Source organism: Tachypleus tridentatus, chromosome 1 (genome assembly GCF_004210375.1).
Source record: "Tachypleus tridentatus isolate NWPU-2018 chromosome 1, ASM421037v1, whole genome shotgun sequence".
NCBI classification, from domain to species: domain Eukaryota; kingdom Metazoa; phylum Arthropoda; class Merostomata; order Xiphosura; family Limulidae; genus Tachypleus; species Tachypleus tridentatus.
This window is the reverse complement of record NC_134825.1, coordinates 115,906,979-115,979,067: the sequence shown is the minus strand read 5'-3', so window position 1 is coordinate 115,979,067 and position 72,089 is coordinate 115,906,979. Positions and strand designations below refer to the sequence as shown.

The 72,089-nt window shown below is 33.9% G+C and overlaps 3 protein-coding genes and 1 long non-coding RNA gene across 7 annotated transcripts in view; all 4 read right to left on the bottom strand.

Moving 5' to 3' along the window:
• LOC143222240 (uncharacterized) overlaps positions 1-25,715 on the bottom strand; it is a 119,292-nt gene extending 93,577 nt beyond the window's left edge. The window contains exons 1-2 of one of the 3 annotated variants that reach the window (XR_013012119.1): positions 24,264-25,715; positions 13,421-13,474 (exon numbers count right to left, since the gene is read on the bottom strand). This is a non-coding gene — a long non-coding RNA (uncharacterized LOC143222240). The remainder of the gene's footprint in view (positions 1-13,420; positions 13,475-24,263) is intronic. The other 2 variants (XR_013012118.1, XR_013012120.1) reach the window with 2 other exon arrangements.
• A 5,707-nt stretch (positions 25,716-31,422) lies between these two features.
• On the bottom strand, positions 31,423-41,468 carry LOC143222233 (ATP synthase F(0) complex subunit g, mitochondrial-like). The gene is made up of 3 exons (XM_076448458.1): positions 41,345-41,468; positions 33,418-33,578; positions 31,423-31,666 (listed from the first exon to the last, which is right to left on the bottom strand). The coding sequence occupies exons 1-3, from the start codon at positions 41,394-41,396 to the stop codon at positions 31,568-31,570; spliced, it is 312 nt and encodes a 103-aa protein (XP_076304573.1). The 5' UTR covers positions 41,397-41,468; the 3' UTR covers positions 31,423-31,567.
• Positions 41,469-45,277: 3,809 nt separating this feature from the next.
• On the bottom strand, positions 45,278-55,068 carry LOC143222228 (uncharacterized). Of its 2 annotated transcripts, none has more exons than XM_076448417.1 (3): positions 54,764-55,068; positions 49,630-50,736; positions 45,278-48,084 (listed from the first exon to the last, which is right to left on the bottom strand). In XM_076448417.1, the coding sequence occupies exons 1-3, from the start codon at positions 54,865-54,867 to the stop codon at positions 47,814-47,816; spliced, it is 1,482 nt and encodes a 493-aa protein (XP_076304532.1). In that variant the 5' UTR covers positions 54,868-55,068; the 3' UTR covers positions 45,278-47,813. The 2 variants fall into 2 exon arrangements, with proteins under 2 accessions (XP_076304532.1, XP_076304543.1); XM_076448428.1 differs by lacking the exon at positions 54,764-55,068 and adding an exon at positions 54,271-54,375.
• A 1,917-nt stretch (positions 55,069-56,985) lies between these two features.
• LOC143222230 (uncharacterized) lies at positions 56,986-65,154 on the bottom strand. The gene is made up of 3 exons (XM_076448444.1): positions 65,003-65,154; positions 60,733-61,880; positions 56,986-58,031 (listed from the first exon to the last, which is right to left on the bottom strand). The coding sequence occupies exons 2-3, from the start codon at positions 61,854-61,856 to the stop codon at positions 57,725-57,727; spliced, it is 1,431 nt and encodes a 476-aa protein (XP_076304559.1). The 5' UTR covers positions 61,857-61,880; positions 65,003-65,154; the 3' UTR covers positions 56,986-57,724.
• Positions 65,155-72,089: the final 6,935 nt, after the last annotated feature.

Here is a 72,089-nt window from a genome sequence, read left to right as displayed (position 1 = left end):
ATAAGATATTCCGATGTATTTATTTTACTACCTAAGAACAAGTCTACTGTTGAGCAGTTTTATATGATATTTTCTGATACTGTAGTACATGATATTAATATAGTGTTAACTGTCTATCATGTAATATTTACTACATGATATTAAAAGAGTGTTAACTGACTTTGATGTAATATTTATTGCATGATATTGATATAGTGTTAACTGACTTTGATGTAATACGTACTACCTAATATTGATATAGTGTTAAATGTTTATGATGTAGTATTTACTACATGATATTCATATAGTGTTAACTGACTTCGATGTAATATTTACTACATGATATTGATATAGTGTTAACTGTCTATGATGTAATATTTACTACATGATATTGATATAGTGTTAACTGACTTTGATGTAATATATACTACATGATATTGATATAGTGTTAACTGACTTTGATGTGATATATACTGCATGGTATTGATATAGTGTTAACTGACTCTTATGTACTGTTAGCTGATTCTGATATAGTAAGTAGGCAGTGATAAGTGACAGATTACAGGTACAAATGTATTCTCAAGACGGTTGGTATGGGTATTAAAACTGTTATTCAAATAAAGTACAGAACAACGTTTTGATCTTCTTAGGTCATCTTCAGGTTAACAAAGAAAGTTTGCAACTGGCAGTTGCCGAGAACATGTCTTAGGGACAAGAGTTGTGAACAGGAACTGGATTGTGGGAATGTTGGAACTTATGTCACGTTATGGATTGTGGGAATGTTGCAACTTATGTCACGTTATGGATTGTGGGAATGTTGCAACTTACGTCACGTTATAGATTGTGGGAATAGTGCAACTTATGTCACGTTATGGATTGTGGGAATGTTGCAACTTATGTCACGTTATGGATTGTGGGAATGTTGCAACTTACGTCACGTTATAGATTGTGGGGATGTTGCAACTTACGTCACGTTATAGATTATGGGAATGTTGTAACTTATGTCACGATATGGATTGTGGGAATGTTGCAACTTATGTCACGTTATGGATTGTGGGAATGTTGAAACTTATGTCACGTTATGGATTGTGGGAATGTTGCAACTTATGTCACGTTATGGATTGTGGGGATGTTGCAACTTACGTCACGTTATAGATTATGGGAATGTTGTAACTTATGTCACGTTATGGATTGTGGGAATGTTGCAACTTACGTCACGTTATGGATTGTGGGAATGTTGAAACTTATGTCACGTTATGAATTGTGGGAATGTTGCAACTTATGTCACGTTATTAACTAATATTGGTATAAATGTGTTCATTTTTATTGGTTTATTTTGGGTTTAAGTTGTTGTATAAGTAAGGCTACTTTAATTTTGCGTTTGTTTATGTTTGTTTCTTTATTTAGTATTTGAGTGTTTTCTATGGTTATGTTGTGTTTATTTGACTTGCAGTGTTCGAAAACGTGTGAAGGTGACTTTTTATGTTCTTTGTATCTGGTTTCCATTTTTCTACTTGTTTCTCAATTCTTTACTGGAATGTTATGTTTTGTTGTAAGTTTTTTCCAGATGTTGGTTATTTTTCGCTGATGTCAGGAATATATGGTATGCAGTAGTGTGAGGTTGTGCAGTTTGTTCTGTCTTGGGATTCATTGTTGTTTGTTTGTTGTTGACCTATTGTTGATATAGGTGTATGTGTACAATTTATTCAACAGTTTTTGGAGAAAATTTGTTGATGTTGATAAAGTGTTGTTTTATTTTGTTAATTTTATCCGATGAGCATAGTTCTGTGGTTGTGTTTATTTTGTTTCATGTGCTGAGTCCTAGTTAATATATAGTCCAGTATGGGTGATTTTTCTGTAGATTGCTGCTTTGAATTGTGTATCAGTTCTAGTGATCTTGAGATTAAGAAATGTTATTTATTGTTTTATTTCGTGTTCGCAGGTGAGCTTAATGTTTGAGTGTATGGGGTGTATTGTAAGTACCTATTATGTATCTTTGTGTTAACAAAGCAACAACTGATGAACTGTTAACGGATACTCATACTAAAATAGTGTTAAATACCACTGATATAATAATTATTATTAATGGTACAATGATGCGGATACAGTGTTAACTAGCACTGATATAGCAATAATTATTAATGGTGCAATGATGCGGATACAGTGTTAACTAACACTGATATAGCAAAAATTATTAGTGGTACAATGATGCGGATACAGTGTTAACTAGCACTGATATAGTAATAATTACTAATGGTACAATGATGCGGATACATTGTTAACTAACACTGATATAATAATAATTATTAATGGTACAATGATGCGGATACAGTGTTAACTAGCACTGATATAGTAATAATTACTAATGGTACAATGATGCGGATACATTGTTAACTAACAGTGATATAATAATAATTATTAATGGTACAATGATGCGGATACAGTGTTAACTAACACTGATATAGCAATAATTATTAATGGTGCAATGATGCGGATACAGTGTTAACTAACACTGATATAGCAATAATTATTAATGGTACAATGATGCCGATACATTGTTAACCAATACAAATATAATAATAATTATTAATGGTACAATGATGTGGATACAGTGCTAACTAACACTGATATAGCAATAATTATTAATGGTGCAATGATGCGGATACAGTGTTAACTAACACTGATATAACAATAATTATTAATGGTACAATGATGCGGATACAGTGTTAACTAGCACTGATATAGCAATAATTATTAATGGTACAATGATGCGGATACATTGTTAACTAACACTGATATAATAATAATTATTAATGGTACAATGATGCGGATACAGTGTTAACTAACACTGATATAGCAATAATTATTAATGGTGCAATGATGCGGATACAGTGTTAACTAACACTGATATAGCAATAATTATTAATGGTACAATGATGCGGATACAGTGTTAACTAGCACTGATATAGTAATAATTATTAATGGTACAATGATGCGGATACAGTGTTAACTAACACTGATATAGTGATAATTATTAATGGTGCAATGATGCGGATACAGTGTTAACTAACACTGATATAGCAATAATTATTAATGGTACAATGATGCGGATACAGTGTTAACTAGCACTGATATAGTAATAATTATTAATGGTACAATGATGCGGATACAGTGTTAACTAGCACTGATATAGTAATAATTATTAATGGTACAATGATGCGGATACAGTGTTAACTAGCACTGATATAGTAATAATTATTAATGGTACAATGATGCGGATATAGTGCTAACTAGCACTAATATAGTGATAATTATTAATGATACGATGATGCTGAGACAGTGTTAACTAGCACTGATATAGTAATAATTATTAATGGTGCAATGATGCGGATACAGTGTTAACTAACACTGATATAGCAATAATTATTAATGGTACAATGATGCGGATACAGTGTTAACTAGCACTGATATAGTAATAATTATTAATGGTACAATGATGCGGATACAGTGTTAAGTAGCACTGATATAGTAATAATTATTAATGGTACAATGATGCGGATACAGTGTTAACTAACACTGATATAGCAATAATTATTAATGGTACAATGATGCGGATACAGTGTTAACTAGCACTGATATAGTAATAATTATTAATGGTACAATGATGCGGATACAGTGTTAACTAGCACTGATATAGTGATAATTATTAATGGTGCAATGATGCGGATACAGTGTTAACTAACACTGATATAGCAATAATTATTAATGGTACAATGATGCCGATACATTGTTAACCAATACTGATATAATAATAGTTATTAATGGTACAATGATGCGGATACAGTGCTAACTAACACTGATATAGCAATAATTATTAATGGTGCAATGATGCGGATACAGTGTTAACTAACACTGATATAACAATAATTATTAATGGTACAATGATGCGGATACAGTGTTAACTAGCACTGATATAGCAATAATTATTAATGGTACAATGATGCGGATACAGTGTTAACTAACACTGATATAGCAATAATTATTAATGGTGCAATGATGCGGATACAGTGTTAACTAACACTGATATAGCAATAATTATTAATGGTGCAATGATGCGGATACAGTGTTAACTAACACTGATATAGCAATAATTATTAATGGTACAATGATGCGGATACAGTGTTAACTAACACTGATATAGCAATAATTATTAATGGTACAATGATGCGGATACAGTGTTAACTAGCACTGATATAGTAATAATTATTAATGGTACAATGATGCGGATACAGTGTTAAGTAACACTGATATAGTGATAATTATTAATGGTGCAATGATGCGGATACAGTGTTAACTAACACTGATATAGCAATAATTATTAATGGTACAATGATGCGGATACAGTGTTAACTAACACTGATATAGCAATAATTATTAATGGTACAATGATGCGGATACAGTGTTAACTAGCACTGATATAGTAATAATTATTAATGGTACAATGATGCGGATACAGTGTTAACTAGCACTGATATAGTAATAATTATTAATGGTACAATGATGCGGATACAGTGTTAACTAGCACTGATATAGTAATAATTATTAATGGTACAATGATGCGGATACAGTGTTAACTAGCACTGATATAGTAATAATTATTAATGGTACAATGATGCGGATACAGTGTTAACTAGCACTGATATAGTAATAATTATTAATGGTACAATGATGCGGATACAGTGTTAACTAGCACTGATATAGTAATAATTATTAATGGTACAATGATGCGGATACAGTGTTAACTAACACTGATATAGTAATAATTATTAATGGTACAATGATGCGGATACAGTGTTAACTAACACTGATATAGCAATAATTATTAATGGTACAATGATGCGGATACAGTGTTAACTAGCACTGATATAGTAATAATTATTAATGGTACAATGATGCGGATACAGTGTTAACTAGCACTGATATAGTAATAATTATTAATGGTACAATGATGCGGATACAGTGTTAACTAGCACTGATATAGTAATAATTATTAATGGTACAATGATGCGGATACAGTGTTAACTAGCACTGATATAGTAATAATTATTAATGGTACAATGATGCGGATACAGTGTTAACTAGCACTGATATAGTAATAATTATTAATGGTACAATGATGCGGATACAGTGTTAACTAGCACTGATATAGTAATAATTATTAATGGTACAATGATGCGGATACAGTGTTAACTAGCACTGATATAGTAATAATTATTAATGGTACAATGATGCGGATACAGTGTTAACTAGCACTGATATAGTAATAATTATTAATGGTACAATGATGCGGATACAGTGTTAACTAACACTGATATAATAATAATTATTAATGATACGATGATGCTGAGACAGTGTTAACTAACACTGATATAATAATAATTATTAATGGTACGATGATGCGGATACAGTGTTAACTAGCACTGATATAATAATAATTATTAATGGTACAATGATGCGGATACAGTGTTAACTAGCACTGATATAGTAATAATTATTAATGGTACAATGATGCGGATACAGTGTTAACTAGCACTGATATAATAATAATTATTAATGGTACAATGATGCGGATACAGTGTTAACTAGCACTGATATAGTAATAATTATTAATGGTACAATGATGCGGATACAGTGTTAACTAGCACTGATATAGTAATAATTATTAATGGTACAATGATGCGGATACAGTGTTAACTAGCACTGATATAGCAATAATTATTAATGGTACAATGATGCGGATACAGTGTTAACTAACACTGATATAGCAATAATTATTAATGGTACAATGATGCGGATACAGTGTTAACTAGCACTGATATAGCAATAATTATTAATGGTACAATGATGCGGATACAGTGTTAACTAACACTGATATAGCAATAATTATTAATGGTGCAATGATGCGGATACAGTGTTAACTAACACTGATATAACAATAATTATTAATGGTACAATGATGCGGATACAGTGTTAACTAGCACTGATATAGCAATAATTATTAATGGTACAATGATGCGGATACATTGTTAACTAACACTGATATAATAATAATTATTAATGGTACAATGATGCGGATACAGTGTTAACTAACACTGATATAGCAATAATTATTAATGGTGCAATGATGCGGATACAGTGTTAACTAACACTGATATAGCAATAATTATTAATGGTACAATGATGCGAATACAGTGCTAACTAGCACTAATATAATAATAATTATTAATGGTACAATGATGCGGATACAGTGTTAACTAGCACTGATATAGTAATAATTATTAATGGTACAATGATGCGGATACAGTGTTAACTAGCACTGATATAGTAATAATTATTAATGGTACAATGATGCGGATACAGTGCTAACTAGCACTAATATAATAATAATTATTAATGGTACGATGATGCGGATACAGTGTTAACTAACACTGATATAATAATAATTATTAATGGTACAATGATGCTGAGACAGTGTTAACTAACACTGATATAATAATAATTATTAATGATACGATGATGCGGATACAGTGTTAACTAGCACTAATATAATAATAATTATTAATGGTACAATGATGCGGATACAGTGTTAACTAGCACTGATATAGTAATAATTATTAATGGTACAATGATGCGGATACAGTGTTAACTAGCACTGATATAGTAATAATTATTAATGGTACAATGATGCGGATACAGTGTTAACTAGCACTGATATAGCAATAATTATTAATGGTGCAATGATGCGGATACAGTGTTAACTAACACTGATATAACAATAATTATTAATGGTACAATGATGCGGATACATTGTTAACCAACACAAATATAATAATAATTATTAATGGTACAATGATGCGGATACAGTGTTAACTAACACTGATATAGCAATAATTATTAATGGTGCAATGATGCGGATACAGTGTTAACTAACACTGATATAACAATAATTATTAATGGTACAATGATGCGGATACAGTGTTAACTAGCACTGATATAGCAATAATTATTAATGGTACAATGATGCGGATACAGTGTTAACTAGCACTGATATAGTAATAATTATTAATGCTACAATGATGCGGATACAGTGTTAACTATGCACTGATATAGATAATAATTATTAATGGTGCAATGATGCGGATACAGTGTTAACTAACACTGATATAGCAATAATTATTAATGGTACAATGATGCGGATACAGTGTTAACTAGCACTGATATAGTAATAATTATTAATGGTACAATGATGCGGATACAGTGTTAAGTAGCACTGATATAGTAATAATTATTAATGGTACAATGATGCGAATACAGTGCTAACTAGCACTAATATAATAATAATTATTAATGGTACAATGATGCGGATACAGTGTTAACTAGCACTGATATAGTAATAATTATTAATGGTACAATGATGCGGATACAGTGTTAACTAGCACTGATATAGTAATAATTATTAATGGTACAATGATGCGGATACAGTGCTAACTAGCACTAATATAATAATAATTATTAATGATACGATGATGCTGAGACAGTGTTAACTAACACTGATATAATAATAATTATTAATGATACGATGATGCGGATACAGTGTTAACTAACACTGATATATCAATAATTATTAATGATACGATGATGCGGATACAGTGCTAACTAACACTGATATAGTTTTTGTTTTTAAGCTGATCATAGTAAAAGTTTCATTATCTGATGTACTTTAGAGAGGTCCCTCTATTTACATATAAAAACATTGTAATGAGTTTACTGTAAGAAGTTCTAAGGTAATGATTACAATTTGTTATTTTCTCCGTCATTTGTCAGAAGATTGTGTGATGAATCTCCCAAATACGTTATTTAATATGATATTTCATCCAAGGTAATAACTTAGGATTACGGGTCGCACATGATGATATACACCAATCCCAAGATAATAACTTAGGATTATGGGTCGCACATGATGATATACACCAATCCCAAGGTAAAGTTACTTAGATATTTAAACATTCTTATCGTGTATTGTGTTATTTGTACAGGTTTCTGGCCACGATATGAGCTACTGAGAAGAATTTTCAGGGTATATATTGTCTCTTCCGTTAATGGGTTTTCTTCTGCCACTGTGCTGGGTCATTTTACGGCAGATACGCTTCGCTCTTCTTGCGATTTTCCGTTCTATGTTCCTCACCTATTACCCACAGATCAGTTGTCGATATCCAGTTGATGTTTTGTAACTGCTAATGGTAACTGGAGACAAGGAAATTAAAAATCTCTCTCTCATGATGACGAGAAACCCACTTGAAGTAAAAATGTATTCTCAAGACGGCTGATGTTGGTGTCAAAACTTTAGTTTAAATGAAATACAGAACAACGTTTCGAACTTCTTAGGTCATCTTTAGGTTAAGAAAGAGAGTTTGAAACTATCGTATAGGTTGAAAATGGCGCACTGTAGGTAAGTTTAGGTAGACATCACACTACGCAAAGAAACACTGTATACTAACACATCTCGAGTAATCGCCGTGGTTAACCTGAAGAAGGTCAAAACGTTGTTCTGTACTTTATTGTAATTCACGTTTTAATGCCCATATCAGTCGTTTCGACAATAGAAAATCTCACTTTGTACACATTCTGAGAAATAAATAGAGTATATTATAAATAAATAGGGTATATTATATTTGTTCTTGTTTTTTACTTAGTTTTCAAAGCGCTAAACCAACTAGTCTAGAACCAATAATAAATGACTTTTATAAGCCATGCGTGGCCTAGTGATTAGCATACTAGAATTGTGAATCTGAAGATTATGAGTTCGCATCCCGTGGCCTTTGCGTTTTGGGACCACTGGCACTGTATAAAATCTAGGATCAAATGTGACTATTGAACCAGACAAGAGATGGTGATAGTATTGGTGGCTAGCTGCCATCCTTCAGTTTAAAATTAAGATAAATTCTTAAAGTCACCATCTAGTTTTGAAAATTAAGTACAGATAAGTTTTTATAGACACCAACTAGTTTTGAAAATTAAGTACAGATAAATTATTATAAACACCAACTAGTTTTGAGAAATATTTCTGCAAATCTATTATTAAGCTTCTAACTGAGTAGAAAGACAATATTTGATTAACTTCGAAGCCGGTTTCTTCTGTTAATGTTTAATATTGCGCGTCATCTTTTAAGATTCATTCCTTTATGATACAACGGTTTGATGAAATTGTGAATTTGCATATAACTTTCAACAAGAAATAAAAATTGTCTATAAAATATATGAAAATCTTTATTTCCATAAAACATCATTTGTTTCTGGTGAAGAATGAACACGAATTTTGTATGTATCTACACAGTCATCGAAGGTATTTTACCATCTGCTCATTCAATTCCAAAATAGACTATTTCGCCTAAAAAATAATAAAAATAAACAGTAAAAATTGAAAAGGCCTGGCATAGCCAGGTGGGTTAAAGCACTTAACTCGTAATCTGAGGGTCGCGGGTTCGAATCCCGGTCGCACCAAACATACTCGCCCTTTCAGCCGTGGGGGCGTTATAATGTGACGGTCAATCCCACTATTCGTTGGTAAAAGAGTAGCCCAAGAGTGAGCGGTGACGACTAGTTGCCTTCCCTCTAGTCTTACACTGCTAAATTAGGGACGGCTAGCGCAGATAGCCCTCGTGTAGCTTTGTGCGAAATTCCAAAACAAAACAAACAATTCCAGAATAGAGTATTTAGCCTAAAAATAATGAAACTAAATATTAAAAACGGAAAAATTACTTGCAAAACTTTAAGAATCAGAAAAACTATGAGAGACTTAAAGACAATCTTTTCCAATTGTATACCATGATTTTTAAGAGAGATCCTGTTTGTTCGCGCCGATCGTTCATAATTTCGTACTGAGAGACAAGATGGAAGGCAGTTAGTAAACATTACCCACAACCCTAAAACTGTGTACTTTTTTGTGTTTTATGTAAATACGGGTCGCTAATCACGAGGCAAATAAAAAAGCTATTATAAAAAGTGTTAAAAACAGGTAAACACGCGCCTATAACAAATACTTTATTATTATTTACAATATTTTGGACAGAATCCTTTCTTCATGTTATTAATATTAAAATTGTTTATAAAACCGTTTCTTATAACAACGGTCTTGATAAAGTGTTTCACGTAATGTAGAATTTCCTTGCACTCGATTTTGACTTATAAACGATTATAGCTAAGCCTTTTTTTCTGTGTAACTCAGTTTAAACTGACTTCTGTCGAAACGTTGCAAATAATGAACTTATTCTTGCGGACGTGAGTTTTACCAGTCTTGAAAACTTTCATTCATTATTTTTCCACGTCTCTCGTGTGTTTTTTTTTTCCCTTAAATGTATAAGCAAAAATACAGTTGTTTATATTATAGTTGTTGTTGATATATTATGTATTCAAGTATTTTAAGAATGGAAGTTTTGTTTCTTCAGTTATTTATGAGCAAGTTGAATCTGCTGTTCTCCGGCGGTACGACCTTTACGTGATATTTTTTCAGAAAGTATCATCGTATTTTTAGGCCTAGTTCAGTCTCGAAATGAACATTCTCGTTTGACCTCTAGAAACGTATGTGAAATACTGAATGATTTTGATTTGATGTGGAATGACTGTTACCTTGTAATTTCATTCTTTGTGTACATAATATGTGTACACAAGTCCTTGTTCTGTGCAATGAAATATTCTGTGTTAGTTATGCTATGCGGTTAGCTGTTTTTCTGGGTATAATTTATAGTAATAGAGTAAAGCGTATAAAACCATACACAAGTGTATTCAAATACTTTTCTGCTCTTTAGTTCAAACAAAATTAAATGACGTAATAAAAGTAATTCGTTCTTGTTTTCAGCCTGAGTTGTATGAACAGGCGAGGTTTTGTCGGTTTCTCTCGGATAAAGAAAAACACAAGTGTTTCCTTGTTTCCTATGCATACGGTATAGTAACTAAGCCTACTTCTTTATATTGGGTTGAGGAATAATTCGTGAGCGTTTTTTAAGTTAAACAAATATATTCATAAAAGAAACGCTTTCGCAAAATATTTCATGCCATTTAGTAGATCAGTTTATGCTCTAATAGATGGTGTGTTTGATTTTCATATGTCTTTAATTTTTGCTTTCATTTTTAGCTCATTAAATGGAATGTCAAGTGGACAAAATCGAGCATTCTCGACACCATCTGCTTTTCGCATTTAATTTCTTGCAATTTCGTTTAAAACAATGCATACTATATACCTAGGTATTACATGAAATAAAGTATCATAATAAATGTTTTGGGTGTAATGTGTTCATGCATTGAAGTATTGTATAGTCTTGCATGTAATGCTTGAATGAAATTATTTAAAAACGCTCACGAATTATTCCTCAACCTAATAATTCATATTCTCATATTCAGAACTTTAGAAAACTAAAGTATATTTCGGATTTTGCTCGGCTAACCTACACTGTTTTCAATTTTTATTGTAAGCAAGTATCAAAGCAATGCTAACCTACACTGTGTTCAGTATTTATTGTAGGCAAGTTTCAAACCAATGTTAACCTACACTGTGTTCAGTATTTATTGTAAGCAAGTATCAAAGCAATGTTAACCTACACTGTGTTCAGTATTTATTGTAAGCAAGTATCAAAGCAATGTTAACCTACACTGTGTTCAGTATTTATTGTAGGCAAGTATCAAAGCAATGTTAACCTACACTGTGTTCAGTATTTATTGTAAGCAAGTATCAAAGCAATGTTAACCTACACTGTGTTCAGTATTTATTGTAGTTAAGTATCAAAGCAATGCTAACCTACACTGTGTTCAGTATTTATTGTAAGCAAGTATCAAAGCAATACTAACCTACACTGTGTTTAATATTTATTGTAGTTAAGTATCAAAGCAATGCTAACCTACACTGTGTCCAGTATTTATTGTAGGCAAGTGTCAAAGCAATGTTAACCTACGCTGTGTTCAGTATTTATTGTAGGTGAGTTTCAAAGCAATGCTAACCTACACTGTGTTTATTGTAGGCAAGTTTCAAAGCAATGCTAACCTACACTGTGTTTATTGTAGGCAAGTTTCAAAGCAATGCTAACTTACACTGTGTTCAGTATTTATTGTAGGCAAGTTTCAAAGCTATGCTAACCTACACTGTGTTTATTGTAAGCAAGTATCAAAGCAATGTCAACTTACAATGTGTTCAGTATTTATTGTAGTTATGTGTCAAAGCAATGCTAACCTACACTGTGTTCAATATTTATTGTAAGCAAGTATCAAAGCAATACTAACCTACACTGTGTTTAATATTTATTGTAGTTAAGTATCAAAGCAATGCTAACCTACACTGTGTCCAGTATTTATTGTAGGCAAGTATCAAAGCAATGTTAACCTACACTGTGTTTATTGTAGGCAAGTTTCAAAGCAATGTTAACCTACACTGTGTTTATTGTAGGCAAGTTTCAAAGCAATGCTAACCTACACTGTGTTTATTGTAGGCAAGTTTCAAAGCAATGCTAACTTACACTGTGTTCAGTATTTATTGTAGGCAAGTTTCAAAGCAATGCTAACTTACACTGTGTTCAGTATTTATTGTAGGCAAGTTTCAAAGCAATGCTAATTTACACTGTGTTCAGTATTTATTGTAGGCAAGTTTCAAAGCAATGCTAACCTACACTGTGTTTATTGTAGGCAAGTTTCAAAGCAATGCTAACCTACACTGTGTTTATTGTAGGCAAGTTTTAAAGCAATGCTAACCTACACTGTGTTTATTATAGGCAAGTTTCAAAGCAATGTTAACCTACACTGTGTTTATTGTAAGCAAGTATCAAAGCAATGTTAACCTACAATGTGTTCAGTATTTATTGTAGTTAAGTATCAAAGCAATGCTAACCTACACTGTGTCCAGTATTTATTGTAGGCAAGTGTCAAAGCAATGTTAACCTACACTGTGTTCAGTATTTATTGTAGGCAAGTTTCAAAGCAATGTTAACCTATACTGTGTTCAGTATTTATTGTAGACAAGTTTCAAAGCAATGCTAACCTACACTGTGTTTATTGTAGGCAAGTTTCAAAGCAATGCTAACCTACACTGTGTTTATTGTAGGCAAGTTTCAAAGCAATGCTAACTTACACTGTGTTCAGTATTTATTGTAGGCAAGTTTCAAAGCAATGCTAACTTACACTGTGTTCAGTATTTATTGTAGGCAAGTTTCAAAGCAATGCTAACCTACACTGTGTTTATTGTAGGCAAGTATCAAAGCAGTGTTAACCTACACTGTGTTCAGTATTTATTGTACGTAACTATCAAAACTGCTAACGCATGATGTGTTGACTATATAATGGAGTTATATGTTTTGGCCGATCTAATAAGATATAATGTAATATTATTTATCACACCTACCTGAAGTAAGGACTACCAAAACGTTTATGGTGTATATCTACTGGATACAGCTTACTGTGTAAGAGAAAAAATATTTAGTATGTTAGGCATACAAACAGAACTTATACCATCTTAATAAATTGATTCTAGCAAAGTCTGCAATTTTAAAAGTCTCTAGCTAATGAAGAAATAACATCAAATATACCTGAAGGTTTCCATTTGATTATCATGTCGAATAGCAATAAGTGAAACTGTGGATCTTATAAGTTGTTTCTTTAAATTTGTTGTTGTTTTTTTTATTCTTTCACTTCTTATGACAACAAATAGGTTCAATAACTTCGGTAAAATGAAAAGTTTGTTTTTATAGAGAAACGAGACACATTTCAAATCTAAACATTGTACGTTTATTTGTTACTGGTATCTTCTATAATAGTAAAATGTATGACGACTGATTATAGTACTCATTGTAGGCAGTAGCTAATACAGAATATACTAGAGAATTATTCGAGATGCATAATGCACTAGAACCGCATTCGCAAGCAGGTACCATCTAAGACATACTAAACCAGTTCCATCAGTTAGTTTAATAATAACGTGTAGTTAACTTCTACAAATTTAAAATGATTCAGGATTTTTTTTTAACTCGTTGTTTGGTTACAGCAACGGACTTCGAGACAACGACATCTACAATATATAGTTCTGATATTATTTAAGATTAAATACCAATAACTATTAAATATTTGCTGTGAGCAACTGGGACACAACAAAATTATTGACGTTTAATTATAGTTGTTCTTAATTCGTTTCTTCCCCCTGTAAATATCTTAATTTGCTGTAAAACTGTAAATATTGTTCTGTAAATTATACCTGAAGGTCAGGCATTTCAAACTCAAAATAAATATCTACTTCACGATACCCACACGTATGAACACGAGAGTTTTTCCAACTGACAAATAAAGATTTCAAAATATTCGCTTACCTATTTCTGAACAACATATCTATTCAACGCGAGCATAATAAAATACATGTACAGGATTTTATGTTAGAAGTGTGGCCTATTCCTTTTTGAAAACAAACATGATAACGATATATTATTGACGTTAATCTGTTACTATCACTTACAACAGTGTCTTCACCTGAATATTAACATCACGTTAATAGTACTGGTGTTACCATTGTATCGCTAAATGTTCACTATATGATAGCAACGTATCATCCGTATATTGATAGTACATTAACAAAGTTATTGTTGTGATACTGATCATAGAAACGCTATGGTTTCTTAAATGAATAAACTTTTAAATGAGTTCTATGGTAAAATGAAGACGAGAAAAAAAAACTACCACGTTTTAATAAGTTTTATTGTCCTCATCAGGTACTAGAATGACAAATAATCTTAACGAAACGTCCTAATTTGCATTCGTTTTCCCGCATATCCATCTTAAAAGTCTATTTATTACAGTCAGTTCTAATTATTTAAGTTTAAACTTCAGTATGAATATTTCCACTGTACATCAAGATAATGGTAATGCGGCCGATATTAAGTATATACAGGTAAACAACATTTCATTTCTATACTAATAAAACATTACTTTATAAGTGCTAACACTATACAGTAAAATGTTTATAAAATATTTTCATGTACATACCAATGAAACTTTGATAATAGTGGTATAACTGTATGTAACCTTTGATAATAATGCCTTATCTGTATATTTTTAAAATACTGATAATGTCAGGATTATATGTATATAGGTAATATATGATAAAATGTTTTCCTGCATGTCATTAAATGTTAATAACCGTATTTGATCATCATGTTAACATGACATTAATAATGTTGTAACTAATCTTACTTTCATAACAAGGTTTCATCTGTATGTTGGAATGACGTTTATAAAATAGTAAATGTAAACAATTCCTTACAACAGTTTTATCTAAATAGTTTAAAATAAATATAACAACAATAATATTAGTGTGATCTGTGAAAAGTTGACCAATAAGAGCAATGTTTCTTCTCTAATTTAGAGAAACATTAAAAAAGTCAGTGTTAAATCTATTCTGTAAAAAAGACTTAACAATGTTTTACGTATGTATTAATTTTGTTTGTTTTTTGAATTTCGCACAAACCTACTCGAGGGCTATCTGTGCTAGCCGTCCCTAATTTAGCAGTGTAAGACTAGAGGGAAGGCAGCTAGTCATCACCACCCACCGCCAACTCTTGGGCTACTCTTTTTACCAACGAATAGTGGGATTGACCGTCACATTATAACTTCCCCACGGCTGAAAGGGCGAGCATGTTTGGCGCGACGGGGATGCGAACCCGCGACCCTCAGATTACGAGTCGCACGCCTTAACACGCTTGGCCATACCGGGCCAATATATATTAATATAACACTAATAATGTTGACATGAGCTGTATATCAGTAAATCCTTGTAATAATTCATTTCAACAATGCATCAGTAAGTATATCATTAATTACGTTAGTGTTCACAATATACATCTAAACAATTATAAAGTGTTTCATCTGTATATTAACGTTGATGCATATAGTGTTAACTTTATACACCTAAATCTTAAAACCAGTATTTCATTTTTATATTCACATAACATTGGTAACGTTTGGTTGTCTGCACACCACAACTGATAAAAATGTTTTATCCGTATGCTAAAATATTGTTGGTGTTATGTATATTTAGTTAAACTCTGATAAAAATGTTTTATCCGTATGCTAAAATATTGTTGGTGTTACGTATATTTAGTTAAACACTGATAAAAATGTTTTATCCGTATGCTAAAATATTGTTGGTGTTATGTACATTTCATTAAACACTGATAAAATGTTTTGTGACGATGTTAGTGTTATATTAACAGAGGTAATGTTGAATGTTTATGGTTGAATTTTCTTTGGAAATAAAAAAAAAAAAGGTTGTCTTCTCCCAAACAAACGGTTATCAAAATTGCACAAGGTTACAATTACATTTTCATAGCAGTATTACCTCTGTATAATAATAATATCCGTGTTAACCGTATGCAATCCTTGATAACAATGTTTTATCTTTTATCCGTGTGTCATACAGTACTAACAACGTTCGTGTTGACTGTATACAACTCCTTGTTGAAAACAGTGTTGTATTTGTGTGTTAACATTACATTAACACTTCCAACGTTAACTATATACAAATAATCCTTTATAGTAATGTCTCATCTCTATATTAATATTGTATTTGTTTGTGTGTGTTTTTATAGCAAAGCCACATCGGGTTATCTGCTGGGCCCACTGAGGTGAATCTAACCCCTGATTTTAGCGTTGTAAATCCGTAGACTTACCACTGTTCGAGTAAAACATTAATAAAGACATTTTTAATTATTTAAACTCAGATAACAATATATTATTATTATAACACCAGTAATCCTGTTCTCATGCCACAGGAAGTATATTTTTCTATACATCACATGACATCAGCAACGTTCATGGTTATACGTAATACGTGACACGTCGTTTTATGTGCAAATGAATATATCGCAAAATATGGCGGTATTAATAGTGCACAGCTAAACACATATATAACAATTTTTGTTATTTAAATTATTGTGTTAACAGCTACATCCATTAGTGATAATAGTATGTAATTTCTGTGTTAGTATGATATTAATGATGTTAGTGCTAAATGTTTGATAACGATATGTTATTTTTATATTACTATAAAATTTATAATATTAATGTAACAGCCTCATATCAATTCACGTTGTGTTTGAATTTGTTCGTTTGTCTGAACATTCCTCCCACAATATTGTACCAAAGTTTCACATGAGGGATTCGGGCGGTTTGAGAGATGTTCTCAGCTATGTTTTATCCCTTTATCAAAGGGCTAAAACACGCCCAAGAAAATCGCCGAAGGGGCCCGGCATGGCCAGGTGGGTTAAGGCGTTCGACTCATAATCTGACGGTCGCGGGTTCGAATCCCGGTCGCACCAAACATACTCGCCCTTTCAGCCGTGGGGGCGTTATTATGTTACAATAAATCCCACTATTCGTTGGTAAAAGAGTAGCACAAGAGTTGGCGGTGGGTGGTGATGACTAGCTGCCTTCCCTCTAGCCTAACACTGCAAAATTAGAGACGGCTAGCACAGATAGCCCTCGTGTAGCTTTGCGTGTAATTCAAAAAAAAAAAAAAGGTAAGTTAATGTCTGACAAAAACATTCTTAACACTGTTTTTGGGATGGGTGCATTCCATAAGCAAAACATAACAAATCTTAATTAAACAAACTAGGACTAATTCTACTTCGTGCGACTGTTTGAAATTAAAGTGACGTTATCTTATTTATAAGCTTATGACCAATAACTAAGAACACTTATACTCGCGTTACAATCTTTATTTTCACTTCATCCTTCAATATATTTCATATTTTTTATTTTTAAGTCTCTCCCCGCTAGTACAGCGGTATGTCTTCGGATTTACAACGTAAAATCAGGGGTTCGATTCCCTTGGTGAGCTCAACAGATAGCCCGACGTGGCTTTGCTATAAGAAAACACCCACAAACACGTTTTTAAGTTTCAAAAATGCACATAAAAACAAATTACAATTATTACTAATATAACTTTGTAGCTCAGAGGAAACTAATTTTTTGTCTAACAATAAATAATTTTGATGGTGAAGATAAAAGTATACATTTTAAAAGTACAAAGCACGAAAATCAATACAATTCCCGATACCAACAAACGAAATATTTCTAAAAAGTGTTTTTAGAGTCTCCATTAAATTCTATTTGTCGACAGATGGCAGCACATTTTAATGACATTGCAAACCAAGCACAGTTTCAGCTGCTCTACCATTTCATGCACATATACCAAGTTCGTAATAATGCAGGACTTCCACGAAATTTACTGTGAATATTACTAAAAATAAACATCACTATATACTTACTACACAATCTGTTTTTTACATTTTTGGAATTCAATAATATCGCATTGTACATGGGCTAGTTTATCTTTTCAGGTTTTGAGATTGGTTAAAAGGACTGTAATAGAAATATTAACAACTACTGTATTTTTGTTTTCACATAACGTACGAAACGTATGTTAAACACACGAGAAAAACACTAATATTGAGAAACATTAGAAGAGGGAAAAAGTTAAAAAATTAGATTATTAAAAAGTATATGATATTTGGCAAGTCCTAACTTTAACCCTTACTAGATGACGCTTTGCTCTTAAAGGACACGCGTACCTACATAATTGCTATTGTTTGTTTAGAATTAAGCACAAAGATACACAATGGGCTATATGTGCTTACTCACCATGGGTATCGAAACCCGGTTTCTAGCGGTGTCAGTCCGCAGACATACCGCTGTGTCAGTGAAGGCAAGTTTCGATTGTTCTAGATTATTATATCGATCTCAGTATTGTAGGCTTACTTTAGGTGTTTATGTCTAGGACTAAACCTTATTTAAATTAAACACATTGTTTTCTATAGTACAAAGCTAACAAGTGCTAAGTGCAGTACAGAAACTGTTGGTGGTTTCAGCTTATCTAGAAATTGACATTTTATCTTTTCTTTTTGTATTCAATAATTGGTCAAAACGTCGTAATAAACCTTTTTCAAAATCTCTATTTATTCTAGCCTAACAATCGTGAGACATAAAATATCCCTAAAAAAACCTATTTGAAATCTTCGTTATTCTAACTTACCAAACAGGATTCAGAAAAAAATTCTATAAATCCATTTCATAATCACGTTATTTTATTTTAGCAAAAAGGATCCAGAAAAGAAGATCCCTTGTTACGGTATGGATGCCGTATAATATAATTAATCAGATTTGTAATAAGACATCATGCTAAGCCTATTATATTTTTAACATTAAATTCCTCATATAGTCCCTTGTGACTTTTCAAACATTAAAATACTGTATGATAATAGTTCTTGTTTGTTTGTTTGTTTTGGAATTTCGCGCAAACCTACTCGAAGGCTATCTGCGCTAGCCGTCCCTAATTTAGCAGTGTAAGACTAGAGGGAAGGCAGTATTCATTCACATCGCTATATTACGAATGTAATATTAAAATAATATACTAGGCCTAACATAATATCTTAAGACAAAGAGAATTAATGGTAAATTCTATCTATAATATTCATTATTCTAGCATCATTGTGAAACAGACAAGATTCCTCTATAAGAAAAAAAAAAGTAATTCAAATTATACGTTTCAAAGAATTCTTTGACTTAGCCAGAAAACACAACGTAATAATATGTAAATCTTTCTATATCCGCCATATCCAGTGACGAAAAAACCTTTCACACAATACTAAAGCTCTTCTGGCCGGCTAGGATACGACGGATATAATAATGGTCTAGTGGCTATTTATTTGGTAACATAATATTTAAGTGGTAACCTAGATCTATGTGTAAAAAAACTAGACGGTTAAGTTGGAAACGAAAATCTTCAAAAATCAACGTTATGTTTTTTAACCTGTTAATATGTAGATTAGTCTTTGATCCACTCATGTAACTGCAAGAAGAAATCTATATTAAGTTTACCCTTTGGTGCAAAGCTTGTGATCTGTTAAAAATTACATAACAGCTGAGTTATATAGCATAAAAGATTATTTTTTCTAATCTAGCCACTATATATGTCAGTTTGCGATAGCCGTGCCACCTGGTAGTGTATTTTGGAAATATTTGAATCTTAAACACAGATTTATTTCGGTTTAAATTTTTTACCTCAAACGTAACTTTTTAATTAACTCAGATTACTTAACATTCTTTCATATAAACTTCTCTATGGAGATACATTAAATATCAACTTCTATTTGTTATTAGAGTGTTCGAACATCTACGTATAGTTCAGAGTTCCACCATCGAGAAATATTCTATTCTTCCAGCATCTGTAGAAAACCTTCCATGATTCTAACGTATAGAGATTATCCAATGTTCCAGCATCTGTAGAAAACCTTCCATGATTCTAACGTATAGAGATTATCCAATATTCCAGCATCTGTAGAAAACCTTCCATGATTCTAACGTATAAAGATTATCCAATATTCCAGCATCTGTAGAAAACCTTCCATGATTCTAACGTATAAAGATTATCCAATATTCCAGCATCTGTAGAAAAGCTTTCAAAATTCTAACGTATAGAGATTATCCAATGTTCCAGCATCTGTAGAAAACCTTCCATGATTCCAGCTCTAGATATTCTCCAATGTTCTATAATTGGAACATATTCTTCCAAAGCACCAGAATCTAAGATTCTTTCATCATCTTTCTTCAGCAGGTTTAGCACCTACCTAGTTCTAGCAGAAACTCTAATTTTACCATCATTCGATAGAGGACAAGTCTTCGCGATCTCTGATTACCTATAATATTATCATGTGTAATAGTTATCAAGCTTTAGAATACACCCAGTAATCTGGTAACCTACATACGCCATATTATTTGTTAATAATATATAAAATAACGCTAAAAAAAAAGTATATGCGCTGGCTATTGAACTTGAAAAAGAATTAAACAAGGGTGTATGGACATATCACTTGATAAGCTAGTGAGCACATAGCAGACGCGGCGAACCCGCGAATTACGAGTCGCACGCCTTACGCGATTGGCCACGCCGGGCCTAGAATTTCCTTTCCTAAAAGTATTATTATGAAGCTAACAAAGGGAAGTTACAATGATGAAGCTAACAAAGGGAAGTTACAATGATGAAAGCTGAGATTCTATATAAATATTTTCGAAAGCAAAGTAGGAAGTTGGTGACGTAAGAATTTTATTCTCCGTATAAATAAAGTCCAGACGGCTTAATTTACAATGTTTTCATTAGCCGGATCAAGTAATATGTCCACTTCCATTCATGTCTCCTTTGGTTCAATTTTCCAAGTTCGATAGCCAGCCTTATATGGGTTTTTTATTTAGCATCTTTTTTGTAATACTTATTTAGTTTTCTAACGTCCAACCTTGAAGTCCAGGTGTCGTACAACTTGTTTAACTAAAGTAAAGTTTGAGGCACACTAATCTGACTGCCATAAGTGGTGTAACTTGATTAACTGTACCAAGGTTTGAGGCTAATTTACGTAGTTTATAAATACAACGAAAAACAAATGTGTTGATAAAAATTGTTATTCGTATTTCTCTAATTATCTACCTTAAGAAGTTTCGTGAATTTGTGATTATGTAATGTATTTCGTATTCATGGAAAAGCTTTCTTTGTTTCTTTTATATTATCCATCAAAACTTTGTCCACGAATTAAAATTACATGTATATGAAGAAACAACTTGTTTACTCGAGTGATTATGGTAGAAAGAAAATCCTCTATCTTTTTAAAATAAAATATATATCTTTCTTTTTCTTGCTCAGAGATTGGTTAACCTCTTCAATGGTTAAACCATACCTACTTTTTTCTGACAAATACCAAAGTGAAATTGGTATAATTTTTCTGAGATTTGTTGGTGGCTTTAGGGACCAAACCATAAATATTTTCATTGTAAAGTAGGCCTGGCATGGCCAGGTGGTTAAGGCACTCGACTCGTAATCTGAGGAACGCAGGTACGAATCCCCGTCACACCAAACATGCTCGCCCTTTCAGTCGAGGGAGGCGTTATAATATAACATGTAAACGAGTAGCCCAAGAGTTGGCGGTGAGTGATGATGACAAGCTGCCTTCCCTCTAGTCTTACACTGCTAAATTAGGGACGGCTAACGCAGATAGCCTTCGTGTAGCTTTGCGCGAAACTCAAAACAAATCAAACATTGTAAAGTATGGTGAGGAAGTTTTCAGGAAACAGTAAAACTATAACTCATTTTTAATGTGTGGCTTTTTAGCATTTAAAACTGTTCCCTTATTGTTTTATAAAAGTAGCATTAATAACAGTGTGTAATAAATAACGTTTAGATTGTAATTACTCAAATCTGTGTTTTATTTATGGTAGGTTATTTTTATTTCTAGAAGTAACGTTATTGAAAATCCTTGTTATTCCATTTTTATAGATTAATTAGACTGATTAATGTGTTGTTTTTATATACAGGCCATATTTACAATGTTTACTTAGAAATTCTTAGCGATGTAAAACTTTCAATCCTCGTTCTATATAACATTCCCCACACACACCCCTTATTAAGTTCAAACTAGCGTCACCCTAATTTTCCACGGAAATTCCTTTGACAATGAAATTCTGTCATAAGTATCCAGTGTTTTATTGTCTGGAATGAAATCTTCCAGCCATACTGACGATGTGACAATCACAGTTTTAAACTGTTGTGAAGTTTACCACCCAGTAAGGTGAACTAAACACAAAACGTACTAACAATACAAGAGATATTTGAAGCTATACAAAACCTCCAGTTCTACAAGAGATATTTGAAGCTATACAAAACCTCCAGTTCTACAAGAGATATTTGAAGCTATACAAAACCTCCAGTTCTACAAGAGATATTTGAAGCTATACAAAACCTCCAGTTCTACAAGAGATATTTGAAGCTATACAAAACCTCCAGTTCTACAAGAGATATTTGAAGCTATACAAAACCTCCAGTTCTACAAGAGATATTTGAAGCTATACAAAACCTCCAGTTCTACAAGAGATATTTGAAGCTATACAAAACCTCCAGTTCTACAAGAGATATTTGAAGCTACACAAAACCTCCAGTTCTACAAGAGATATTTGAAGCTATACAAAACCTCCAGTTCTACAAGAGATATTTGAAGCTACACAAAACCTCCAGTTCTACAAGAGATATTTGAAGCTATACAAAACCTCCAGTTCTACAAGAGATATTTGAAGCTATACAAAACCTGATTTGATACATTCTCCCTTCTTATCAAACTCAGCTTATATACACCAACCTTTTTAACGTTTAATATTAACAACTGTTAAAAAAATAAACCTGTTTACAATCTCTGTCTCAATGAGTTTGCCGCAAACATTGAGCAGATGTGTCAGGAATATGGAACAGTTGTATCAATTTCTTTTTACGACAACGAATAGAACTCGCCATAAAATGACCAAAAGTCACTTCTCCATTCTTAACAAACCCTAGAAAACTAACTGTACACAAAGTGTTCCTGAGTGATATTGTTGGTTATACGATTATCAGTAACATATAATTCAAACAAAGAACCGCAAACACAAATGACATTGCTGGTGTCCCTTTTGTATTGCAGAAAGAAAATAATTTCACCATCTTTTTCTTTTTGTAGTCAATTATTTGCACTGGACAAAGTTAAAATCACCGATAACCTGAATACGACCAAGTAATTTGTGTATCGAACTGGCAGGCGTTCAAATCTTGGTTTATAAGAGTCGCAGTAAGCTCCGTTATTTACTAAAAAAGCTGCTTCATATTAGATGTGCCCCCGCTGGTACAGCCGTATGTCTCCGGATTTACAACGCTAAAATCAGGGGTTCGATTCCCCTCGGTAGGCTCGGCAGATAGCCCAATGTGGCTTTGCTATCAGAAAATACACTCAATTAGATCTCCAATTTAAAATCTAATAAATCTATGCTTGAACCATAAAAACCTCACTGTCCCGACAATGTGTATATAAAGATGGTTTGGCAAGTGAACAAATACATCCAAAATGACTTCAGACCCCCATCAGAAAGCGATATAAAAACAATTTGATAAATTGAGGTCCAAGAAAGAAAAGATCCGTCACAAAGAAAAACTATCTCAGCATTTTCTGTGTTAATTGTTACGTTTCACGTCATTATACAGAAATATGGTTTTACTTCCAAATATTTTCAACCTCACCATCGTCAGTTGAACATGAATATTATGCATCATTTTGTTTCATAACTACAACTGTTAAAGGAAATTTCTAACTGAAAGACGAAATGAAATAATAATATGGTTCATGAAATCGACTAACCTTTTCACTTGGGTTATACAATGGCGCATATTCCAGTAGTTAGTATCACAGAATCAGGCTGTGTTCACTAAATAACTTAGTGACCTAGCCTCACAAACTCCTCCATTGTGGTATTAAAAAAAAACACAAGAAACCACCGACAACAAAGGTACAGTTATTCACACGCTTAAAGTAACAGGACATTTGTGACACAAACAGGATAGCCACTAGTTCTGAGTTTTACGTAAAGTTGTAGCAGGGACGACTGGCTTGTGCTACAATAGGTTTAGTAAGTTCAGCATTACGCATGAAACGAGATTTGAAATGATTCTCAGAAATTTGACTCACCACATAAAGTTTATGTTATTCATAATACCCACCATTTAACTGGCTCGTCGCTTGTGTGTGTGACGTAAAGACGATTTTCTTCGTTTGTCTGTTTCGTACAGGTTTTTTAAAGTCAAACGTCATGTGAAGGAAATTCAGTGTTTTTAATGACTCTTACAAGCTGCGAGTCTATAAAAGATTAAAGAAATTAACCATTGAGCTTGCGCAGTAGCATTGGTCAAGAAACAGAACGTCCCTTTACAATCCCGTTAACTAGTATTGGGAAGACCGAGGTCATATCGTCGTTTGTTTTTTGACTGTTTCCACTTACTGACTGGACATGGCCGGCCAGGTGGTTAAGGCGCTCAATTTTTGTAATCTGAGGGTCGCGGGTTCGAATCCCCGTCGCACTAAACATGCTCGCCCTTTGAGTCGTGGGAGCTTCATAATGTGACGGTCAATCCCACTATTCGTTGGTGAAGGGGTAGCCAAAAGTCGGTGGTGGGTGGTGATGACAAGCTGCCTTCCTTCTAGTCTTACACTGCTAAACTAGGGACGGCTGGCGCAGATAGCCCTTGTGTAGCTTTGCACGAAATTAAAAAAGAACAAATCTTGTATTTACTAAAAAAAAAAAAACGTTTGCAGGATATGGCAGGCCTAGCTTATTCTAGGGGTCCCCGCTAAGACGGCGGTAATTCTTCGGATTCACAACGCTAAAATCAGGGGTTCGATTCCCCTCGGTGGGCAGACCAGATGTGGTTTTGCTACAAGAAAAAAACACATATTCTAGGGTTATAACTTTATAAGAACTGTGTTCTAGGTCCTTAAACCTACACTTCATCAATGATCAGTCATGTTCATTGCGTGGTATTGTCTAAGACTACAATTTCCATTGTGACAAGTTTTTTAGAAGGTTGCAGAGTGGCCCAGTCGTTGATGTCGCGGACCGTAAATCTGAATTTTCCGTTGCCGCCAAAACGTGGTACGCACTTTTGGGCCGAGGGTGCATTATGTGAGTAACGGTGAAATTCCACTATTCTATAAAAGTACCCCAACAGTTGGCGGTGGAAACTGCAGACTAATTACCTTCTCTCTAGGCTATCAGTTCAGAACTAGAAAAGACTGTCGTATATACTGCGTAGCTTTTCGAGAATTTCTGAATGATTGTTTGTTTTTCTTATAGCAAAGCCACTTTGGGCTAGTACGGCTGTACTAGCGGTACTTCCTGTACAATTCTTGGAAGGGTGGCAAAGTCCAGATCCTTCTTAGAAAACTTTTCACACTCTCTACTATAAATGGATGCCACTTTTCAAAACCCCGTAGACATAAACCAAAAGCACAAAAGTCTACCGGAGCTGGAAAAGTAGTGACGGGTACGTCTCCGAACTGAATTGTTGTGAATCCACTTTCTTTCTTATTAAAACAACCGTTGATTTTTCTATATATGGAAAAAATATTAACTCAGGTTTGTTTGTTGAACTTCGCGGAAAGCTACGCGAGAGCTATCTACGTTAGCAGTCCCTAATTTAGCAGTTTTTGTTTTTTAATTTTGCCCAAAGCTACACGAGGGCTATCTGCGCTAGTCGTCCCGAATTTAGTAGTGTAATACTAGAGAGAAGGCCGTTAGTCATCACCACTCACCGCCAACTCTTGGGCTACTCTTTTACCAACGAATAGGGGGATTGACCGTCACATTATAACGCCCTCACGGCTGAAATGGCGAGCATGTTTGGTGCAAAGGGGATTCAAACCCGCGACCCTCAGATTACAAGTCGAACGTCTTAACCCATCTGGCCATGCCGGGCTTAATTTAGCGGTGACAGACTTGATGATAGGCAGCTAGTCATCATCATCCACCGCCAACTCTTTTACCAACGAATAGTGAGGTTGACCATCACATTGTACCACCCCCACAGTTGAAAGGGCGAATATATTTGGTGGGACAGGAATTCGAACCCACTACAACTAGATTGCGAGTCAAGCACCCTAAATACCATACCATTAACTTTTGACTTGTGAACCTTCATCAACTTAAATCCTTGTTAGCAATACCACGAGATATGCCCAGCTTCATTGTAATGACTCTTTGTTTTCAGCTGAAAGATTTTCTTTCGTCACTATAGCTTCCAATGCACTACAATTATTATTCACCTTAAAGGGAGGCGATATTCCCTCACCTCCAATGAAAACATAAGTCTACAAATAAAAGCACCGATTGGTTGAGAATTTGGCTAAATATGATGCTAAATATGTCGGCATGGGTTACATAAAGTGCGATTATCCTTTTGTATTTTTGTGTTTCCTGACCAAACATTTTACGTCTTCCAATAACCAAAATTCTCATTACATGTTTGAAGATGTTTTCAAAGTATATTTATTTCGTGCACAAGTAGTATTTGTGATCACATACGACGAGGTTTTTATAAGAGATGCGACATTTTTGTTTTTTCAGTTACAAATCCCACCAATAAATAAAAACTTTAGATTTTCCATGATATTCCAAAGTATTCGTTAAACGTCTTCACTTGTGACGTTGAATATACGATGTTTATTCTGTGCTGATTATCTGATGTGAAACCAACTAAAGGAGAAGGTCTGAAGTCTAGGTTTGGCCATCCCCAATTTAGACATCCTGAGAAGGAAGGGCAACAAGTGAACAACAATAGCCGCTTATAAGGCTACTATTAACCGAATACCAGAATGGATTGCCACAACTGAAACTGTTAGGCGTATTCATTAACACACTGTTTCTCGAGTCTTCAACTTTTCGACCCACAGCCCAGAATGTTAACTACAGACCACACTCAGTCCTTTTATCGCTGTGGGTAGCTAGAAAAACGCCCAGTTAATTAGACTGAACTTACAAAACAATGACAGCACAATTCTATATTGTTAGAAGCTATGAATGACCCTCAGATGAAATGGTTTTTTGTTTAAAATGTATAACTCTAATAAATGTATAAATGTATGTTTAAAATATAACTCTAGTCAACTGTTTCCAACTCACAGTTACTCATTATAAGAACAATTAATATAACTCTAGTCAACTGTTTCCAACTCACAGTTACTCATTATAAGAACAATTAATATAACTCTAGTCAACTGTTTCCAACTCACAGTAACTCATTATAAGAACAATTAATATAACTCTAGTCAACTGTTTCCAATTTACAGTTACACATTATAAGAACAGTTAATATAACTCTAGTCAACTGTTTCCAACTCACAGTTACTCATTATAAGAACAATTAATATAACTCTAGTCAACTGTTTCCAACTCACAGTTACTCATTATAAGAACAATTAATATAACTCTAGTCAACTGTTTCCAACTCACAGTTACTCATTATAAGAACAATTAATATAACTCTAGTCAACTGTTTCCAACTCACAGTTACTGATTATAAGAACAATTAATACAACTCTAGTCAACTGTTTCCAAGTCACAGTTACTCATTATAAGAATAATTAATATAACTCTAGTCAACTGTTTCCAACTCACAGTAACTCATTATAAGAACAATTAATATAACTCTAGTCAACTGTTTCCAACTCACAGTTACTCATTATAAGAACAATATAACTCTAGTCAACTGTTTCCAACTCAGTTACTCATTATAAGAACAATATAACTCTAGTCAACTGTTTCCAACTCACAGTTACTCATTATAAGAATAATTAATATAACTCTAGTCAACTGTTTCCAACTCACAGTTACTGATTATAAGAACAATTAATACAACTCTAGTCAACTGTTTCCAACTCACAATTACTCATTATAAGAATAATTAATATAACTCTAGTCAACTGTTTCCAACTCACAGTTACTCATTATAAGAACAATTAATATAACTCTAGTCAACTGTTTCCAACTCACAGTAACTCATTATAAGAACAATTAATATAACTCTAGTCAACTGTTTCCAATTTACAGTTACACATTATAAGAACAGTTAATATAACTCTAGTAATACTAACTCTAAGTCAACTGTTTCCAACTCACAGTTACTCATTATAAGAACAATTAATATAACTCTAGTCAACTGTTTCCAACTCATTATAAGAACAGTTACTAGTCATTATAAGAACAATTAATATAACTCTAGTCAACTGTTTCCAACTCACAGTTACTCATTATAAGAACAATTAATATAACTCTAGTCAACTGTTTCCAACTCACAGTTACTCATTATAAGAACAATTAATATAACTCTAGTCAACTGTTTCCAACTCACAGTTACTCATTATAAGAACAATTAATATAACTCTAGTCAACTGTTTCCAACTCACAGTTACTGATTATAAGAACAATTAATACAACTCTAGTCAACTGTTTCCAAGTCACAGTTACTCATTATAAGAATAATTAATATAACTCTAGTCAACTGTTTCCAACTCACAGTAACTCATTATAAGAACAATTAATATAACTCTAGTCAACTGTTTCCAACTCACAGTTACTCATTATAAGAACAATATAACTCTAGTCAACTGTTTCCAACTCAGTTACTCATTATAAGAACAATATAACTCTAGTCAACTGTTTCCAACTCACAGTTACTCATTATAAGAATAATTAATATAACTCTAGTCAACTGTTTCCAACTCACAGTTACTGATTATAAGAACAATTAATACAACTCTAGTCAACTGTTTCCAACTCACAATTACTCATTATAAGAATAATTAATATAACTCTAGTCAACTGTTTCCAACTCACAGTTACTCATTATAAGAACAATTAATATAACTCTAGTCAACTGTTTCCAACTCACACATTATAAGAACAATTAATATAACTAGTCATTATAAGAACACATTAATATAACTCTAGTCAACTGTTTCCAACTCACAGTTAATTTCACAGTAACAGTTAATATAATCTAGTCAAGAACAGTTAATATAACTCTAGTCAACTGTTTCCAACTCACAGTTACTCATTATAAGGTTATTTTTCTGCTGCTGGGATTTTTATAATTTCCATTTTTAACTAATTTTTTTCAGTCATAAAGCATTATAATTGCTGCTTTAATCGTGAAACCTATAGTGCACTGGATACAATATTTTGAAAGCGATCTGTCCGAACTTGCTAGTAATGGGTATTTGATGAATCATTGGTAAAGCGCGATTCATGTTTCGATCTGTTGTTCTGTCTGGCGTCGTGAGTGTGGCTTATTATTATGACGCTTCCAAGAACGTAATAATTACAAGTTTCTAAATTATTCCATGTCGACAACAAAAGATGAATCATGTCTTCCGGAAACAAGTTATCACAAAACAAAAGTAGTGAATTTCAAGTTCGATACATACCATCTATTCTTCACCAAATTATTTAGTGTTTGGTTGAAAATATTTAGTATATCCAAGCCATAAATTTGTGTCTTTGATGTTTTACAAAAAACGTATACACAGTATCGGTTAAAAGGAATTACCAAACAAGTGGTGTTTGGTAATACTCTGGGAGAGAAGGGTGAACAACTGGTTCGAGTTTGATACGTACACACCGTATAAATAAAAACTAAAAAGCAAGCTAAAACATGTCTATAATAAAAAATATATACATATCTTACTGACTACGTGTTGGGTATATGCCATTCGTTAGGCTTAAATTTTAAATTTATTTTCTGTTTGTGGTCATTTTCTTGTAAATATTATTATGGTCCTGACTTTTGGTGTTTTTACTCACGTGCACGTTTATTTCTCTGATGAAATACTGATAAATAACGAATGGATTTGGTTTGAATCCAACAGTTTTTCCTTATGCGTACAATGTGGTATCTTACATTTAGTCTTAGGTTTATGGAGTTACAAATAAGTAGGAAAAAGTTGCCTTTTTTTACTTCAAATATCTACACTCGTTGGTTTTAATACCTACATATATTTTCATACCAACTAACATTATAAGTTTTCTATCGTTAAAAAGAATCGACTTTTTCACTTGGTATGATAAGCACATTTATATATAATCTTCATAGGGCACTGATTAAAAACATCTGTTTTTGGTTATATGCAAGTGCTCCCCAGTGTCAAGGTATTTAAAACTGCAATATTTTTTTTTTCCAATTAATAAAACACATTAATTAAATTTAACTGTACAGTATGTTCAAAGTAAATTTTGGTTTCGTTTTTGTACAACACTTTTAATATCAAACAAATGTGCGGTTATTAGAAACATGACAGTTTTAAAATGAAACCAGAACAGGAACTGCTTGTAACACAAAGACTTACATGTGTATGAAACAATTGAAAGGTTTTGAATACAATGAAATATACAAATTGTGTATGTTACGATTCCACAATCACAGTCAAGATTTAAGATGCAAAATTAACAATATAACGTTCCTGGCGCCCTCTCTTGGCCATTTAGTTAAGTTTATTTTAATTACATTCCTGGTTCATAACATGCAAACAGATAAAATTAAACCTGGCGATTATTTTTTTTAACTACTACTAATAGCGTATTTAATATTAAAGTCGCGTGTATAGCTTCTCAAACAACGTCGACACACCCTCACGTGAAGCTGGAATCAAAGTACGAATTTTTATTTTTCTTCAATAAAGAAAGTGCAATTTTTTTTAAAGAAACCCCAATGGACTAAGTTTTTTCTATTTTATATCTATATATTAGTATTTAGAATATGTGAAACTAATACACTAGTGGCTAGTTAAATCAAGTAAAAATAAAATCATTGAGTTGCACAAATGTCATATTTTTAGAAATTTTATTTTTTAACGTAATAAGAACAGTATTTGTTAGAACTCAACAAGTGTACACACAAGAAACCTTTTAGTTCTCTATTATTATTATTATAGTTTACAAGTTCTGTAGAAATATAAACAACAACAAGAACTGTTTGATGTTTATCTCTATTTTGTCTTTTTATTCAAAATTGACTTGGTGGGTGACAAGATACAACATACATATTTTTTTCATTTTACATCAGCTACACTATTATGTAATAGATTCACCTCAAATTCTATAAGAACTGTTTCACTATCTACACCTGGTAGGCTATAATAGTTCCTTTTCCAATGCATTCTCCAATGAAAAAACAAAAGCTAATTTCCAGTGCTATCAAGGTATTCAGCCAGGCCTCCTGTCAATAGAGCAAAACTTGTGTTGATGAAACAAAAATATTTTCTAACTACACACACCACACTTTTTGTAATTTGTTTGCAATGTTTAATTCTCTGAACACAACCGAAATGTTCTCCTCATATTTAAACATAATATTAAACTATTTACTAGAACTTACTTAACAGAATTTTCACTTACAATTCATTCACAAATAATAGGAATCACTCAGCATACCTTAATTGGCTTTCAATTCACTAAACTTATTACACATAATAAACAATGCCCATCAAACTACAAAAACGTTTGGTAAGTTATACCTATGTGCTACTAATTTCTTTTTAAATATTACATCTGAATTTGTTTTTAAAAAATTCCAGCAACACAAGTTACAACCACCATTATTTTTCTCGTCTGACGTTTTACACTCAATATTGTTGGAGTAATCCAATAACTCATGTTCCATCATTTAACTGGTAAATATTCTGTGTAATTAAATTTAAAGTTTATAAAAAAATCTATTCAATAATAGTAAAAACATGTGATTCTATTTATTTCATGATCAGAGAAAGTAATTAGATTTAAGCAAGGCTACGTGAACTTCTGATCTAGTTGTCATATTTCTGTGCAAAAATAACCATGAACAAATATTTTATGAATAACAAGTATATTAATAGGGTGTGTGGCGGTAATATAGTCTTGTATGTGATATCAAATATCTTATAGGTTATGTCAATATTTTATGAACCTATTTTCAGGATAATTTCTACATTACATTTACTCTAGACATTGTTTTATTCATTTTAGTTTGCTTGCAATTTCATGCCCATCTACACGAGGGCTATCTCCATTAGCCATCCCTAAGTGATAGACTAGAGAGATAGCAGCTAGATAACACCACCCAATGCCAACTCTTGGGCCACTCTTTTACCAACAAATAGTGGAATTTATCACCAAATTATGACACATTTGTGACAGAAATGGGGAGCATGTTTTGTGACGGGGTACACTTGCAGATTGCAAGTTTGTTTGTTTTGTTTTTGAATTTTGCACAAAACTACACAAAAACTACCTACACTACCCGTCCCTAATTTAGCAGTGTAAGACTAGAGAGAAGGCAGCTAATTGTCACCACCCACCACCAACTTTTGGACTACTCTTTTACCAATGAATAGTGGGACTGACTGTAACATTATAACGTCCCCACAGCTGAAAGGGCGAGCATGTATAGTGTGACGAGGATATGAACTCGCAACCCTCAGATTACGAGTCAAGTGCCTTGACCACTTGGCTATGCTGGGCCAGATTGCAAATCAGGTAACCCTATCCCCATGGCTATGTCAGGACCTTTTTATCAGAGAAACATACTTGTACACTTTAATAGCTTTAAATGATTATTAGCTGAGAATACTATTAACGAATCCTCTTAAATCAGAATTTATCTATAAAGAAATCAACAGTACAGTATGCTAATTTGATACAAATACTAAATATGAATTTATGGATTCAGCTCGAATTGAAGGAAAATTGTCTTGTATTTAAGATCAAGCAGATATGCAGAAGTAATCATAGCTAAATACAAACCTTCTGTCTTTTCTCAACTGTAATTCCCAGACTTGCCAAAATACAAAGTAAAATTAGTTCCAGAAATCATGTTAAACATGTGAATAGAACTGAAAGTATACGTTTTAAATTTTAAATCACTTTTGGTCATCTGATTGTTCCTAAATTATTAATAAAAGACAAACAGATTATAATCAGTAAATTACTCACTCTAACAGGAATTTTTTTCCAACTTCCAGTTCTAGCAGAGTTCATTAAACTGTTGAATCCTTGGAGAACTTGAGGGAACTCTGAAGGTTTCGGAGGAGCCAGTTCAACTCTTGCATACTTGAGGAAAGTGTTCAGCTTTGGACGAGATGAATCTAAAAACCCTAAAACATACATTACGTGCGTTAATAATTTTGAAAATAGTTTTTCTGAATAAACTTCACCAGCTTGGAGCTCTCTAAAATCACAGTCAGGTTGCTGTGATGCCTAAAAAAGTGACCCGACAAAATGGTAATTTTTATTGAATTTTTCAATATAAATGTGTTTTTTCATATGTGCATAGTAATACTTACAGTAAATTTAAACGTAATAGAAAAATTTGGTACTGAATTTTAATTTGCAATAAATAAATGAATACAATTCTACAGAAACTTTGAAATGTCCAATGTCTGACCACCACTTTATGAACCTGCACAGCAACAACTAGACTCTTGGTTGTCGAGACACGATCGGCACGGTAAGTTTCTATGGGCCTCATAAGCTTCTACCTCACACCAAAAACAGACTCAAGATTGGTTCATTTTGAATTAAATTGTGTAGAAGAAAATTTATATTTTTGTGCCAATTGTTGCACTAAGATTGAGAGGTGGTCAGAAATCATCTTAATACAAAAGAGGAATTATCCCCTTCCTTTGCACATCAATGGGTTAAGCTACAATTCTAGGATTTACTCTGGCTCCTAAGTGACAGAGATATTTGGCAACCCTACTTAAACCACGAACTGAACAAGCTGATATATGATTATACACAGTGAACAACTCATTAAATCACAATATACAACCCCTATCACAGCTGAGTTTATAATATTCACCACACAAGAACCATTACAACGAAAGTTTGATTGTGGAATGTCACTTTTGAATGTCTCGAAAGTAATAACATAAGCAAAATAATTTTTTTCAAATGGGTCACTGGATCTCACAATTCGGGTTATCAACTTCTTTAATTAACTATAAATATTAATTAACATTAAGTGTCATGTAACATAATCAACTAACTGATATTAGTTTTCCATTATACCAACTATCCAGTATTCTAAATAATTACTAAAATTACAAAATAATCAACTAATCAAAAATTATGCTTTCCCAAAAATCAACTATCCAGTAATTGAAACACTGCCCTGATTTTTTCAATCATGTCAAATTAATTGATTAGTGTCCTGGTTTCTGATTATTAACATTTATTCAAACTAACCAAATAATTTAAATATCTAGATTATAACTTCTCATTATTATTGTTTTGATTAATTCAAGTTCCACTTTAGGTCACCATGGCTTGTGGATTATGCAGAGTTACTCTGTGGTTTGAGGGTCTTAGGTTTGAAACCTGATGTCCCCAAAGTTCCTCACCCTTTCAACAACAGAAGCATTATATTTGTTTCTTTGGTTTTGACTTGCAGCCCAGCCACAAGGGTTGACTGTCACAGCCTAATTTTGAACTGTTGAGAAAATAGAAGAAAATTAACTGATGTTATCCACTACCAACTCAGGACAGGGGGAGTGTGAGAGGAAGTAAGCATGTGTTGGAAATACATTTTCATTATAGGGAAATATAGTGCTCAACTCTTCTCACAAGCTTAATTGGAATCCTACACTGAGGAGGCGGGAGGTACAAGGGATCAGTAGAATCACTACCAGATGCATCCAAAGGACAACTCTGACCATAAGAGATCCAGAAATCAGAGAAGGGGAACTGAACTGCTTCTGATCCAGGTGTACTCTTTGCTCATGTGTAGAAATTTGTAAAATGGAAGGGCAGAAATCACAAGGTGTAGAATTGAAGCTCAGGATCTGCACAAATACCTAGGTACCACACAAGGATCAAACACTTTACCGAAATCTGGAACTGGCCATCCAGTATCAAAAGGATGGATTCAATATGTGCAAGGACTCGTGTCAACCAATTCACTTGAATACAACACCTCAACACTGGGAAATGACATCCATGCAAAGATAGGATGAGGGCTTCCATTTAGAAGGGGAAGAACTACATGTGAGATGGAGTGAATCCAGGTGCCATGGAATATAAAACAAGGTATTTTAAGATTAGGAACAGTCTTATATTTTTAAGTTTTTATTGGGTACTATTAAAACTGGCACATGATGTCCCTCTGTGAAGATGCATCTGTAGCATCCACGTTCTTGATTATCTACATATAGATGTGCACATTGTTCAATCTCCTATCATATCAGCTTGCTATAATTGTGATCTCATACAACTACAAGTTTGATCACAATAAATGAATAAAACTCAGGTTAATCTGTACCTACTAATGATCCCATCAATCAATATTATTGTTAGTATTTTTATAATTTATAATCAATGCCATGAAGTACAACTATGTCCTTTTGACATTTTCAAGTAACTTTTTACACATTAACCAACTTTATTAACTTAAACAAAAAACCTCATAAATAGCTGTTTAAAAGAAACATAACTAATTTCAGCCATATAACAACATCAAGTGTTAGTTAACTGAATACATTTTTCACTGTTGTAAAGAAAATCATTTTTTAAAACATTTGAGAGTTCAGAAAATTTGACAAAAAACACAAGTTCACAGAAAAAGTAGAACTCACTAAGTAGCATATTTCTTTCAAACACCAGTTTTTGTATGAAACATTTTTATTGAGTTTATAAATAATAAATAAAGATGAAAAATATGTTTATCTCTCCACAGATCTGAAGAATTTTGTCCATATACAGATTTAGTGATTTAAAAAAAAAATTTGCTTACATCCAAAAGAAAATCTGTATTTTTGCTAAGAAACTACAATTCTCTGAAAATATATTATAGCATGTTAATTCATCAACATCAACAAATTTCCTGCAAAAAACCATTGAAAAAATTATACACACACACCTAAATCAACAACAAAGAATAATAACTCCCAAGAAACAACAAACTACAAAACTTTACACTGCTGCATACCATATATTCCTAACATCAGCAACAAAATAGCTAACATTTGGAAAAAAACTTATAACACAACATTCCAGTAAACACCAAATTTATTTAAAAACCAGGTATAAAACTATAAAGTCCATATTATGTAAAAATTACAGTGACAAACACAACACCAACATAATTCATAAAATACAATGCAACAACTACCACGTCTTCTATACTATAGAAACAAGCAGAAAAGTGGAAACCAGATTCAAAAAACACTAAAACAAACCTTCACACGCTTTTGAACATGCAAATCAAATAAACACAACATACCCATAGAAAACACCCAGATATTAAGTAGGGAAACAAATATAACACAAAATCAACAAAGCCCTACTTATACAACAACTAAAACCCAAATTTAACCTATATAAAGGAACACCTTTAAACCTATACTAATTAATAACCTAACATCTGCCTGCAATGCCCCCTACAATCCCGTACCCATTTATACTCTCGTACCTAAGACGTGTCTGGCAATGGTCACTTGCAAACTCTCTCTTTGTTAACGTGAAGATGACCTAGGAAGGTCGAAACGTTGTTCTCTGCTTTATTTTGGTAAAAGTATTAATACCTATACCAGCTGTCTGGAGATACATTTTTATTTCAAGTGGGTCTCCCGTCATCACAAAAACATAGAGCTAAGAATGTATTTATTCAGTTTTTTTACAACTTATTTTCAATACTGTTCACCTGTTGAATTATATCTGTTTTAAAGTTACAGAAAATTCCTTTGAGAAAGTGTCAGAGAAACAAGTACAGTAAGTTTAAGTCAGAATGACAGGAAATGGTCAAATTTTTGTATTTACTGAATATCAATTTTATATTTTTCCAAATAACATACATAAATAAATGGGCTAACCTGTTTTCCTTTATCAAAGGCTAAATGCTGAATACAATTTCAGCTTTCATTAGAATTCTATTTTTATGACTATCTTACAATGCAGTAACATTTTACAATTGGAAGTTCTGGTTCTATTTGTTTTACCAATGATTAAGCTAGTAATGTAGGAATTTCATTCTTTATGTACAGTCCAAACAACTCTGTCTGTGGTGTGATCATTAAAACAGATAAAAGTGACAAGTCCAGTTCTATCTGTCCTATATGGGTGCATTTAATTTAGTGTTAAATAGTTTCCTAATATTTGTTAGTTTATAAGATAGAGTACGTAGGTTACTAGGTTATTGAGTGTATCCTAAAGCTTGATAAAAATTGCATGTAATAACATTAAATTAGGTGGTCAAAAATTGTGAAGACTTTTGTCCTCTACCAAATGATAAAACTAGAACTAGGTAGTTGAAGAAATATGATGAAAGAAAATGAGAAATCTCAGTTCTGGTTATTTGCCAGTTTTTGACCCTGGGAAGCTTTGGATGTCTATAAAGTAGAGATGGAGTGATATGCCAGGTCATATCTAACTTCTGATGACTTGCAATGCAGACAAGAAAATCCAGATGACAATTATACTGCTTTAATATGGCCATCTGCATCATCCTTACGTAAGTGTTATAGCACTCAGTTTCTTTTAAGTTTGGAGTATTATACTTAAAACTGGCTTTCCATAAAAAGGTATGTTGAAATTAATAATGTTAAAGCTTCTCACTTAGAAGAACAACTTTAAAAGCTTTCACATCAGTTTATAAGCAAGTGAGGTTACCTTCATGATACGTCCCTAAAGCCGAATATCACTAAAAAGAATTTACATCCAAACTTTGTGTAACTGTGATTATAGAAAAAAAAAATTGCACATTTGTAATAAATGATTTTCAGATTATGTTTAAGTGATTTCAATCAGCTGTAGTTGGGAATCTAATAAATAGATAACAAGTTTAGTATCTCAGAATACTAAAGAAAGGTAAAGTTAAACTGCATGTTTAATACATAATTCATTAGTTCTTACTATAATTTGCTAACACCATATTCATACAGTTAACAAAATCATCCAATGGCTCTGGTAACTCATAAGATTTTCAAAATTATAACATATGCATGCATGTCTAAATGTTAGCCTTTAAGTTTGTTTTCACTGTGCAGATTCCAGACTGTTGACTACACCAAACTACATATTAAAAAGATTATTTCTTTCAGAAAATAAGATGAAGATTATTTAAATACTCTTCTGACACAATAAGACATTTTATACAACAAAACTGGTAAGGATAGAAGTCAGCCATAAGAAGAAAGTCACAACTCTGGATTTCTAGGTGTCCACAATAAACAGTTAGCGGAACGTTCACTTTCCACTTTCAATGTGTATAATATGGTCGATACCATAAAATACTTGTGTTTATATAGAGGTTGATTAATAGTTTACACCAGAAATTAGTGTACTATTATCATGTATGAGCTCTAGAACCAGAGTCCACATATTCACAAAATTTAAAAGTTGAAAAACATGGGCTCCAGTTTTCTGAACCATACAAGTTACTAACTCGCTGAGTAAATAGCAAAACTTCTTTCATTTCAGTAGATATTCACACTTATTTGTTAGTCAAAGTTTTCACTTTTGTCCCTCTCAAACATGATGAGTTAATCAGTTTGAGATGCAGCGACATGTAGCTAGTTTATTGTTCGGTTTTGGTCGGAGGTTACAAATTTGGAGAGCTTCCTTTTCTTCTAAGTGTCCATTCACCTTTCTCCAAGTTTATTATTCTGAATTGTTCACTGTTTGATTTTTCATTAGCCTTTACTTAGATGGTTGTAAATTACAGATTTATTGAAAAGGCTGTTATGCACATGCTCTGATTCTGGTAGTTAAGGGTTGAGTCGCTGACCCAATACAGACTTGTCTGTAGCAAGGACATAAATATTTGTATAATACCAGTGATTTCTTTGAAGGAGATATTTTGTCTTCAAACAGCAAAAAATTGTGTATTCATTTGTTCAGTCTGAAAGCTGACTTAGGAATAAGCTGACTGTAGAATGTTTTATATTTAATATTTAGTTTGATGCCATAACCAGTGAAAGTTAACATCAAGGTGGTAGGACTTTCAGGAATTTTGGAGTTATAAACCTTATTGATATATTCAGTAACACTTTTATTGATGAGCACTAGAGGGAAAAAATTTAAAAATGTTTTTTTTTAAATATGGCTAAGTTTATCATGTAAATAATAATAACAGCTGGTTAGTTTATATGCTCTATGAACTACAATACTTATTATGTCTTGGAATGATAGTATGGGACAGAAAAGGTTGGTTTGTGGTAAAACTTGGTTTTGAGCTTGTTGGTTGATGACTTCTAAATCTTAAAAAACAAAAAACCAGTTTAATTCTTTTTGTTCTATTAATGTAAACTTGATATTCCTATGTTTTGAATTTAACTAACCTAAAAACTTTCAGACATGACTTTTGTTCTCTGAATACAGTAAGTGTCATTAACTTATCTCTTAGATGGGCAAAAAGCAAAAACTTTTAATCAACAAATAAATGACAAGAGCAGTGTTTGGGCACATATACAGTTACCTCATCAACACCTCTAGTCATAGGTGTCAGTTTGAGTGTTTGAGGACCCTCACAATTTAGTGGTGTGAGTACTGCTGATCACATTGGAGCTACACACAACTCAGGCACCCTTTGGAAAAGTCTGCAATGATATCATTATTGTTTATATTTACATCTGGGAATTCTAAGACATCGGTCAGCACTAAGCAGTGGTACTGTGCTTTGTCACCTGTTGCCACTCGTCACTTACTAACTACCTATTATCATTAGTTTTTATTAATGGTATTTATATATAGTACACCCCAGAACTAATTACTTTATGAACCTTTAATGTGATTTTAAGTTAACTATTGCAACTGGCCAAGTTTCAGTTCTTCGCTTGTGCTGTTTCACAATTCAGTACTGACAACTCTTAATACAAGTTCACATTTGGGAAAACATTTTACTTAACCTTGCAGTGTGAAAACTATTTAAGACACCAACAATTTCTAAACATCTGTTTTGTTGAACCCCACTTGCACATCCTGTGTAATGTATTTTAGTTTATACTGTACATGTTATCTTACCATTTTAATTACTATTACTATATTACTTAATAGTAATAACATTTGAACAGTAGTTTTTGAAACTAATTTATCCTTAAATCTTCATATTTAAATATAATCTATATGCAAAAGTAAAATATGATTGCACCCATTACAAACTCTCCATGTCCCCTTAAGAGACATATCATCGATTTAATGAAAAGTTTTTGCACTGGATCATTTGATCTCTTCAGCAAGAAAGCCAATAAATCACATAAGGCCTAGGTAATCGTGAGCAAAAAACAGGAGAAATTATTATACTTACAGCATAACACACACATCTTGCAGAGTATATATGCTGTGATCAAACATATAAATACTTTGCTTCAGACTCAGAAACCAATCTGATTAGAGAAACATAAACCAAATATTAGTTTATTTTTAATTGTGTAAAATATTTCATGTTTTCATATCATTATAAAATATATGTAATATAAATAAACAAAAGATAGGCATATATTACTAGCTCACAATTATAAACATTGCTGCTCCTGATGGTAGGTTTTGTCCAACATTTAGTTTTCTCCAGATGTTTGAAATCATAGCAACATACAAGTTATATAACTTTATTTTCCAATTATTCAGCAGGTAACGTAAACATTAAAATTACACTGCTTACTGGTAATACAACGTTTGATTCTTTTGTCTGAAGCTTACCGTGGCGTAGTAGTACTAGAAATTCTAACAGAACTTCTGTTAGTTTCAGAAGTGTTGAACACTACACCTTTTTACATCTTAGGATTGTTAAGCCTAGAAATATATAAACTGCTAGAGTAGAGGTCAATTAAAGGTGATTGGAATAGTAGTAAGAAGAACCACGAAAAATTATTTGAAATTCTACTTCAAAATAATAAACTGATCGTTAACTTCTGGTTTTTCTTTTTACCTTTAGCTAGCGTGGGAGCTTTAGAAACTAAAGATGTAATTGCTTTAGACATTTTTCCTTCTCCAAAGTAAACCCTCCACGAACTGAGCTTTGAGACGTTTATCCCTCTAGTGTCCGTTGAAGGCATAAAATATATTACATTACAAAACAATAAAAAATATATGTATAAATTAAATATAAAAAAGAACTATTTTTTGAAAATTCGCACAAGTTTTAATCGGTTGTAAATATTATTTTTATCAATTAATTAATGCCTACGTTTCGATATAACTAGTGCATAAAAGTTAAGTGTCGTTTGTATGTTCACTAACAAAGAAGCAATCAGGGGCTTCCTCTTGTTATTATGTCCCCCGCTGGATCAGCGGCAAGCCTGCGGATTTACAGTGCTAAAATCAGTGGTTCGATTCCCCTCGGTGGATGGACTCAGCAGATACCCCGATGTGGTATAAGATTAAAACACACACAAAGTACACAAACATACATTTCAATTCGAAATGCATTCCCAGAATGCACCTCAAACGGCTTGATAAGTATTGTTGTTTGGTAGATACAATTAAAAATTTAAAAATTAGGGATCACTTTAAAAGCATAAATTCACGTAGTCGCATTTAAAACTGGTCTTTCAGTCGTGGGTAAGCGATAATTTTAGCGACTTATAATATTAACATCTGGGATTCGTTTTTCCGCGGTGGATACAACATATAGTAAATAGTTCAAAGTAATTCTAAACCAAATAAACAAAACAAATTTTCAAAACAGAGCCTCACAGTCCATAGTAGGAGGTCTGAGGATTTATAATAATAACATTCAAAATTCGATTCTCGTGTTGGACAGAGTACAAATAGCCCATGAGAAGATCAGGGCTTAACAACAAACAAACGAAAACTAAAGCTGTGAAATATTAGTAATTAATTCATTTTAAGCATCTCCGTACCTGTCATTCACTAAAACTTGATTCTTGAACAGTTTTAATGTTGTTCACTTTTATTCAGCGCATAAATTAAAAGATGCTGTCGTTTTTTTATTAATTGGCAATTGCCTTTAAAAAGTAAACTATGACACTATTGGTGGTTTTATTGATATATGTCATTGCTTTTATCTAGTGCGAGCGAAATTCGCACTAGACTGAATTTATGAATCATTGATACTAATGCGCTGACTTAGAAATGATAAGTCCAAGAGTGAACGCTCCGCACAAATCAACAGGCAGCGAGTTTACACTTAAATTGATTGAGAAAATGAAAGTTATGAATTTATATTTTAAAGAATTCCATATAATAGCGTTATCTATGTAAATCGACATAAACTTGATTTCTTTTTGCTTTTGTTGAGTAAACGAGTATTGTTTGTTTGTTTTTGAATTTCACGCAAAGCTACTCGTAGTCGTCCCTAATTTTGCAGTGTAAGACAAGAAGGAAGCCAACTAGTCATCACTACCCACCGCCAACTCTTGGGCTACTTTACCAACGTCTAGCGAAATTAACGGTCACCTGAAAAGGCGAGCATGTTTGGTTCGACAGGGATGCGAACCCCTGACTCTCAGATTACAAGTCGCACGTCTTAACCGGACTGGCCATGCCGAGCTCTAAACAAATCTTAAAAAAATACTATATATTCATTTTTAAATGTATTGTAGCAGGGTTGCTAACCGTCCATAAATTCACTAATACCAATAAAAGAGTCACATTTGAGCACTATTCGTAAAACCCTGAAGAGCAAAAAAGGTTTTCTCTTGATTATGTCAGTAAAAAGCACCCCTGTCGGTTTGTATCTCAGAAAAAACCAAAATTGTAATGTTAAAAACCCTAACAAAGTTTCTAAAAAGTATCATTAGCGATTAAACAATTATAATTGATTTACTACAAACAACAAATGTGATTTGTTTAAAATTTCGCACAAAGCTACACGAGGGCTATTTGCACCAGCCGTTACTAATTTAGCAGTGTAAGACTAGAAATGAGACAGCTAGTCATCACCACCCACTGCCAACTCTTGGGCTACTCTTTCACCAACGAATAATGAGATTGACTGTCACATTATAACGCCCCCACAGCTGAGAGGGCGAGCATGTTCGGAGTGACGGGGATTTGAACTCTTGAGCGTGGGATTATGAGTCAAGTGTCTTAACCACCTGGCCATGCCGGACCTAAGAAGAAATGAGATTGGCTTATACTATCAAAACGGTCTGATCTGTCTGGTTAATAAATCAGTTAATAAAAAAATATTGGTTCCACAACAGTAAGTAATATAACAAAAATAAGAAATAGTAAATGAGTAAAGAAGATATGAATGACAAGCAATATGGACAATAAAGAATGAAACGAAATCCAACCAGTTACAAAAAAAAAAGTGTTGAACATAAATGTGCACAGCCAAAGACTGAAGGAAAATATTTCAGTAACCTAACTGCAAAAATAAGAATAACAAAACTCGCAAACCAAACAAACAAAAGCACATATTGTCATCCGTCAAGTTCTTTTGAATAATTATCAGGTTAATCCAACCCAATAATAACTTTTAATATACGGTGTTGAAAAATAAATAATGTTAAAACATCTTTACCTCATTTTTGAGGTGTTGGGACTTAGGTAAGTTTAATGAAAAATTACGTTTCATGAACTTAATCGACCCGGCATGGCCAGGTGGTTGGGGCACTCGATTCATAATCTGAGGGTCCCGGGTTTGAATTCCCGTCACACCAAACATGTTCACCCTTTCAGCTGTGGGGGCGTTATAATGTGACGGTCAGTCCCCTAATTCGTTGGTAAAAGAGTAGCCCAAGAGGTGGCGGTGGGTGGTGATGACTAGCTGCCTTCCCTCTAGTCTTACACTGCTAAATTAGAGACGGCTGGCACGGATAGCCCTCGAATAGCTTTGTGCGAAATTTTAAAAAAATCATGTTTTTAATGTAATTATTGAAGCTGTGCGTTGTTGTTAAAATCTAATGTAATTATTAATAGTGTATGTTTCGTTATGACCCTTAAAACGTAACTAATAACCATGTGTGTTGCTGTTTGGTCTCAATCTAATTATTAATGGTATATGTTCGTCTTTGGTCGTAATATAATACTCTTTGGTGTGTGCACAATTATTGATTATTTATGTTTCTACTCGTAAATTTAAAAATTATATATAAATGGTAAATATTTATTTTTTGGTTAATTTTTATTTCATAAAAAGATTTACCTTTATCGGTGTATTTCCACTTGATCTAATTGTCTGTGCCACACAATCGTATGTGTCTAAATGTTTCATTTAAATATGCACAGCTACGATTTTCTTTCGTGTCTACAATTATTTTATCAGTTGTTTTGTCATCTTCCCAGATGTTTAGTAATATATTTAACTTTATTTTATGTTCGTATCTGATTTTCTAACTCTCTTATTCGTATAATTTCGTATCCTCCTGACTAATCCCACCTTTTATTTCAGCGCGTTTCAAAAATAGGTGGGCCAGTTTAGGCAAATTTTAAACTTGTGTATAAGCCTTATGTTAGGCCTCTTTGCTTTTCAGGTTTACGAACTAACTTTACATTGGAAGCTCTTGTCAGTAAGAGTTTTTTTGTTAATGACGTTTTCTTTTAAAGACCATGTACAACTTTTTGGTTTGTCGTTTTTTTAGTGAAATCTATCATTGATATTTGGAATGGAAACTTTTTTCTTATTTTAATTAAATATAAAGTTTCTGATCACACGGTTCTTTAAGCCTTTTTCTTTTTTGTAGAACTTAAATAATTAATAATTTTAAAAGTTCTTCAAGTTTTTTACATTTATTTTACAACAGTGTGATTACTTACCCTTCATTATGAACTGTTTTTTTTTCTTTTAAAAATGATGTTTAAATGTAATTTTCTAATCTAAAAGTTACAGGAAGTGTTTGAGAATTGTATTTGAATCCACGCCACATTTACACGAAATGAAAAGAGAAGCACATGACATAAAATTGTTTTTATTTTGTTCTTTAGAACAATACAAAAACTACAATGTAAAGTTTCTATCTACACAAATGTACTTCATTATTTTTATCGAACACCCATGGTAATTATGTTTTGCATAAAAATTTGACGAATAAATTAATGTTCAAATAAGTGTCAAGAATATTCGTCCAAGACAAACTAGTTAACAACAACACAAACTCTAATATTAATAGACGAAACAAGAACATAACGAACGCTAATAACATGGCTAATTATAACGTATTATCAATGTTAATTGCAAATTTCTTTATTTAGGGCCGCAATGGCCAGGTGGGTTAAGTCGTTCGACTTATAATCTGCGAGTTGCGGGTTCGAACATGCTAGCTCTTTCAGTCGTGGGGGCGTTATAATGTCACGATCAATCCCACTATTCGTTGGTAAAAGAGTAGCCTAAGAGTTGGCGTTGGGTGGTGATAACTGGCTGCCTTCACTATAGTCTTATACTACTAAATTAGGGACGGCTAGCGTAGATACCCCTTGTGTAGCTTTGCTCGAAATTCAGAAACAAACAATTCTTTGTTAAATCTAGTCCAAAGCTGCTCGATTACTGTCTGCGTTAGCTGGCTTTAATGTGGAATGGATACATTGGATGGAACGCAACTAGTAAACACCACAGCCAACTCTTGGATTACTCTAATCAAATAGAGAGATTAACCCTCACATTATAGCATCATCATGATGGGATCCGGACCCATGATCCACAGGTTATTAATGCAACGCTTTAACCACTAATCCATGCAAAACTCGTTAAACGGGAGATGTTGTCCGTGTTAAATAATTTATTGAAAGCATGTCTCTTCGGATAATGACCCTCAAGTTACACTTATTTTTGTACCTTTATACAGTTCAGTATCGGCAAGGTCCATATAATGCATAACTTCAAGTGAGCTTACGTTTATTATTATTTTGTCTGTTACAACAGTTAGAGGGCACATTTTCCTTACGATTAGAGCTCTGGATTTCGGTGATGACTAGCCACTTTCAAATCCGCGTGTTAACATTTCAAGTTAAGGATGCGCTATAAAAGTGACAGTTAATCTCTTTTCATGGTTGGTGGATAGCAGGTTATTGTTGGTTTCCTGCCTTCTCGCTTGTCATTAGTTTAAAATTAGGGACGCCACCAGATGGCCTTAGCAACTTCGCCAGAAATGCTGTTGTTTTGAATTAAGCACAAAGCTACACAATGGGCTATCTGTGCTCTGCCCACCACGGGTATCGAAACCCGGATTTTTGCGTGTAAGTCCACAGACATACCGCTGAGCCACTGGGGGGCACCAGAAATGCAAAATGCAAATAACAGAGCGTAAAAAACTGTCCCCTGCTAGTACAGCGGTAAGTTTTGGATTTACAACGCTAAAATCAGGCATTCGATTCCCGTGGGTGGACTCAGCGGATAGCTCATTGTAGCTTTGTTAGAAGAAAACACACACACAAAGAACTTATGAAAACTTATACCCGATAAAAGAGTAATTTAATAAACAGCGATTAGTTAAAAAATAACTTTTATGCCTCACAAGTTATTAAAAACCTTATAATCAACTAATTCAGAGATCCATTGGAATTAATATGGAATCCAAATGTAACTCTAGGATTAAGCAAGAGTATAAACAATAGGGAAATACTAAATAAACACTTGAATTTTTATTTTAAATGTGTAAACTTTATTTCATTTGGAAACAATGTAACATTACTATAGTTGATAGTATATGTGTTGGAATTGATCTTTTGGTCTCTGACTTACGAAATGTTGTTTGTGTAACTTGTAATTATTTTAATGGTAAAAATAAAACAACTATGATCATTTTAAGGCCAAAGAAACTCTTGAAAACTACCATAAAGTTAATCTATGGTGCTCATGAAGAGCCGTGTATTACGTCTTTTACGTCTTCATAAATAATATCGATATGGAAGCATTGGGTAATGTTTCTAAACGTGAGTGACGTCAAAGTTTGGAAGCGATTTCTCTTTTTTTTTTTTTTTTTAATAATTTATACGTTGTTTATTTATAGCGAAAAGTAGGCAAATTCTAGAAATTATTAGAATATTTATATTTATATATGAGATGGAAGACTTAACGTCATAAAAATCCTTTTGAGTTCAGACGATTGAAGGATACCTGTAAATAATGAAATCGGTGAAATAAAATGATTTTGTTACTTACTTTACTGATGACATAAAAATATTGTCAAACCTAAGGTTTCAAAAAATAAATTATATCTCCAAATATTTGAATGTTTTTCGAGTTTTTACTTTATGGCGGAAAGAATGGTAAATTTAAATTTTAAAGAAGAAAAAACACAGAAAAATTATGTCACAAAAATTCTGTTGTTTTTTTTTCTCTTTTACTTTAGTAGTATTCTGTTTTCAGTTGCTTTGTACCAGGTTCGTTTTTCAAGCAGTATTGAGTTTCTGTAACGAAATTCATGTAAAAGATGTCGACGTATTTGTAGAGATGGACATCGGTACGAAAGAGTGAAAATTGACCACAAAAATTATTTGGCATTGGTTTGAGCTTTCATATAATAAACATGCCCACTTTCACGTTGTTTGACTTTCAACCATGTCGAAATCTGGTTCCATTTGAAGCACAGAATAAGACCAAACACAAATGCAGCCGTAGTCATGCTGATGACGCAAAGGGATATGTTCCAAACTACCTGGTCATACATTTCGTTCCAGTGATATTTTTCACTGGAACAAACAAACTCATTGTCAGGAACGGTTACAAGAAGACGATTTTCAAGTTTTTCCGGAGACTTGCATCTAAAAAAACACATAAAATTCCAAACACATTTATTTCATATAAAAATCCAAGGGAACCCTAATCAAATACAACACTATGTGAGGATTGAATTCCAAACATATAGTTATGAAAATTACCCTATCCCAAAGATATTGAAAATATAACTTTTATGATTGATTGTTAACCTAAGAGTTAAACAATGAATAATGAGTACTCTGCCCCCTGCAAATATCGAAGCCCGAGTGTTAGCATTATAAGCCCTTAGAATTACCGTTGAGCTAACCACATGGCCATGCCGGGTGATCTCGAGATTTGTAATGTGTGTTGCACATATTTTTGCTTGACGTAGAAACCATTAATACTGAAGCGTACCTTTTGACTCAGCAGTAAGCATCAGGGCTTTTGAACCTAAAATTCGGGTTTGGATTCCTGATAAGGGTACAACATAGATAAGTTACTGTGCTACTCTGCGCTTCAAAGAATACAGAGAAGTACTGAAAGCAACTAAGGTCACTTGTAACTTTGCCCTAGCAACTTGAAAGACTAAAGAACTGACAAAAGTCTAGTGCGACAAACCTCACCAGTTTACCTGTAAAGTAAAATTTATAAAAAATTAATGTGATCAAAACTTTAAAATCTACCTGATCTGATTTATTTCGGGCAATTTAATTCCAATCCAGTAAATGTGGGATTCTGATATTTTCATTTATTTAGTATAAACCAGGTTTTCCTATATACCTGGCATACTCGCGGAGTAGAATCTATTTATTTTAAAATAATAACGTCACCTTTGAAGTTATTATTGTTAAGACCCTCCGTCACAAAAAAACCGACCCTTCTTGGTGTCACGCCAAATTTTGAAATATGATGTTCCAAATGGCGTTGATTGGTAGAAATAAACTACTTCTTTAAATAAACTACTTCTTTCTTCTATGTATAAACTTCTTTCTTCTATGTATAAACTTTTTTTTCCAAATCTGAAATCCGTGAAGTATGAAAAAAGATATATTACTGCTATATATAGCAGTAATGGTTTTAGAGGTTTCAGCGTTCTCATCTTCACCAGAACCAACATCATACACTTTGCTTTCTTCTAATTTGATTCGATTTTGACCTCTCGGTCACTCTTCTTTCTCCACTTTCAGCATCATTTCTTCACTTCCATTTCATATGATTTGCTTTATTCGAGCACGAATACAAAGGTAAGCAGCATTGATAAACACAAATGGCGAAGTAGGCTTCTTTCTTTCTTTTTAGGTTCTTGGTAAGACATTTTACACATTTCACTCATGAGTACATGTATATTGTATTAGGGTTATAATAGTCTGGCGCTTCCAATCTGTTTTTCGGTTCTGAAGTGTGTTTTTTGTTGTTATTATTGTTGATGTTGTTTAAATGTGGGTCGGTTTTTCGTGACTGGGAGTTTCAAAGTGGTAGTGTTTCTATAATCTAAAGAAAATACAGAAACAATAAATAAAACTATTGTTTAAAATACAATACATACAACTTTAAGCATGTTACTAAAAAGAAATCTAAAGTTTGCTTTAAATGTGTAGAATACTCACAGTAAAAGATCACTCATTTCAGCAGTCAGGTTGCAATATTTTATCCACTTCAATTTGCAGTCACAACTCCAGGGATTATCTCGGAGATCCAAAGCGTTTAGCTTACACCAGGGTATAGCATGTTCGTATAGGGTCTGTAGACAATTATTTCTCAAGTTGACTTCATTCAACCTCATTTGGAGAGTTCTGGGATCCAGGATTTGGTTGAAAGCAAGGCTATGTATAGTCTCCAGACGAGTGTTGGAATGAAGTTGCAGAATTTCTAAACGTCGAAGTTTATAAAACGTTAACTTATCAATAATTTCCAGGTTTGGCATGTTACTTAAACTCAGGAGTTTAACTTTCTCTAGGCCTGTAAAGGACTTCAAGTCAAGGCGATAAAACGGATTCTCATCAAGGTTTATTTCTTCGAGACCTGAAGCACTTCTTAGAGCTGCTACTGGAACTTCTTGGAACTTGTTCCTTGATAAATTCACCACTCGCAACATTAAAAGGTTATGAAAGATTCCTGGTGTTAGATGATAGGCCTTTATATCCGATAAATCAAGAAATTCGAGAGACTCCAATGGCTGTAGCACATCAATGACGATGTATTTTAGAGGATTCCTTGCGAGAGTTAAACGTTTTAGTTTCCCCAGTCGCTTAAAAATATTTTCTGGGAGTGTACTCAAATTATTAGAACTTAAGTCCAATATTTTCAGTTTGGTAAGGTTGCTAAACACGTCCTGATGAAGCTCGCTTAGTACATTGTCATTCAAATAAAGTTCTTGTAAATCAGGAAACTCGTCAAACGCTATAGACTCAATAATTTTAAGATTATTAGATGCCAAGTAAAAACGTTTTAGATAAAGATTCTGTTCAAGAACGTTGATGGTATGAATAGCGTTGTCACTTAAGCTCATACTAATAGTTTTACTTGGCCACGAGGATCCTGAAGGTACAACTGTATAGTTTAGCCCTGAACAGTCCACGATCATCAGCATTTCGTTTTGAATATTAGCATCGGTCTCCTCACATATACAGGTTCTACAGAGGTCGTCTGCATCACTATCACATTCTGTGAGAAACGATATCCACAACAGCATGTATAGCATTAAAGACTCGGATCTGTAGAAAGGGAAAAAAACATAAACAACTTAAATAAACGAGAAAACCTACTCTGGAAGAGACAAAGTATGAAAAGCTAAACAAACATTTTCTGTGGGAAAGGCGTATTATAAGAAAGAAAGTTAACTTTGTCTGCTATTTGACTTAATACTGGAATTTGACCGTTAAGTTCGTAAGACGTCTATGACTCTCAGGTAGGAAGTGACTTGAAGTACAAACATTTGTCTATGACTCTCATGTAGGATGTGACTTGAAGTACAAACATTTGTCTATGACTCTCAGGTAGGAAGTGACTTGAAGTACAAACATTTGTCTATGACTCTCATGTAGGAAATGACTTGAAGTACAAACATTTCAAGCAGCTTAACAGTCTTTTTGGAGAGAAAAAATATATAAAACATTTATTGTCTCTGGTGGAGATGTTATGTACATGTGATAAACAAATTCTAATATTCCTGATAAAGATGAAGTGAAAACATGACAAACTTAGCTGGCTTTCTGGAAGAATTTGTTTGATTTGGAATTTCGCGCAAAGCTACACGAGGGCTATCTGCGCTAGCCGTCCCTAATTTAGCAGTGCAAGATAGAGGGAAGACAACTAGTCTTCACCATCCACTGCCAACTCTTGGACCACTCTTTTACCAACGAATAGTGGGATCGACCGTCACATTATAACGCCCCTACGACTGAAAGGTTGAAAAAGCGCGCATGTTTGGTGCACATGGATTCGAATCTGCGACTCTCAGATTACGAGGCAAATGCCTTAACCACATGGTCATGTCGGGCCGTTCCGGAAGAGATGAAATATAAACACGTTAAACAACTTAACATTCTCTTGAAGTATAATCATGCTAAAAATATTGTAATATCTCTGAAAGTCATTAATAATTAACATATTAGGTAAACGTAATAATTTCTCTTGAAGACATAATGTATAAAGATATATTATAACACTCAGGTTTTGCCTTTCTTCTAAATGTGCGTGCACTTTACTACCTAAATGCGCATGAGCACACGGTCGATTTGAACGGATGTATGATAAATATGCTTTAGCAAAAATTTTGTACAACAGCATATTAAAAACCCGCCAAAGTTTTGAAAAAGTCTGACGTGAGGTCTTATAATAACATCATAAGTTTATTTACTGATAGTATGAAGCAAGAAAAAGGTTAGTCTTAAGGAAAGTGAAGTAAAAAACGTACACAAGTTATAAATGTTAATTTACCTGTTTATCGAAAATAAACCTAACTTGGCTCGACATGGCACCAGGTGGCTAAGTCCCCTCGACTTGTAATCTGGGAATCGCAAATTCGAATCCCCGTTGCACCAAACATGCTCGCCCTTTCAGCCGTCAGAGCGTTATATAGGTGAGGGTGAATTCAATCATTCGTTGGTAAAAGAGTAGCTACACGAGGGCTATCTGCGCTAGCCGTCCCCAATTTAGCAGTGTAAGACTAAAGGGAAGGTACCTAGTCATCACCACCCACCGCCAACTTTTAGGCTACTCTTTTTACCAACGAATAGTGGGATTGACCGTCACATTATAACGCCCCCATGGCTGAAAGGGCGAGCATGTTTGGTGCAACGGGGATCCAAACCTGCAACCCTCAAATTACGAGTCGAGCGTAGCGCCTTAACAATCTGGCCATGCCGGGCCATATTCAGATTAAATCGAAGATATTGAAATAATTACAGAATTTTCATTTGTTTATACAATTCAAAGGTACGAGCTTGTCGTTACATCGAATAATAATTACTAACATACAATATCAGCTCATTTGTGTGGGTTCAGATCCCTTGTTTCTTCGCTATCTCCAGTTGCTTCTTCAACTGAATGGGGGATTATATCCGAAAATAGCTCCATTAGAAACCTTCTTCCTCCCGTGATACCAGCACACGTATTCCAAATTTTGTTCTGCTAGTCTGTGACGAGAGAGGGGAATATATACTGTGATACCAGCACACGTATTACAAATTTACATCTGCTAGTCTGTGACGAGAGAGGGGAATATATACCGTGATACCTGCACACGTATTCCAAATTTAGATCTGCTAGTCTGTGACGAGAGAGGGGAATATATACCGTGATACCTGCACACGTATTCCAAATTTAGATCTGCTAGTCTGTGACGAGAGAGGGGAATATAAACCGTTGATACCAGCATACATATTCCAAATTTAGATCTGTTAGTCTGTGACGAGAGAGGGGAATATATATGCAGTTTCAAACATGGAATCCTCGTGATCATGTAGCCGGTAATGCACACCAAAGAACAAGTATGTATACGGACTCACACCGCTAAAAATCGAGTTTCGATACCTTTGGTAGGCAGAGCACAGATTGCCCATTGTGTAGCTTTGAGCGTAATTATGACTCTCAAATTACGAGTCATAATGTAATGATGATTACATTATGTAAAATGTTGCACCAAGTAAAATCACTTGGTGATTTCTCCAAGTCCGTTACCTTGGCTGTGGTTTCGCTAGCCAAGAAGCCAATACAAGTGGCTTCTTGTGATTGACGAATCTAAAAAGAGACAGTTAGATTATTGGCTATCACTGATGTCGTGCTTTACAAGAAATCCATGAATGTTTATCTCTTCGGTGTCATTTGTAGGAACTGCGAGTGTTTAACAGTATTAAGGGTTGAAAATTATTTGTACTCTTTCTTCAAGGATTTTATGAACAAGTGTTATCAAAGACGAGAGAAAAACTGTCAAACAAAACACTGGTCTGCTGATGTGTTTATATACAAATATTTAATAAAACAACTTTACCGTTTTCTCACAATTTGCCTGAGATCTGAGTTTCCTTTCCTAGAAATTAAATATTTGAAATATTATGTTTCCTGAATATTCTATTTATGCTAAAAAACAACTTTGTTAATTCTGTTGTTACCATCATGATAAATATTCTGCATGAGATTTGAATAACAAAATAGTAACATGTCTAAATGATAAATTACACTATGTAACAAAATTTTTACTTTTTCTTGTTCCTGGACAGAAAGTGTTGTTTCCCAATTGCTTATGCCTAAAGTAAAGTGGAAAATACTTATTTTTCTCTTCAAACTTTGCTTTTCTGACCTGGGAGTGTACAACGAAAACATGATGGTAGACTATATTTGGAGGCTGATACGTGAAAGTGATTTACATTACAGTCGCAAATCTCGAAAAACTACTCACTTCTAAACATTTTTGTTCATTTTTGTATAACTTTAGTATAAATACATGTAAATCTTGATTCGTATGTTATTTTATTCAGACCTTATGTAAATGAAAATGTGCAAATTTGCCCGTTTTTACACAGAAAATAGGTTAATTTCTAAATTTCATTATCCAGGTCACAAAAGCAAAGTTTGAAAAAAATAATGGCCATTTTCTGTGCTTTTACAACATAATCCATTAAGAAATAACACGTACTATCCAAGAACAAATTTGTGTTACATGGTGTAATACCTTTCTAACATTCCAGAATCACCACACTTTAACAGTTTCTCTGCTTTTAGTTTGAAACAGAAAATATAGTACTAACGATCTTTGTTTATTATTTGGGAGGTTTGTTGTCTACTTGTTCTGACTATGAATCCTGCAACCCTTTCTCTCCAAGTTCGTCCCTCGTCTCGGAGTTCTTGATGCGCTATAAGTAACAGCCAAATCCCATTACTTGATCAAACAAGAGTAGTCCAAGATATTTCGGCTGTTTATCAGTCAAAAATTAGGAAGTACTATTTGTGCAGCTTTCTACAAACACTGTTTGATTCTTTTTGTATAATATACTGTACATTAATAACATGTGTTGATAACGTTCTAAAATATCATTTTTTTTTTACTAAAGTCAGTAAAAACTAAGATTCTAAGAGGGACATGCACATAGAAAACTCTGTATAGTTTCACGACATGAAAAGCCTAAACCTTTTTTACTCTTTAATGGAACTTCATATCAAGACCACAACTCCCCCTAGTTACGTGCATGATTTTTGTGCAAAAGAAATAGGATAACTGAACGATAAATATATTTTACTTACCTGTTCATATTAACCATAATCGTTGTAGCGACCACAAAGGAAGTGCAAATAATGGTTACATCGATGAAGTTCCAGGTAAGGACTTGTACATACAACCCGCGCATTGGTGGGCTCTTATCACCAAAGGGATATCAAACCACTCTTTGCGTCAGGGAAACTGGAATACACTTGTATGCTGAATACATAACCACGCTACGTTTCTTTCTTAGTTGGTTGGTTTAGTTTTCAACAGTCTGAGATGGAAATATATAAAATAAGCTACTTATTCTAGTCGTAAATATGAAGAAAAAAATAGAACTCCGCTTGACGTAAGACTTGCGTTGTTCAGATTGGGGTTGGGCGTGTCCTTGTGGTTATCGTATTTGAACTGTAAATCCGAGAGCTTCTGATTAGTGGCAGGTATCTGTTGGAATCGTGGTTGTGTTGTAAGAGTGAAAGTAAATTTAAGTTTTTACAATGATTTCTGCTAAAGACTAAGCTCGTAATCTGAGGAACGCGGGTTTGAATCCCCTTCACTCCAAACATACTTGCCCTTTCAGGCGTGGAGGCGTTATAATGCGACAGTCAATTCCAGTATTCGTTGGTAAAACAATAGCCAAGAGTTGGCGGTGAGTGGTGATGACTAGCTGTCTTCCCTCTAATCTTACACTGCTAAATTAGGAACGGCTAGCGCAGATAGCCCTCGTATAGCTTTGCGCGAAATTAAAAAAAAAAACAAATAAACATTTTGCCCTCTTGTGGTGAGCATACAATAAGAAAACATACATATGTGCTATACTAACATCTTTTTTGTGTTTATCTTAACTTTTTATTTGTTTTTAAAGTTATCGTTTCTTTTGTTGAGGTTACGAATGTGGAAACTATTAATACGCTCTGCTATTCTGGTCACTGTCCGCACCTGAAATTACCAGAAACAGTTCGAGGCATATACCACTCCTTTGGTTGATATTTTCCAACCTAAATAAATATTTTTAATTACAGCACAATACTCATTTGGTTACTGACTTAAATATTTGTTCCTTAGGGTAAGCCATGGCTTAGTGGCTAAAGTGCCAAAGTGCACAGGTTCGAACCTTTGATATGCCACTCAACATGCTTTCTATTTACAGTTATGAGTTGTTTTAACTAAGATGATCAACCCCGTCGTATGATTAGGATACAGCTAGGTGGGTGGTGCTGACTGGTTACCCCCTTCTCTTAGCTAGAAGCTCTAATTTAGGAATGGTTAAAATCCTAGGATCTATAACTGACCATATATGTCCTATAATGAAAGGTGTTTCTCAGATTGATAAAACCACGCGTCACAATCATACTATTGCACTAGTACACTGTTTTTGTAACTACAACTAACCAGTTATCTTGAGAGAATTACATAAAAACACAAAGCTTGGCACTGCTAGAAACATCGTAAAATATTTTGTAATGTACCTTATGTGGGACTTGCTACTTCAAAACCTTTAGAAAAGGATAAATGTTAAATTTATTATTTGTGCTATTTATTTGAATAAAAATACTGCTGATAAAACTAGAATAGAAATCGAGGACAAAAACACGTATTAAACTCGTTTACGACGGTGAAATATTATATTTTGTAATACAAATATTTACACTTTTCTTAAAACTCTGGCACTTCTCTGTCATAATTTACAATGTATTCAGTGTTATCTCTGTCTTTATAATGTGTAATATCAGTTTCAGTGAACTTTATCCTACAGACACTGTACAGTGACACTAACCATCACATTTTGTCTTCATTTCTTTGAAGCTGCCGTGAGATGTCTCTACATACTCATGTCTTGTTTTCATACAGACACTGTACAGTGACACTAACCATCACATTTTGTCTTCATTTCTTTGAAGCTGCCGTGAGATGTCTCTACGTACTCATGTCTTGTTTTCATACAGACACTGTACAGTGACACTAACCATCACATTTTGTCTTCATTTCTTTGAAGCTGCCGTGAGATGTCTCTACATACTCATGTCTTGTTTTCATACAGACACTGTACAGTGACACTAACCACCAGTTTTTGTCTCCATATCTATAAAACTACCGAAAGGTGTCTCTAAATGCTAGTTTGTCATTGTCCCAACGACGTTTGAAATGACTATACATCGTCAGTTTTGGTTTTCGTGTCCATAAAAGAATCGCCAGCTAATTTCTTTAGAAACATTTCCCACAGAAAATAAAGCTGGCAGAGATAAAATTACACAGAAACCGCTAACACAAATTAAAAACATAATTTTATTCTGAAATATTTTAGGCCTATACATGTCTTCCATAATCAGGAACACAGGAGAAAATCATTTTCTCTCTTTTATTGTATATTTTTATTTTAGTCAGACGATTGTCGTACTTGTTTTCGAAACACGTAAACATTTCTTTATGTTAATATATATTGAATATGAACTGTTTTGACGTGATTAATAAAAGAATTAGGGCGAGATCAATGAACGTAGATACGTTACTAACAATATTATTATTTCTTCAGTAACTTGTTTTATAAATTAATGAAATCGGTGTATAATTACAAAATGTTGAAAGTGAAATCAATCCGTGATGATTATGGTTCCAAATCTTTATTTGATTATCAAACGTTTGATTTTTCAGTAACTGTTTGGCTTGTGTGATGTTTATGAAGATATGTTTTTTTTTATGATATATATTTATTTTTCCTGAACACAAATTAGATTATTTGTGATTATTCAAGATTATTTTCTGAAATGAATAAACCCGATATTTTTTTTTCCTCTGTATAATGAGATTTACGCTAAAGTATTTGGATAACTGAATATTATATTATTTTTATTTCTATTCTACATGTCTTAATAAATCAAATAAAATCACGTTTGTTCACGCTTCTAATGTTCATACTTCACGAGAATTGAACGATATATACGATGTCCACTTACTCTCGGATTCTAGAGTTCAAGACACTTAGTGCTCAGTTGTTATCATTATTACGTGTGATTATTTGGTTTGAATGAACTGATATATGGATCAGCACTGTGATCCCAGTCAAGATCTACAGTGTTCTTGTTGGATTTGATGCGACTGTAAGTTCGCTGCATCCTAGCACGAGGCTTGAGGCAGAAGTTCCACCTGTAGAAAACATTCACAAAAACGCTCACCACCAAAACAACCAAAACAAAAGATAGAACGGTTAAAATGATGACTAGGTCAGTGTTGAGTTCCAAACCGCAAACAAAATCTTTCTCTTTCAAAGAGGACACAGGACGTCCTTGCAGGTTTCTAGGAGATTCACATCTAAAAACAGAAACCAGATATATTTACTGTAAGTAATGTAATAAATAACTTCATATAATCAAAACAGAAATACTCAGACACTGGCTTCACAATGCTACCTAAATAATATGCTTCAAACATTCCGACACTGGCTTCACAATGCTGCCTAAATAATATGCTTCAAACATTCCGACACTGGCTTCACAATGCTGCCTAAATAATATGCTTCAAACATTCCGACACTGGCTTCACAATGCTGCCTAAATAATATGCTTCAAACATTCCGACACTGGCTTCACAATGCTGCCTAAATAATATGCTTCAAACATTCCGACACTGGCTTCACAATGCTACCTAAATAATATGCTTCAAGCATTCCAACACTGGCTTCACAATGCTGCCTAAATAATATGCTTGAAACATTCCGACACTGGCTTCACAATGCTGCCTAAATAATATGCTTCAAACATTCCGACACTGGCTTCACAATGCTGCCTAAATAATATGCTTCGAACATTCCGACACTGGCTTCACAATGCTACCTAAATAATATGCTTCAAACATTCCGACACTGGCTTCACAATGCTGCCTAAATAATATGCTTCAAACATTCCGACACTGGCTTCACTATGCTGCCTAAATAATATGCTTCAAACATTCCGACACTGGCTTCACAATGCTACCTAAATAATATGCTTCAAACATTCCGACACTGGCTTCACAATGCTGCCTAAATAATATGCTTCGAACATTCCGACACTGGCTTCACAATGCTACCTAAATAATATGCTTCAAACATTCCGACACTGGCTTCACAATGCTGCCTAAATAATATGCTTCAAACATTCCGACACTGGCTTCACTATGCTGCCTAAATAATATGCTTCAAACATTCCGACACTGGCTTCACAATGCTACCTAAATAATATGCTTCAAACATTCCGACACTGGCTTCACAATGCTGCCTAAATAATATGCTTCAAACATTCCGATACTGGCTTAACAATGCTGCCTAAATAATATGCTTCAAACATTCCGACACTGGCTTCACAATGCTGCCTAAATAATATGCTTCAAACATTCCGACACTGGCTTCACAATGCTGCCTAAATAATATGCTTCAAACATTCCGTCACTGGCTTCACAATGCTACCTAAATAATATGCTTCAAGCATTCCGACACTGGCTTCACAATGCTGCCTAAATAATATGCTTCAAACATTCCGACACTGGCTCCACAATGCTGCCTAAATAATATGCTTCAAACATTCCGACACTGGCTTCACAATGCTGCCTAAATAATATGCTTCGAACATTCCGACACTGGCTTCACAATGCTACCTAAATAATATGCTTCAAACATTCCGACACTGGCTTCACAATGCTGCCTAAATAATATGCTTCAAACATTCCGACACTGGCTTCACTATGCTGCCTAAATAATATGCTTCAAACATTCCGACACTGGCTTCACAATGCTACCTAAATAATATGCTTCAAACATTCCGACACTGGCTTCACAATGCTGCCTAAATAATATGCTTCAAACATTCCAGTTTTCTTTTTCCTGAAAAACTATTCATGCCTCGAACTTCTATTTGAACTGCTTCTTGTTGTATATTCTGATTTTTAATTATTTTACAATATTTTCGAAACTTTTATTAAACCTTCCGCTACGTGTCAGTTTAATATGCATATTATAGACGAGAGTTTTCTAGTAACCCACATAGTTTAAGTAATATCCAGAATGAAACAATATGGACTGGAGAAGGTGATATACAACATTAATTTGAATTTGTTTGTTTTTGTGAGTTTTTTTAATTTCGCGCAAAGCTACACAAGGGATATATATATACGCTAGCCGTCCCTAATTTAGTAGTATAAGACTAAAGTGAAGGCAGCTAGTCATCACCACCCACCGCCAACTCTTCGGCTGCTCTTTTACCAACGAATGATGGGATTGGCCGTCACATTATAACACCCCCACGGCTGAAAGGGCGAGCATGTTTGGTGCGACCGGGATTCGAATTCGCGTCCTCAGATTATGAGTGGAACGCTTTAACCCACCTGGCCATGCCGGGCCAATTTGAATTTGAAACAACAGTTAGTAGGGTGAGAAAGTGTGCTTGTAAATATTAACATACGAAAACGACACCTGCATTGCACCATCTACATCTGTATTTTAAACGTGAATCATTAAAACTAATAGTTTAAATAAATAAGAATTATTGACTGTCCTGTAGATACGACACCAAGTCATTTCGTCGGAAAGGGTTGTAATTAATTACTTTTATTGAACTCTGCGTTAAAGGCAAATACTCCTGCAATTCTGTGAAAGGACAAAAACATGTCTTTTTCCAATATTTTTTGAAATATAGTAATTTTGCGCAAAGCTATACGAGGGCTATCTGCGCTAGCCGTCCCTAATTCAACAGTATAAGACTGGAATATAATATAGTCATATAAAACAGGATTTAAGTTCAAAATGTTCATAAATTAAAAATGAATGCTGAAGCATAATAAAAGTAAATAAAATCCGGCTAGGTCAGATGATGTTAGGTCAGATTAAGTCAGATGATGTTAGGTCAGGTTAGGCCAGATTAAATCAGCTCCAAACTTTGCAAAATAAACAACTATTGTACAGTATATAATATCTTTAAAAGTTCCGGACTTTTTTCCCCAGTTATTGGAACCAAAAGAAATAAACTTAATACACCCCTACCTGATGTGATCCTTGAAGTTCTTTGGAATATTAATCTTGGCCATCCACTGCAAGCGACAGTCACACCGCATTGGGTTATCTGAAACATTAAAAACTTCCAATGTGTTCCATTCTAACATCGAGTAACGCAGTGTTTCCAGACGGTTTTGTTGTAAATAGATTTTCCTCACGTGGACAGCTTCACCAGTATCGTTTCTTCTAAAGGCATCCCGATGAACATTGGCTAACAAAGGATTGGTACTGCAGTGCAATTCTTCTAGTCTCTTAAAACCATGAAACGCATGGGGACGAATGGTTTCCAATTTGCTCATACTATTCATCTTCAGTACAATCAGGTTTTCAAGCGTTTTAAAAGCTTTGGGTTTTATCTCTTTAACTGGATTTCTACTAATATCTAGATACTGTAGTTGAGTGACTACCTCCAGGGATTTGGAAGGAATATCGTCCAGAGAGTTACCACTTAACTTCAGGACAATTAGCTTCGTGTTAAAGATGAACACGTCATCTGGTATTCCTCTCAAACCAGTCCTTTCCATATGTAGTTCACTAAGGTTTGGCACGTACTGAAATATATCTCTTTGTACGGTGTACAAAGGGTTAAAGTTCAGTTTTAAAATTTTTAAATTTTTTAACGATTTTAGAGCGGTGCCAAAGAAGCTTTGAATAATGTTGCCGCTTAGATCTAAAGTTTCCAGCTGACTTTGTTTCTCAAACGTATGAGCTGATAAACTCCAGATTTTATTATTGGAAAGATCTAAAGATTTTAAATTTTCCAGTTTGTTCAGCGCCTCACCATCGATAAAATCTATTTGATTGGAGGAAATGTCTAGATGCAGCACACTTCTTCCGCTGTTAAAAGTACCGGAAGTGAGACTCTTCAGACTATTCTTATTCAGGACCACCGTTTTCAGATTTGAAGGGAAGTTTATCCCAACAGGCAAGTTGTCGACGTTTCTCTGGCTACAGTTAAGAACGTCTTCAGAAACTTCACCAGGAGGACATAGACACTGCTTACACAGTTTGTCAAAGCTTTCACGGCTGTTACCACTGGAAAAGAATGGTATTTGGAAACCGTGGCAGTACACGATTAAAATCCACAAAACCGATAACCTTTCTAGAAACATTCTATTTCTTGTTTAAAACAAAGTCTGTTGGAAGAGAAATAGAGCAAGTTTTTATATAACGTTCAAGAAGTTCTACATGTACGAACATATAACATGAACAAACATAACGGAATTCTTAGTTATTTTTGCAAACAAAGATTAACAAATAAGTTGTTATGATAGAGCATGAATATTTTCTATGCTTCTGGAAACACCCATGTGTACTACTACTATGTTGTTGTTGTTTTTAAATGGAAATCTTAGAAGAAATTTGTGGTTATTTGTAATCAGCATTTGCACACGAGTAGCTTGTGTTCTGGTTAAAACAGCAGTTATAGTTTGAAAACGTGTAATCATCCTTTGTTATAACAATTCCCTAATCTCTGACAAGCATTGACACACTTATGTTGCATTATTTGAAACATCAAAGATGTTCCTTTCCTGTGGCCCAGCAGTAAGTTTGAGAACTTCAACACTAAGAATTGGAGTTCGATACCTGTGATGGACATGACGCAGACCACTTATTATGTAGCTTTGCTCTTAAATACAACCAATAAAACAAACTAAATCTCGTGTGACACACAGAAGATTGAAACGCAGATTAGAGAATTTAAAGTTCAGGCATAGCCACCCTTTAATGGATAAGTGGAATTGGCGTCAAATTCGTAAAGGCCTCAAAGTTGAAAGTACTAGGCGTGTTAAATGGCATATTGTGGCTCGAATCTTGTATTTTCTGATACTCTAACCGTTAAAATACATTCATCCCATGAGTATAGAGAAAACTCACATTGGTTTGTTTTTTAACTTCGCGCAAAGCTATACGAGGGTTATATGTGCTAGCCGTCCCTAATTTAGCAGTGTAAAACAAGAGGGAACGCAGCTAGTCATTACCACCCACCACCAACTCTTCGGCTACTCATTTACCAACGAATAGTGGGATTGACCGTCGCGTTATAACGCCCGCACGCCTGAAAGGGCGAGCATGTTTAGCGCGACGGGAATTCGAACCCACAACCGTCAGATTATGAGTGGAATGCCTTAACCACCTGGCTATGCCGGGCCAACTCACATTGGAGCGTGAAAGTTGTTTTACATGTCACTCTATATATTATGACATATTTATTGAGTGTTATTTTTGTTTTGAAAGTTTTAGAGCTACTCGAATACTTTATAAAACTTTTCATTGTAGGAATACCGAACATAGAGGGTAGTTATTTTGTTATTATTGCGATATGCGTTCTTTATTACACACAAAAAAACACTTTATCATAATAATAAGGACCGGCATCGAACATTCTCGCTTTTTTAGTTGGGATTGCGTTATAACGTGACGATGAATCTTACTATTCTTTGGTAAAAGAGTTGGCGATGGGTGGTCCTGACTAACTGTCTTCTTCCTACGGTATTACTGCTAAAGTAGAGACAGTTGACTCAGATATCCCTGAGGTAGCTATAATCATTATTTAAAATTGAATTTTAACGGAATAGAAAATCCTGCATAACCAGTTGGTTAGGGCGCTCGCTCGAATCGCAATCTGACGGTCGCGGGTTCGAATCTCTGTCACATGACACATGCTCGTCCTTTTAGCCGTGGGAGCGTTATAATGTGACACTCAATCCCACTATTCGTTGATAAAAGAGTAGCCCAAGAGGTGGCGGTGGGTGGTGATGACTAGCTGGTTTCCCTCTAGTATTACTCTGCTAAATTAGGAACGGCTAGCGAAAATAGCCATCGTGTAGCTTTGTGAGAAATTAAAAAAAAAACTCAAGAGAAAAACTACTAAATTAGCTATAACGTGGATATCAGTGATCGTTTCAAAATTTTCTTTCACCGTTAATATATTTTACAATAAAAGATTTACAAGAGAACCAACACTTTTGCTATAGATTTTTCGGCGATAGATTTAATACATTATTTCTGTCAAAAAGATCTGTTAAAGTTTTTGATCAATTGCTAATGACAGAATACACTTTATATATTGTATTATATATATATTGTATTATATATATATATTGTATTATAAATATATATATTGTATTATATATATATATTGTAAATATATATATTGTATTATATATATATTGTATTATATATATATTGTATTATATATATATATTGTATTATATATATATTGTATTCTATATATATCGTATTATATATATATATTGTATTATATATATATCGTATTATATATATATATTGTATTCTATATATCTATATTGTATTATATATATATTGTATTATATATACATATTGTATTATATATATATATATTCGTGTGTTTGTGTGTTAAAGACCTCTTTTCTTTTTCACCAGCGATGAAATTGCAAAGAAAATCTGTAATGTGGAGGCCTAATGCACTCTCTTCTGATTAGCTTATCAGTTTGGGTCAGCAAATCAAAGAACGACTAATGGCCTTTTATGATGAAGAAGCGTATATAATATTTAGCTTTATATATTATTTTCTTTCTGATCAGGCTTTAGGATTAAACAGTTTGTTTGTTTTGCGGAATTTCCACTCATTTAATGCTGAAATTTCTAGCCCAAAGGCGAAAACAAACACCGTTGATGAGGTTTCGTTAATGGCGTTTTAACGTCTTCCTTCATCTGTTTGACATTCCACTGAAAAATTGAGGAATTTTTTCATTTTCTTAATCACCACTAGGAGTTGTTTTAGGCATTTAGCAAAAAATATTATTCGAATTAATTATGTTACAGCAAACGGCTGGTTGTCGTCTGACACTTAAGGGGACGAATGTCGTTATACATTTCGAGGTAGTATACTCATGTAATTTTTGTTTATTTACCAAGTATTTCTTTCATTCATTGTTATTAGGTCATATACTTAACTGAATACGTAATACATATATATTGAATGCAGGTTTTTAAAGAAGTATGCAGCCTTATAATATAGTCATACGTACTTGACATATTTTAACCAAGACGCTTGTTAAGATGAACTTAGCCTCACACACTAATTTGCAATTAGGGTTACGCTTATTTGAATACGCTAGAAAATCATATATTGCAAGGTAGTTAAGTACTGTTGTTTGTCTGTAATAAGAGCTCCTTTTAAATCCGTGAGTTTTCTCTGTTATATCATCGATTAAACGTCTCTTGATTTTATGCCTACTAATGAAAAATCAAGTCGATTTTTTTCACTCACCTGATTCAAAATGGCGGTAGAATTCTAATAAGCTCTCACATACTAGGCATGTACGGTTTGTAAGAAGCGCACGCGAGTTAACGTAGAAAACAGCTTATCGGCAGTTATCGTTATCACACGGGCAAAGTTCAAGTGATTCGTAGTAATCAAATAGAAAAGTAGATTATAACTTTCTGTGTTTAACCATATTGCACAATACAATGGTTTACGAAATCTTTTTTTATCTGCTGTTACACACTAATAGCGCCGTAGCTGTAACGTTTGTGTTTTTTATTCAGTGTATAACTTATTAGGTAACTAGGTCGTTAGTAAAATTGTACTACACGAAGTAGTTAGTTACAGTGAAATATATATATACACACACACACACATAAACACAAATAAAATAAATAATTTATTTATATCTGTGAATGTGAGAGAAATGGTGGACAGAACTGGATATGTGTGTGTGAGCACTTAATAAACATTGCTTTAGTAATGGTCTATTTTCATCCTAACCTCGGTTGATGTCTTCTATGTCATCTCCGGATTAAGGCATGGGCTTATCGGGCTAAAACGCAGAGCCTCACACTAATTAGGAGGCCTCAAGATACAATTATAAATGTATTTTACGTAGAGGGGGCTCTATAAGTTAAAAAGCCTAGGGCCAATAAAACCCTTAATCCGGCCTTGCTCAAGGCCTAACTAAACCTGACAAATTTCTTTACCAATATATATACACTTTCTTGACTGTCTGGCTTAATATTTTCACGTACAAAAAATTCTCAATAAATTCAAGCACGGGATACGAAACAATAAAAATACTCGCTTGTTTCTGTGGCACGCAGTATAAACTTTTTTTTTTTTAACCAGAAACCCGAAAGAAATAAACTGCCTTTATACACGAAGTACTTTTTATGTTGTATTGTTAGTGTTGCGGTAAAAAAAATTGCTTCGAAATTATTCTCCTAATGAATTTATTATTATTATTAATAAGGCCCTCGAAATAGCTCAATAGTAAGTCTGAGCGCTAATAGGGTTAAAATTCGAGTTCTGTCCATCGCTTTTATAGCACCGATTGTGTGGTTTTGTGGTTAATAACTAACTTAGTTAAACTTATTGAATAAAAGTCATATGTTGTAAAGGACAGGTGTTTTACTGTTTCTTCAAAAATGTTCGTTTTAGAATTATAAAATTCTGGTCCTCGTTCGCAATATTTAGAAATTGTTACTTTATAATTACAATATAACAACTTTGAACCTGTTAGAAGAGTTAAAAGGTTATGTGGTGTCATCTGGTGAGCATAGAGAAAAGTTAATGAAGTTTCGGAATTAATTTTGAAATAAATAAGATTTTCATCTCTATTTGTTCAGAATGCACAGTTATAATTGCAAAAAATGACGTCAGTAGTGATGTTTTTCTAGATATCGTTTTTAAACGCATACACAGGAGCTAATATCAAACTGATATAGACAATTATATTAAAAATACAAATGTTATTTTCTTCAACTAATTCAAAAAGAAATATTAAATTATTTAACTTTTCTGTTTTTTCAAAATAATACGCCCCTTCAGTGGCACAGCGGCCGGTATGTCTGCAGACTTACAACGCTAGAAACCGAGTTCTCTGCACCCATGATGGGCAGAGCACAAATATCCCGTTATGTAGATTTGTGTTTAATTTAAAACACAGTAATAATAAGCCAAACAAGTATTGTGATGTATACTTATTAGAACAAAAATTAGTTATTGGTAGCCGGTAGAATATGTAAATGTACGAATAGAATTGTCTGCTTATGTTTGCATTAATATCGCTCTCATTAAAGTTTATGCTGATATATACAATTTAATTGGATTGTCTAAAGCACAACAAACTTAGTCGTAATTCATTAATACTAGTACTGTGGTCAGTTGTTTCGTCCGCTTGCTAAGCTAGATTTGTGTTTGCCCAGAACTGAGGATATTGATTCCACATTACACGTTTCCTAGCCCTAAGTTTTTCTTTTGTATTGTTAAGTTAGCAGCTAAAAGCTTAAAACGATATTTAGTAAAACGATGTAACGAACAAATACTTCTTTTTGATATTGGCTCAGCGGTAAATCTGTGGACTTATTACGCTAAAAATCAGATTTCGATACCCGCAGTAGGCACAACATAGACAGCCCATTGTGTGGCTCTATGTTTAACCCTAACGAAATAATCTCTTCGATATTATATCGAAATACAAAACTGTAGATGTCAGTCAAGTTGTCGTAAATCACGTTAGTTAACTTGTGGACTTAAATATTCAGTCCAGTAATGTTGATTAGTTATCATAATATCTTTGGTCAGTGCATAAAGAATTTAGCCACATTGTAATGCAAGAGTTGGTCGTAATTTTAAGATGAATTTCCAGTGTGTTATTGTATAAATATACATTAAAAAAATTAATATGACCCTCTCTCACTTCGGATCTCCCAGTGACACAGCGGTATATCTGCGAACTTACAATGCTAGAAACTGAATTTCAATACTCATGTTGGACAGAGCACACATAGCCCATTGTGTAGCTTCGTAATTAATTACAAACAAACTCTTCTCCTCGATGGAAGAGCAGTAAGCTTAAGGGCTTGTAACGCTAAAATTCAGGGTTCAATACCTATTGTAAGCACAGATCAAGAAGCCTGTTTGGTGGTTTTGCGCTTAACATCAGAACCAAGGAAGGCTAATAACAACCAGGAAAAAACACTTTTAAATTGCCAATTCACTTCAGTACCGTTTTCTGTCAGTGGATATCACATATTTACACATACTAAGGGTAGAAGAGAGACCAAAAATGAGTGAAAAAAACTTGCTTTTTATGTGTGGGTTTACGTGATAGACCCACACGCAATTTAGTACACTAACAATAAAAAAAACGGACCTAATTGTTGCCCTCATTAATAATCCTAGGGCTAAAAGATAAGTCTTGTTGTAATGTACTTATGTAAGTTTCTAAACAAGAAGGGCCCGGCATGGCCAAGCGTGTTAAGGCGTTTGATTCGTGATCCGAGGGTCGCGGGTTCGAATCCCGGTCGCACCAAACATGCTCGCCCTCCCAGCCGTGGGGGCGTTATAATATGACGGTCAATCTCACTATTCGTTGATAAAAGAGTAGCCCAAGAGTTGGCGGTGGGTGGTGATGACTAGCTGCTGTCCCTCTAGTCTTACACTGGTAAATTAGGGACGGCTAGCGCAGATAGCCCTCGAGTAGCTTTGCGCGAAGTTAGAAAAAAAACTAAACAAGAAAGTAACAGTCACTGTTATGTTCATACGAGTTATTGAGAAGGTTTTATTTCTGCATTTCCTGGTTTTGAACTAATATTTTCTGAAAAGTGTGACAACAAGAGAAGGTGGTTGAATAAAACATTCTGTTAAATTTAATAAACGAAGTATTTGAAAATATCTTACAGAAGTAACATGAGATGAACGACCCTAAAGACGTAGTTTTAAACAGTATAATATTTAATTCTAGTGTAGAAACCAACAACAACAATTAAAAATTATTTCTGGTCGATGTCTTTCACTTCCTTTTCTTAAAACTGCCACATATAGAACTTTTTGTTGTTGTTGGTAAGCCCAAAGCTATACAATGGGCTATCTATGCTGTGCCCACTGTATTTAAGCCCGGTTTTTAGCGGTGTCAGTCTTAAGACTTACTGCTGAGCCACTGTAGGACTATATGGAACAACACAAGAGGAATCTCTAGGAACAGTAGTTCCATATAGGCTTTTTATATCACACATTCATTAATCATGGTGGTGAACATGTTGGACATATGTAATGCCAAACTAAGTCATTGATCATGCAAGCACAACATAAATATGAAGGAATAATTATTTTGTGTTAGTTGTGGTTTCGATTTTCTTTATTGGAAGGACCAGTAAAACAAAGAAAGACTCAAGGTTTATTGATCTCTATGAACGCCTTGGTTTGTTTGTAGACAAACACCAATCAACCCAGAGTGTGTAAGTTACAAAGAAGAAAGACTCGAGGTCTATTAATCTGTACGAACGCCTTGGTTTGTTGGTAGACAAACACCAATCAACCCAGAGTGTGTAAGTTACAAAGAAGAAAGACTCGAGGTCTATTAATCTGTACGAACGCCTTGGTTTGTTGGTAGACAAACACCAATCAACCCAGAGTGTATAAGTTACAAAGAAGAAAGACTCGAGGTCTATTAATCTGTACGAACGCCTTGGTTTGTTGGTAGACAAACACCAATCAACCCAGAGTGTGTAAGTTACAAAGAAGAAAGACTCGAGGTCTATTAATCTGTACGAACGCCTTGGTTTGTTGGTAGACAAACACCAATCAACCCAGAGTGTGTAAGTTACAAGAAGAAAGACTCGAGGTCTATTAATCTGTACGAACGCCTTGGTTTGTTGGTAGACAAACACCAATCAACCCAGAGTGTGTAAGTTACAAAGAAGAAAGACTCGAGGTCTATCAATCTGTACGAACGCCTTGGTTTGTTGGTAGACAAACACCAATCAACCCAGAGTGTGTAAGTTACAAAGAAGAAAGACTCGAGGTCTATTAATCTGTACGAACGCCTTGGTTTGTTGGTAGACAAACACCAATCAACCCAGAGTGTGTAAGTTACAAAGAAGAAAGACTCGAGGTCTATTAATCTGTACGAACGCCTTGGTTTGTTGGTAGACAAACACCAATCAACTCAGAGTGTGTAAGTTACAAAGAAGAAAGGCTTAAGGTCTATTGATCTGTACAAACGCCTTGCTTTCTTAGAAGGCCAACACAAATCAATATACCGCATGTCATGTAGTTAAGCTTGGATTTGTGTCTGTTTCCAGGCGTTTCGTCGTGAGTTCTACACAGAGAGGGATTAAAGTGAACCATTATACGACTCTGTCCTCAGCATGTGCTTGCTCCAGACAACATAATCCTCAGAAAACTGACGTTCTAGAAAACAAAAATATTTTAATACGTGAGCAGCCGGTCTGTAAAATAAATTGAGAACCTTTTTATAACGCTCTAATTTACAAGCAGTTTTACTAAATTAATTTGGCACGACGGTGCTAAAAATGCTTTTCTAGAACTGCAAGGAAATCCGCTGAATATTACATGTAAAATACCTGGGATTACAGTCTGTAACACGTTAAAAATACTAGATTTTAAAATCTCCCATTGGTTCGAAGATCGTGCAGTATAAGTTCAAAGTTTGAATGCCAACGAAACTGTGAGATCATAAATAAAAAACGATATAGTTTATATCTTTGAAAAGCAGTTTTAAAATTTGTACACTTGAGTTCAAATTTTCAGTTTCTTATTTATTTTTTATCCGCGGCAACAAATCAGTTAGTTAAATTTCTAGTTGTGTTTCTCGCACTGTTAAACGAAATGGCGCCCCCCAGTGGCTCAGCAGTATGTTTGCGGACTTACAACGCTACAAACCGGGTTTCGACACCCGTGGTGGGAGGAACACAGATAGCCCATTGTGTAGCTTTGTTTGTTTGTTTTAATTTCGCACAAAGCTACTCGAGGGCTATCAACGCTAGCCGTCCCTAATTTACCAATTATAAGATTATAGTAAAGGCAGCTAGTCATCACCACCCACCGCCAACTCTTGGGTTACTCTTTTACTAACGAATAGTAGGATTGACCGTCGCATTATAACGCCCCCACGGCTGAAAGGGCGAACATGTTTGGTGTAGCTTTGTGCTTAATTCAAAACAAACAACTAGACGAAGTGGCGCCTTCTTGCTGTGATTAATGATTGTGGTTTATAAATGTTTACTGTTTAAGTTGTATTTTTTCGAGATTCTTATTTCCTTTACAAAGTATCATTGCAGCACTTATAAAAAAGAAAAGAAAAGAGGAAAAGCTTTGTTTAATTACGCTATTAATAAAGAAATTTTATAAGACTGTACCTATTCAAATGGCACGAGGCTGGGTGTGGGTTAGAGATTAACATGCCAGACTAAGGCTCAGAACGTCCAAGGTTCAAGTCGATATACGCTGCTGAACACAATTCGCATTTCCAGTTACCGTGTATTATATCTGTGACAATAAATCCCATTATTGAATTAATAATAGCTGCGTAAATAGCGGGTACTGCAGACCAGTTTGCCTTCATTATGTAGCAGATCTAAATTAAAATGGCTGTGCCTGAATCTTGAGGTTCGGCCTGGACATGTAATGCATGGAACCCCTATGTTCAGGTCTTGTATATTCTAGCGTGGTCATGGTTAGTGTGGTGGACAATGGATCTTTAAGTTCATCCCGTTTTAGCTCCCTCACACATCCAAAAAATTGTGAACCTCATTTTGAAGCCGTGGGTCGTTTATAAGGTTGACTGTTAAATCCAACTATTCGGTAAAGCGAGGGATGGCTATCAGATGTAGTATTTGATATGTTGTATGTAAATATTCCAAATCAACAACATGAGTCGTTAAAAGTTAGTCACACTGTTGTTGTTTGTTGTTTTTTTTATGAAGTGTCTAGAAACGAATAAATATTAAGATATCAAAGGTAAATTAGTGTTTAAACTACTGCTGTTTAGAAAATTGTGTTGTTTTTATAGTTTTAGCAGATGGCTGAATTTGTTTATGATATCTGTTATCGGGTATTATCTTTTAATAAGTTGCTCAGATTACGTATAACATAATCAGCCATTTTTAACATTCTACCTGTGAACAATAAATATGCGATATTTCTTATTCTCGATCCCCGCTAGTACAGCGGTATGTCTACGTATTTACAACGCTAAAATCAGCGGTTCGATTCTCCTCGGTGGGCTCAGCAGATAGCTAGATGTGACTTTGCTATAAGAAAAACGCACACATCTCTTATTCCCCCACCCACGAGTGGCTTAGCGATAGTCTTGAATTCTAAAGCTAAATTGTGCTGCATTGTGATTAAACAATTAAAGAAATGTTCATTGTTGCTTTTTTAAAATCTGATTTCACCTCAAGGAGTTAGAATTTTAGTCACGTGTGTTTTCCCTTTGAAAAACAAATTGTTCTATTGTTGAGCACAAAGCCACACAATGAGCCATCTGTGCTGTGTCCGTAACGTGTATCGAAACCTTGTTTCTAGCGCTGTAAGTCTTCAGACTGGAAAAATAGAG

What these genes read in the sequence shown, in the direction of transcription:
- LOC143222228 (XM_076448417.1), bottom strand. Translation starts at nt 54,867, where the DNA reads ATGCGCGGGTTGTATGTACAAGTCCTTACCTGGAACTTCATCGATGTA. An exon ending in ATTATGGTTAATATGAACAG is followed by an intron (nt 50,737 to 54,763) that starts GTAAGTAAAATA and finishes CCCTTTCTACAG; the next exon opens with ATCCGAGTCTTTAATGCTAT. An exon ending in GAAATGAGTGATCTTTTACT is followed by an intron (nt 48,085 to 49,629) that starts GTGAGTATTCTA and finishes GTGTTTTTTTAG; the next exon opens with ATGCAAGTCTCCGGAAAAAC.
- LOC143222230 (XM_076448444.1), bottom strand. Translation starts at nt 61,856, where the DNA reads ATGTTTCTAGAAAGGTTATCGGTTTTGTGGATTTTAATCGTGTACTGC. An exon ending in AACTTCAAGGATCACATCAG is followed by an intron (nt 58,032 to 60,732) that starts GTAGGGGTGTAT and finishes TTCTGTTTTTAG; the next exon opens with ATGTGAATCTCCTAGAAACC.
- LOC143222233 (XM_076448458.1), bottom strand. Translation starts at nt 41,396, where the DNA reads ATGTCTAAAGCAATTACATCTTTAGTTTCTAAAGCTCCCACGCTAGCT. An exon ending in AGCTCCCACGCTAGCTAAAG is followed by an intron (nt 33,579 to 41,344) that starts GTAAAAAGAAAA and finishes TGTATGTTTTAG; the next exon opens with GGTTTTTAGATTCATCTCGT. An exon ending in GGAAAAAAATTCCTGTTAGA is followed by an intron (nt 31,667 to 33,417) that starts GTGAGTAATTTA and finishes CTCTATTGACAG; the next exon opens with GAGGCCTGGCTGAATACCTT.